The sequence below is a fragment of the Numenius arquata genome, chromosome 1 (assembly GCF_964106895.1).
Source record: "Numenius arquata chromosome 1, bNumArq3.hap1.1, whole genome shotgun sequence".
NCBI lineage: Eukaryota > Metazoa > Chordata > Aves > Charadriiformes > Scolopacidae > Numenius > Numenius arquata.
Window position 1 is genome coordinate 28,593,635 of NC_133576.1, and position 72,089 is coordinate 28,665,723.

Below are 72,089 nucleotides of genomic sequence, written 5' to 3' on the forward strand. Positions count from 1 at the left end.
ACAGCTACCTGAAAGGTGGTTGTAGAGAGGCGGGGGTCGGTCTCTTCTACCAAGTCACAGGTGATAGGACAAGAGGAAATGGCCTCAAGTTATGCCAGGGGAGGTTCAGATTGGATATTAGGAAAAATTTTTACACTGAAAGGGAGCATTGGAATGGGCTGCCCAGGGAAGTGGTTGAGGCACCATCCCTCGAAGTATTTAAAAGATGGGTAGACATAGCGCTTAGAGACATGGCTTGGTGATGGTTTTTTATCAGAGTTAGGTTGATGCTTGGGCTAGATGTTCTTAAAGGTCCCTTCCAACCTAGACAATTCTATGATACTATGAATTCTCTTAGGAGCATTTGTCCTGTGATCAAGTGGAATTTATCTTGCCAACTGCAGCTGGAAATAAGCAGCTGTATAAGTGACAGTGAGAAGTAGAACAGGATGTTTGTCATTGATTCTTACTGTGAGGGTGGAGCAGTAGATTTAGCCAGCCATCAATATCAGAATATCTCAGAGTTGTCAAGTAATTATGAAGGCCTTATGTCAACAAAAAAGTTATTTTATTAAAACACATCTATGGAACTGTGAATGGTGAAGTAAAAGATAGCTGGTTTGGGTTTTTTTTTTCTTTTGGTTTGTGCTTTTTTTCTTTAAGGAAAATTTTGACAAATAAGTAAAGTCCAGAATGGCCAAGAGTTTAGTGCTTATTTATGTCTTCCAAGAAGCGCCATTCCCATTAGATTTTGGTATTTCTTCAAAAGTATTTGTTTACTTGAAACTACTTTCACCCTCCTGAGACAACGTATAGACAGAGTAATTTTTAATAAGTTTCTATGAACTCAGTGTAACACTGAGAAACTTGTTGTGGCTCAGCTTCTCAGCAGGTCTGAAAAACATTTCTCTGGCTTCAAATAACATGATCCAGTATCATTCACATCAGTGAAAATACGCTGATTTATGTAATTCAAAAAACCTGTGATCCTGAAATAGAGACCAAATGATCAAATAGGAGTATGATATGTACCTGATAACTGGAGCTATGTAAAATTGTCAGTACAAGGATGTGACTGTGGTTTGTTTTAGCTTTCTTAGTCACAAAACTAATTTTTTTTTAAAGAGGCTTTTAACACTTATAAATGATTTCTGAAAAAATCAAATGATTCATGTAGTTAATGTCTGGTTTTTTGACCCACTGTGTCAGAGACTACCAAGAAAGGCTTATGTCTAGATTCACCCATGGTTAATGACTAAGAAAAATGATAAAGGAGATAGTAGGATCAGTTCCAACAAAGACTACAGTTAAGGTATTGTCTCAAATTCAAAGGTCTGATTACCTGAACAAGAATTTATAAATTCAGACAAAGTAGTCTATCAATTACTTTTTAATTTATTTTGACGTGCAACTTTGCATGTATTCTCAGTTTCCTAACATTATCTGGACATGTAGTAATTTTTTCAAACTCTGCTTAACAATGCACTTATGCTTTTTTATTAATCATTCCAGAAAACAAGAACCCAACCCCTAAGTGTAGGAAATAGCAGGGAATCAGAATTTCTTAAATTCTTTGCTCCTACCTTTGTGTTTTTCATTGCAAGATAGCTATTTGTATGGTATATAAAAAAAAATTGTAAAAGTTTAATTTGTAGATGCACATAAACGTCTGTTTGAACTCTGATGTATGGGTGTACACGTTGGCTTTGTTATAGTGATACAGAAACCTTAATTCACTCTTTTCTTCAGTCCTGATGGGTACTGACAAAACCTGACTAGTCAGGCTGAAAAACCAGCACTGCAGAACATACATATTTATGCATAAGAGTGTGTACTAGATAGTTTTGCTGCTGTAAGTGAGCTGAAAACAAATGATGATGGATAACATCCATAAGTTGGGCATAGTGGTGCACCTATCATAGGCTCTCCCCCTTTGTCCCATGGGATTCCACTAATACAGATGGGATATGGCTTCCTCCTTGAATGTGAAAACTGTAAAGCCTGTCGCCAGAACAGATTGATTATATGATTTCATAAAGAATTCATGACAGAATAGGTGGATAAATACATACATGTCCCAACCACAACTAAGGAACCTGTTCTTCAGTGAAATAAACCACAGGTTTTCTTATGATGTGGTGTCTGCATAGGATCCACATGTTTTAAGCTTGATAAAGCCTAATGAGTGAGAAAGTTAGGTTGCTTAGAAGTTAATGACTGTGCTGAATGCAAGTTTGTGGAAGTTCTCATTATTTTTCTTTCACACCTTTCTCACTGTTTCTTGCACCCCCTCAACGCCCTCAGCCCCCCCCCAAAAACCCCGAACACAAACAAAACCAAACAAAAATACCCAAACAAACAAAAAATCTTGAAGTGCTTACTGAGTTTAGAGAAATTTTGGTTCTGTCCAGTGTGCTTCCTTCTTCTCAATTTTCATCTGTTTTCTTCATGACCTCTAGCTTGTTTTAGCAGTGTAATCTGTTTAACTGACTATACTAATTTACAAAGTCATTGACTAACTTGAAGAGTTTTGATAAGAGAGTAAAAGTCTTCAGGATAATTCAATTTTCACACACTTTATAAAAAAATTAGATAGCAATTAGGGAAGAAAGTGAGCTTTAAATATTCACTTTTGACTCTGTAGGTTGATTATTTTTTTTTCAATCAAACATGGTGGTCTGCAAATTGCTGCTAAAATGCTGCATGGGAGGAGAGTATATGCAAGTAAAGGTCACAGAAAGCCTTAGCATAGTTCAGGTAAATAGTCAAACAGCTAGGAGACATAAGCCTGTAGGAATCAGGTAGCCTGAATTCAAGGGCTCAAAAAGCTGCTCATTACCCACTTCTCATTGTTTAAGCCCAAGAATGATCTTCTCAAGAAGACCCTGTGTTGTTTCAGGGTTTCACCAGGTCTATTACAATGTCAAGCACATTAGTATTCTGCTAGGTTAAATGCTATGCTCCTGCAGCCCTCCTGCTGAGCAGTCCCTGTTCAGATGTGCTTCTAAAATTATTGCGTGTTTTTAACTGTGAGGAAAACTCATAGGTCTCACGGGATCTCAGTGTGGATTTTGTAACACTATATCTTCTCACTTTATTGATGGTCTTCACTCAAGCATAATTCTAATTTTATTTTTAAAATAATTATTGAATGTCACTTTTTTTCCTTACTGCAGGTATCAGGGATTTGTATGTATATAAGTAGTTAGTTTTGTTTGACACTGGTTTCTAAAAATTAAGATTAACATGATTTTCACGTTTTTCATAGGGAAAGATATTTAAGCATAAATTTTGGGCAACTCCAGGGTAAAAACCAGTTAGTAGCTATCAATCTTTTCTCTTCTCACTCCTTTTGCAAAGGCATTCACAAGAATCTTACTGATAATCTCACTGATATCTATATCTAGTCTGTTCTTTCACGGGTGATAATTAAAGAAGTGATGGAAAAGAAATAGTAGAAACAGATGAACAGGCATCAACTTGGATGGCAATGCTGGCAAAGTAGCAAGGCAATTTGCAGTATATGAAGAGAGAAGTGCAGCTACTTAATGAGGGCCAGAATTATGCAAAGCCAGGTAAATGAAGATGAGCACAAAAGAAGAAGCTAATAATGAATTTACAGAGATTCACTCTATGTTTTGAGGCTTGCTCCTTACTTTTTCCGAAGTACATTCTCCATAGATCTTGGCAAGTCTAAGTGCAAACCTACCATATAATGAATGTCTGTTTATATAGTGCCCACAGTGTGCTGGGGGCTATGTAGTTAGCCCAGCAAATACGGTATCTGTTTGCAGGCATGTAAAGCAAAACACTAGCCATGTGAGACACTAACTTTTTTTTTTAATGTTCTTTAGGCAGCACACATTTTTGTATGCATTTTCTGCCAAATCACTTTAAGATTTCTGTTCCAGCAGTATGCATAACCAGGCACAGCCAACCATATAGACCTGTACAGAATAACTTGGAGATTTTTAGCTCCTGGTTTGTGACCTACTTATACTTAAAATGAGACTTAGAGATGAATGTGGTTTTTCCACATATACCTATGCTATGCAGAGCTACTCTTAAATTTAACTTTGCTAAATGTTATGCAAATTCAGAGCATTTCACTTTCACAGTCTGGAATAAAAGTGTTATGCTTTACTTTAAGTACACATTTTGCATAACAATATTAAGTCCCATATATTATCTTAAAATGCAAAATGTATAAATCTATGTGGCTGCAAGAGCATAAGCAGAACATATTACTCTGTTAAAAGGAAAGCGTAGTCCCAGCAACGTACAGCATCTGTATATTAATCAAGCCCACTGATAGTTTTGTTTCAAGAAAAAGAAGTTAACTTTAACTTTTTTGCTTTAATTTATGAAGTATGAGGAAATATTAAGCAATAATGCTCTCTAGAAGACAGCATTGAATACATGAAGATATTCACATTTTTATCGTACTAGGCTAAAAGGAAAGCCATAAAATTTTCAAATTTATAATCCTGCAGCAGAGATAAACTCCTAAAATAATAATTTAGCTGTTTCTCCATCGGTCAAAAATAGTAGTTACAGTTCACTAATCAGATCCTAGTCCTCAGTTTGTCTGTCTTAAAAAATGAAAACCTCAAAGTTTTCTTAATTAAGCAGCCAAATTTCCATTAGTGTAAAGAAAGCTTCAGAAGAAAGAGAGAGATGTTGACTATGCACCAACCCCTTCTCATGGCCCTATCCTGTGTGGAACTGGGCAGTGGCAGGGCCAGGGGAAGCTCCTAACCGGTGGTGAGGAAAGCAGCAAGGCAATTATTTAATTCAAGGAAGAAGAATCATTTTTTAGCACCCTCAAAGGCAATAGGATTTGCCAAAGAAGGTTGCAGCTACTGTTGTAGACGTGGGAGCAAAGAGGGAGGCAGCAGGCTGCCCTTTCTTTTTCTGGAAACCCGGAAGAGAAAAGAGAAAGCATGGAGCTGCTGCATAGAACACTGGGGATGGGCTTTGAGAAATATGCCATTTATTGAAATTTCAGTCTCTTTCCCAGTGGAATGATTATGATACAGAACAATCAATGCCCATCTCCCTTCTTTCAACTCCTCCACTCCACAGGAAAATCAAAACAGACTCCTGTGTTGAATGCTGGGGCTGCTGTGAAAAATGTGCGAAGAAAGGAAGAAAGGAGTGGCCTGAACAGTTTCCATTTGCTCAATTAGAGATCAAGGCTCAAACGAGGATTATTAACAGTGTGTGAATTTACTAAAATCAAACTAAAATTGTTTTTTCTTTTCACTTTTCTGAATTAATTCTTGGTTTCAGGAGAATGCAGACAAACTATCAGCTGTAGAAATAGTTGTTCCCACTATGTGTGGGCCCACAGGAGAGCTGACTCTTGTAACTTTATATAATTACAAAATAAAACAAGAGCTGGAAAGTATTATTTTACCATACCTGATTTTTTTTTCCTAGATTGGTTTTGGGTTACATTGTTACATTGTTTGTGCAATCTGGAGTCTTTTGTGAGCTTAATAATTCCTCAGTATTTTAAAAAATAATGCTCGATGAGAAAACAGGTTTTGGTTTTGTTTTGGTTTTTTTTTTTTTTTTTTAACTTAGGAGTAGGACTACTCAAAAATTTATCTCATTTACATTATGGGGCTCTGACACACTGATTGACCATGATGTCATGTGATTCTCTTGCAAAATCAGTAATGAATATTATTTCTACATGTTTGTAGCTCAAAAGGTGTATTTTCAAAGACATTTAAGCTTTTTTTGACAAAAAATTGTTGTCAATAGTATTTTCTGCATCATCTGTTGAAACCCATGGGACTTGCATTGGTACTGTTCCATTGAGTGTAGACAAATAACCTAAGTGCTTAGCTGCATCTTTGGGTGCCTAAACACTTTTGAGAATATAATCCTAAATTACATCTCTGCAGTAATACAAGAGTTTATGACAGACTGCCATCATTTACTGCACTCACAATCATAATCTGTTCCCTACCCATCAGAACATCCTTTAAAATCTACTGAATAAATCACCTATGCCTAAATAATTACATGTTCACGTTGTAAACCATTAAGGTCTATTGATTTATTACAAACCTTTAGAATATGAAGCTGCGGTTTTGTAAACATTCCCTGGCATATCAAGAAGCACTGCTTCTGGTAGAGAAACAAAGGAGAGAAATGGTATTTCCATGGTCTTATCTTATTCACCAGGTTCTGCAAAGTATATATCCATGTGAACAATGTTGTCTTATTCTTGACAAAATGAAAACTTTGTTTAGGCATGTTGTTTACCCTAACTGGAGGAAGCATAAAAAGTCAAAATTCCTCATACAGGCACTTTGACAACAGTAGTGGGAAAAGTGAAGTGGTTGTGTTCTGCTTTCTTATGTGGAGTCCCAGGGTGCCATAAATAGTTAAAAGTTTCTCAAGCCAAATGGTAAAAACTTGTGTTAAAAGCTCATGGATTTTCCAGTTCACTGTACAGATTCTTCTCACAGAAAAGCAATTTAGTCCATACTGGCTTTTTAAAGCTGTTATCAGTGCCATAAATGGTTTGACTATATTTAAAGTTAATGTATGTCTTTCATGTGTGAATATTATCTTTTAAGAAGAGGGAAAATGAAGAAATAAAAATATGAAGCTTTTTTTCTGAATGTCATATTAATTAACTTGAATTTTTAGACTCCATAACACATTGGTAATGTGATATAATTTAATGTATATTGTGTTTTGCCACTTATTTACCACTGATTTTGAACAAAACTTTTGGCCTGTATTTCTAGGAAAATAATTTTTTTACTTGTTTTTGGTTTGCAATATGTTCATATGCATAAAACCTGATTTTTTACATGGTTTCCTGATTATTCTATCTGTGATGAAGTAGTTGTTGCATGGCTGCACATCATAAAGAATAGACCCACTTAGTTACTGTTTTTACTTGATAATAAGCATGTCATAAGCCTAACAAAAGGGCGAGAATTTCTGTCTTCTCTGTGATCTCTCAGCAAAGTAATTTCTAGCAAGATTGGTTGAAAACCTTTTTTATGAGGGTCTTCCTCCCACATTGCATCTGTTTGGGGTATCAGAGCCTAGATCAGTACCCAGACAAATGCTTTGGATGGTCCTATTTTTATTTTCATGACTGATACTCCAAACTAGTCTGGACTGCCAATCTTAAACCTGGACTGGTAAATTCCAACCTAAATATCTGGTAAAGCAAATTTATATTCCCCTGCTTTCTGAGGATGACATAATAAGTTAGAAATGGAACTAAAGTTATTTTGACTTGTATTGTTTATGCTATTATCTAATCTAAATCTCCCCTCTTTCAGTTTAAAACCATTATGCTTCGTCCTATTGCTACACCCCCGATAAGGAGTCCCTCCCCATCTCACCTGTAGGCCCCCTTTAGGTACCAGAAGGCTGCTATAAGGTCTCCCCAGAGCCTTCTCTTCTCCAGGCTGAACAACCCCAACTCTCTCAGCCTGTCTTCATAGGAGAGGTGCTACAGTCCTCTGATCATCTTCATGGTCCTCCACTGGACTCGTTCCAACAGGTCCATGTCCTTCCTGTGCTGAGGACCCCAAAGCTGGACACAGTACTCTAGGTGGGGTCTCTTGAGAGCAGAGGGGCAGAATCACCTCCCTCAACCTGCTGGCCATACAACCCAGCATGCTGTTGCAACCCAGCATGCAGTTTCTGGACTGCAAGCTCACATTGCTGGCCCATGTTGAGCTTCTCATCAACAAGCACCCCAAGTCCTTCTCCTCAAGGCTGCTCTCAATCCATTCTTCGCCCAGCCTGTATTTGTGCCTGGGATTGCCCTGACCCAGGTGCAGAACCTTGCACTTGGTCTTGTTGAACCTCATGAGGTTTACACAGGCCCACCTCTCAAGCCTGTCCAGGTCCCTCTGGATGGCATCCCTTCCCTCCAATGTGTCAACCACTCCACACTGATTGGTGTTATTAGCAAACTTGCTGAGGGTGCACTCAATCCCACTGTTCATGTGGCTGGCAAAGATATTAAACTGCACCAGTCCCAATACCGACCCCTGAGGAATGCAACTCATCACAGGTTTCCACTTGGATATCGAGCCATTGACCACAACTCTTCGAACGTGGCCTTCCAGCCAGTTCTTTATCCACCAAATCCACTGTCTCTGTCATGCGAGACAGCTTCAAACACTTTGCACCAGTCCAGGTATATGATGTCAGTTGCTCTTCCCTTATCCACCAATGCTGTAACCCTGCCGTAGAAGGCCACCAAATTTGTCAGACTCAATTTGCCCTTGGTAAGGCCACATTGGCTGTCACCAGTCACCTCCTTATTTCTCCATGTGCCTCAGCATAGTTTCTAGGAGGATCTGTTCCATGATTTTCCTGAGCACAGAGGTGAGACTGAGTGGCCTGGAGTTTCCCGGGTCTTCCTTTTTTTCCTTTTTAAAAATGGAGGTTATGTTTCCCCTTTTCCAGTCAGTGGGAACTTCACCGGCCTTCCACAGCTTCTCAAATGTGATGCATAGTGGCTTGGCAGCTTCATCCACCAGCTCCCTCAGGACCCACAGATGCACCTCATCATCAGGTCCTATGGACTTGAGCACCTTCTGTTTGCTTAGATGGTCTTGAACCTGATCTTCTCCTACAGTGGGCAATTCTTCATTCTCCTAGTCCCTGTCTTCACCATTTGCAACTTGGGCAGTGTGTCTAGAGCACTTGCCAATGAAGACCAAGGCAAAAAAGTCATTGAGTATCTCAGCCTTCTCCATATCCCAGGTGACTGTGTCTCTCGTTTCCTGGCTGCTTGGCAACATCTCTGTATTCCTCCCAGGCTACCTGTCCTTGATTCCACCCTCTGTAGGCTTCCTTTTTGTGTTGAGATTGTCCAGAAGTCCCTTGTTCATCCATGCAGGCCTCCTGATGTTTTTGCCCAACTTCCTCTTTGTTGGCTTGCATTGCTCCTGAGCTTGGAAGAGGTTGTCCTTGAATATTAACCAGCTTTCTTGGGCCCCTCTTCCCTCCAGGGCTTTATCCCATAGTATTCTGCCAAACAGATCCCTGAAGAAGCCAAAGTCTGCTCTCCTGAAGTCCAGGGAAGTGAGCTTGCTGTGCACCCTCCTCAGAGTCCTCCAGATCTTGAATTCCACCATCTCATGGTCACTGCAGCCAAGGCTGCCCTTGAGCTTTACATTCCCCACCAGCCCCCTCCTTGTTTATCAGAACAGCCCACCATGGAATCTCTGTTCATTGGCTCCTCTATCACTTGGAGAAAGAAGTTATCATCAATGCATTCCAGGAACTTCCTAGATTGCTTATGCCCTGCTGTGTTGTCCCTCCAACAGATATCAGGGTGTTGAAGTCCCCCATGGGGATCCGGGCTTGTGAACATAAGGCTGCTCCTAACTGTCTATAGAGGGCCTTATCCACTTGGTCTTCCTGGTCAGGTGGCCTGTAACAGACCCCCACTATAATGTCTCCTGTTTCTACTGTCCCTTTAATCCTGACCCATAAGCTCTTGGTTGTCTCCTCATCCATTGCCAGGTGAAGCTCCATGTACTCCAGCTGGTCATTGACATAAAGGGCGACGCCCCCTCTTTGTCTCTCCTGCCTGTCCTTCCTGAAAAGCCTGTATCCTTCCAGTCCAACACTCCAGTCATAGGAACCATGTCATAATGTCTCCTTGATGCCAATAAGATCATAGCCCTGCAAGCATGTGCACGTCTTTAACTCCTCTTCTTTATTGTCCATGCTACGGGCATTTGCATAGAGTCATTTAAGTTGGGCCCCTGATGAAGCTGACTTACTGGCTGGAGTAGCTGGAATTTCTTTGTGAAGCACTGCAAGTATTCTTCTGTTGACCTGTGATCTTTCTCCAGGCTGTGTGCATCTATTGCTGGCACTGGCATCAAATTGATAGGAGTGGGATCAATTGAGGTTCTCCTCCCCTGGCGACTCTAGTTTAAAGCTCTCTTCATAAGCTTGGCAAGCCTCTGACCAAAGATGCCCTTCCCCTTCTCTGACAGATGAACCCTATCAGGCCCTAGTAGACCTGGTTTCTCAAAGCAAGTCCCATGGTCTAAGCAGCTGTCTCTAGCTACTTAGCATGGTCTAAACACCCCTGGCTGTGGCACCAGTGCTTTTGCCATTTTTTTGATTTGCCAGATTTCACTGGCCCTTTCCAATCCCTTCTTTTTGGCCAAGAGGATTGATAGAAAAACTACCTGCACTCCAGAGTCCCTGACTGCCCCTCCCAGGGCTCTGTAATCCTTTGTGATACTCCTCAGACTGCTCCTGACTGTGTCACTGGTGCTCACGTGAAACAACAGCAGTAGATAATAGTCAGAGTTTGAAATGGTTTTCTTAGAGTTTGAAAAGGTTTGTTCTTAGGTGTAATTTTCACATGTAGCATTTCCTTTTTAAGCCCCTGAGCCCCTGTACTTAGGGACGGTAAGTGTGGGTAAGCAATCTAAAAACCTGTATACAGTGGAGCATTAGAACTGAAACGTGCGGAATTTGTTTTTGTTTTGTTGCCACTGAATATGAAGAAAGAAGGGAGAATATAGGACAGGATATACAATAAATTTTTCCTACACTTCAGACAGAAATATGTGTTTAAGAGGTATAAGTTTGAGCATCACAATAAAGAACTAGAAATCTTCCCTTGGAGTATCTGGCAGAGGAATGTGTTTAACTATGTTGTCAAGGTAACACCAGCAACATTTGCAGGCCCCTTGAGTGTTTTATTTTCCATTCTTTAATATTTGCCTGGTTTGATAAGCAGAGTTGTACACCCATCAGAGCGTTCTCAAGGGCCAATGGATCACTGCTGAAATCTACCCATTAGATCCCTCCACTGCTTTGACGTGATCTTGTAGCTATTGGAGAAAACAGGTTGTTTGAATTTTTTTTTCCAAGTACGACAGGTTTGAAAAGCCTCGTGGAAAATAATTTTTACAAAGTTTTTTTGACACTTACAATACACTTTGAAGGAAAGGATGGGAGAGACAGAACTAAAGCCACAAAAACCAGCTTTTGTCTCTTGTTTTCTACCATGAGCAGAATGTCATGGTGCTGGATATGACACAGAACACAGAATTAGAGTAAGGTTTTAAAATACTCCTTTGTAATGCAAAGGGCTCTGCAAGCCTATTTTTTCCACTGAGGCTTTGCTGGTAGAGCTGTAAAAATAATTTCACAATTATTTTGTTTATTCACTATAGTGCACCAATTCCTCCTCTGAGTCTTTACTGCATGTTAAACAATATGTGTGGGTAAATTAGTTGCAAAAACACAACTGGCAAAGTAATTAGCTTTCTGGACCAGTCTCTTTGCATTTTTTATCAAAATGGTTGCAATCCTTACATTGGATTTCACAGTATGGTGACTGTAGCTGCAGGAATACTGTGGGGCTCTGTTTGTGAGAAGTCTTATGAATTGAATCCCATGGTTCTGTCCACAGGGGGTGACTAGCAATGAACCAGCCCCTGTATATTAAAATATACTGAAGTACATTTTCAAGGGCAACTGCCAAATGACTTTACCTTTTCACAATTAACACCTAACCTCTCCTGCTCCCCTCAAAGGCTCAAGCCTCTTATTTAACTCCATGACTGAAATTTGATTTCAACAGACTCAGTAGTATGAGTGTGTTCTCTTCTGGGACTAGCTGACTGTTTCCCTGAATCTTTTAGGAGTTTATTTGTCATTGATTTGGGCAAATATCTGTTGTCTATATTTGCTAACATATCCAGCCTGGAATGTAAGTTGTTACTTTTTATGAGTAGGATCAACAGCCATTATTAACATACTTTCTTTAATACCAACTGGAATACACAGAATGTGTCTTCACTGGCATTTTAGTTCAGATCAGAAATGTGCTTTAGCACTGAATCTCTCAAAGTCATTTCCCATGCTACGGTCATAGAGCAGATGGACTGTTGCATGAAAATAAACTGGAAGATGTACTCCAGAAACATTATAATCCTCTCTGACCTCTTACGGTCATTCAGTCAACAGGCCAAGAATAGAGCTAACCTGAGGTAAAAAAAATTAAACAGATATAATCTATATATCAAGTGACACAGAAAACTGTTTCACTCAATTGATCTGTGTTAAGATGGACTGAGCCAATACTAAGTCTCACTGAAATCAGTTTCCCAAATGCTGGGTGAAATGACTTCAGCATTTCATGAACTGGCCAAGAATTTTGATGTCTGAGAGGAAAATAATAATTTTAAACTTTAAATAGGTTTGCTTCCTGCTATAAAGTTCTAATGAATTCAGTGTAATTTTTGTCTGTATGAAAATCAGTCCAAAATCCTTGCAAAATTCAACTACTTCTGGCTTGACTAAACAAAAAGCAATAACAGCAACAAATTTTTTTACTATTTTGATAAATTTGCATGTAGTTTCATCGAGACAATAAAACTTGAAAAGGAGATAAATTTTCTACATTTTCATAAAAACTGATTTGGCTCAGCTGGAACTATAGGTGAGGGTTTTATGCATCTTCTCTTCTATTAATTCCTTTTTTTTGTGTGTTGTCATCTTCCAAAATAAAATTCTGATGAAAGGGATACCCTGAATAAAGGGTAGTGTGCTCCAAATTGCAGGGAAAGTACATTACTCAGCTGACAGCGGACCTGCCATTTATAGTTAATATCAAAACAGCAGTAAACCAAAATGACTACTTTTCCACCTGATATAACTTGTCTTCTGTCTTGTCCTCTTTAAACCTCTTTCAATGCACTGTATCTATTGGCATATCCTTCTAAAATCCCTTTCAGTGCTGTGTTTTGATCTCTTTAGCCAGTTGATCCCATTTTCTCACAGTGTAATTTTGTTTAATTGAACAATGTTCTCTTAATTAAGAAATAATTAAAGTGGAATTTCACTTAAAATATCTAGATCTTACCTTCTTTCCTGTTTTGCTGAGGAAGACAATCTGTTGGAACAGCTGTGTGAACAATAAAACACACCTCAAATTAAGAGGCTAATCTGTTTTAACCGTAATAAAAGTTATCTTAGTACTGCAGATACCCAGAAGGATCTTTTCACTCTCCTCCTTATCTCTTTTAAATCTCACAGAGAAATGAGAAATCTCTTCTTATATTCTCTTGGATCTAATTTACATACTCTCAGCACTCTTGACTGGTCTCAGAAATTGACACATGCAAGAGAATTAAAAGAGAAATAATAAGATGAACTATTAAATTAAGTGAGAAGGGAAAGAAATGGATATTTGTGAAGGACATGCACAAAGCATATAGTAAAATAATAAGTATGGCAGTTAAGGGTCGTGTATGCATTTCTTCCTTAATATAAGTACGTAATTATGATTACTATGTCTGAAATCCAATTAGATACTTGGGAAGAAAATTCTGTCAAAGACTTTCTATCCTATTATTTTTATTTAATATATAATATCAGTGGAGGCAAAATATTTCAGCACAGAACCTAAATGCCCTTGGCTATCTCGTAAATATATATATGAAATATATATATATACATATTATATATTATGTATATGTATAAAAGCCTTTGGTACACAAAGTCATATTATATTAGTAAAAACAGCAGGCTAGTGTTAATTTAAACTTTCATTAGGTTCCTGCTAGTATCTCTTCAACTTAGTCATTCCCTGACAACCACAAGGAGGAATGATGGGCCACTTTTCATTTTCCAAATATGCTACATTTAATAATAAAAGTAATGTTTTTAAACTTTATGTTTTGAATGGGAGCTTTTAAAATATAACGTTTTTAATAAGAGTGAGGTGCAAGGATCCACCATGTGGCAGGGCTGATCTCTCAGAAGAAGAGGAAAATTAAAGGCATGAGAATTAAGGATTGTTTTAGAGAAAAATAAGCTGATCATATGTGTGTGTGTGTATATATGTATATACATATACAAGTTCTTGTCATATTTCCATTGACTACTCTTGAAAAGCAGTAAATGTTCAGAAATCATTTACTTTTTTGAAAAAATCCCAAGTTTTGAATGATATATTTGGACCATCTCTAACAATTGCTAGTTCTGTTGGTAATTATTGAAGACTGAAAAACTCTCGTTATATGCATATGTGATAAACTCCCCAGAGACTGCATGGCAAATATTAAACCTGCTGTATATGCTTGTTCTGAACCATAAAAGCAAGTGTATAATCAAATAAAACAGGCCTATAAAGTGCACTCACACTTCAAAGCTTGTTATTAAAGTGTCTTTGTTGGATTCAATGTTTATTGGGCTTCAATGATTTCTAGAGCAAACGTGCTAATTTTACTAAAGGCTTGATCTGTCCCATTCTAGGAGCCAGGAGGACCTTTTTGTTGTATTTCACTGTGTGTGGGGCAGAGAGCAGTGGATCTCAGCTGCCATGGTTTTGACAGATTTGCTGTAGTGCGATGGACAGCAGGGTTGGCCCTATGAGGCAGCACAATATTTCTACTCCTGTGAAATGAGCAACTAACACTGGCTTCCAATCCAGCCCTGGTGCAGGTGGTGCCCACCTGGTGGATGCAATGGACAGAGAGATATTTTAAGGCTACTAACTATGCATATATGTTACCGCAATATAGGTCACTGTTTGAATTTACACAGCATTAGCTAGGTGGTTGTTTGAGTGACCTCTCTTTTTCATTTTCATAATCATAACTTTTGCTGTTTGTACTGCTTTTGACAAAGATAGAGTTAAATTTCTTCATAGTAGCTCATATGGCCCTATGTTTTGGGTTTTTGTTGAAAGCAGCGTTGATAACACAGGGATGTTTTAGCTATTGTTGAGCAGTACTTGCACAGCACAAACCCCTTTTCTGCTCCTCACCCTGCGTTGCCAGCGAGCGGGCTGGGGGTGGGCAAGAGGCTGGGAGGGGACACAGCTGGTACAGCTGACCCCAACTGACCACAGGGATATCCCAGGCCACATGGTCTCATGCTCAGCGATAAAACTGGGTGAGTTGGAGGTTGGCCAGGGCTGCAGTTGCTTGGGGACTGGCTGTGCATCAGTCACTATTGGTTAGTGACAAGCAATTTAATATTTTTTTAATAAATTCTTTTTCTTGGTTTTGGTCTTTTTATTCTCATTGTTGTTTTATTCTTTCTTTCTTTTTTTTTAATTACTACACTGTCTTTTTCTCAACCCACAGGTTTTTGGACTTTTACCCTGCCAATTCTCTCCCCCATCTCACTTAGTGGGGGAGTGAGCAAGCTGCTGTGTAGTGCTCAGCTGCCTACTGGGGTTAAACCATGATGCTGTTGTATGTATACAAGTGTGCATATGGATGATTCCTGTGAAGTAGCTAAGATGCTATAAATCCATACCTCTGCTTGCTTTGATGTGACTTGTGTTGCTGTCCTCTAGATACACGCATACCAATGCTGGAAAGCAAATTCCGTTGATAACATTCAAATATTGCACAAAGAAGAGATATTAATATATTCTTCACTTAGGCTACTAAATTTTCCTTTAGAGTTTACAGCAGTGAATCTACATGGGCTCCCTTTTGCTGTAAGTAGCATATCCCTGTATAGAAACCTAAACAATGAATCTACTGTTTGGAATTGCCTGGATTCCAAAAATGAGTCAATATTTAGTCCCATAATCCACAAAAACCAGCAGAAAAATACAGTTATGAAGAAAGGCTGATGAAGGATTCGATGCAATGCCAGATTTGTGAATGACATGGGAATATTTTACAGCGGTGGGATTCTTGAGTGCAGACAGCAAAAGGGATCTTTATATAGCATGTATCTTCTATATAATAGACTGTCAAAACTTTGACACGAAAAAAGTCAGATGAAAAACATAAACACAAGGATTTTAAAATAATCTTGAATATAGGTTATATTGTGCCATCAGTATCTTTCAGTAGTTTTGACAGTCTCCTCTTTGAAAACATCAGTGGAATAATATATCAATGTATTTGATATTGATAAGTGTACTGTATAAGCAAGAACAATGTTCACATTTTCAATGCACAAATACCATTTCAAATTGGCATATTTTTATTGCATTTTGACTGTTTTTGTGAACAGTTCCATGAAGCTCTTCCTTATATAACCAATACTAGGAGTATATTATTTCACTTCTTTTATCTGATGGTATAAACTTTGGAAATGTAAAACAGTATTTTTGATTCTGCAGTTCTTCCTTGTGCATAATCATTTCAAACCTCCAAAACCAGGTGTAACATATTACTGCCTGAATATCCTATTACAGGAAATTCTCCACCTGCTTTGCCCAGACCTAAATGATTACATAAATCTTTATCCAGAGAAAATCATTGCAGAAGGAAAATAGGTTAAAGAGAGAAGCGAAAAAAAAAAAAAAAAGTAGCACACTCTTGCAAAAGTGGGGTAAATGGTTGGTAAGTTCAGAATAAAATAGTGCTTTCACAGTCTCCTTTCCTCCACAGCTATTTATCCTCAAATACTCTTTCACTTTAATTCTTAATCCTTAAATGTTGGAAAAAAGATGACACTGATTTAATTGGAATGAGACTAGATCCTTTTTTGTGGTGTTTTGAGTTTGAGTAGTTCTGGGTCAGCATTAAGATTATTGGCTAGATCAGTATGTTTATTTCTTAAATCCGATGAGGTTTGCTTGTATTATGATTCTATGTGTTGCTTCATTTTTATCTTCAATACTTCCTTGAAGTGCTACTAGATTTAAATGAAAGAAAAAGGGTTTGAAGAATAGATGACAATGTTATCTGCATTAAAACAAACAAACTTGATGTGCAAAAAGCATAGTTATGGAAGTAATTATTTTTTCTTATCCAGTTTCACAAAAATCATTAAACTGTATTATACGTTCCACTTAATACTTTTGCTTAATGTTACAAAATGTATTTCATTTGGTACTGAAGAATAAATGGTCAATGACTCACATATTAATTCAGGAACATCTGCCTGCTTACAGATAAGAGTCAGGGGAGAAAGGCAACTATGTTGAAGCTCTTTCTTGAAAAACAATGTTTTCCTATCTTGAAAAAAATATAAATATGCAGAAGTAGTAGTTGATTAGTGGATTGACGTTATTTCTCAGATGTCATTATATGGAGAAAAGCTCAGGTACTTTAAATCCTTGCTGTGTCAGTCCCCAGTCTTGAAGCATTTTAGAATTGTTGATCTTTCAAACTGCTGATAATCTAAACTGAAGAAGTATATGAAGTTCTATTCATTTGTCTCGTGGTGAAATTAAAATGACCTCCATATTTGTGAGGCTTTGTGTTTTGTCTTTTTTTTGTTTGGCTTTTGTTTTGTCTTCTGGATTTTCATTATTATTATGACTGCACAAAATCAACTTATTTATACTGAGTTCTTGTAAGGTAAGGGGAGGAAAAAGAAAACAAACAAAGAAACAAAAATGTATGTAATCCCAGAAAGAAATGTTATATATTGTGAGCTTAAGAAAAACAGTTGTGATTGGTTGGCTCAGATTTTTTTTTGTTTAAACATAAACAACAACCCATTTTTGGCCTCCTTTATGGGATTGGTAAACACTGATGGGGTGGGGAGGGATGTAATTATTGCACACTGTGGCTAAGTCAGTTTCATACAAAGTTATTTAGTTAGCACAAGTGGTAATGTATAATGAATGTATGTTGATTGTATAGTGTTCTTCCTCGCAGTATTTGTTATCAGAAGTAGTCAATGCCAAAATTTTATTTTCACATATAATGTATTTTATTCTAATTACATCAAATTAATTTGACTGGAAAAAGAGAGATAAAAGTGTGGGGAGAATGTGAATGATAGTCTACAGACATACAGAAAGACAAAGTGGAATTAGTTTAGCATTTTTTTAATGATTGTCCTTTTTAATAGCTGGGTGGGGTGGTCACTGAGATTGTATTTTCAATTACTCTTCAGGTCATTAATGTTGATTACATTCTTCTTCTAACCATAAGTCTTTATTTAATGAAAATGTATGCCACCCACTAAGTAGACATGTAGTTAGGGAACAATACAGCAGGATTTGATTGCCCTATTAACAATAATCATCATGAGACTTTGGGAGTAATAATTTAATGACTTCTTGCATTCTTGTGCTACTTTTTGGTGGTGTTCATTTAGCATGTACTACAATGATATCTCTAATGAAATTAAAACTTGCCAGCAAGCATTATTAGCTAGAGATAGGCAGGTATTGAAATACTAGACCTAGCTGGGCTTGAGCAATTGCCATTAAAAATATCTGTGGACAAGGTAACTTAATTTGAAAATTATTTATTACCTTTCTGAGAGGCCAGCCTGCTTTATTCAATGACTGACGGGGTTTACGTGGAGGAGACTAGGGGGCGGAAGAGACAGGAAATGTTTTGTTTGTTTGTCTTCCCCATGATTCACAGTCATTGCCAGTCTTGTGGATGAAATGCAAGGCAGGTGGCACAGAGCTGGAGCTGACCCAATCAGAGAAAATGGGGAGAAAGCTAAAAGGGTCCTTTTTATGGGGCTCAGTCTTGCTTACAAGCAGGTCACTAAAACTCTCACCTGATGGGTACAAGTCTGGTGATGATCTGTTTCCTAAAGAATTCCCACTTCTGCATTCTGAATTGACTGGTGGAAACTGTTTCGCAGTGGCAAAAAATAAGCTAACACAGCAGACATTTTATTCAGTCTTATATGAAGAACTACAGTTAGGGAAGGTAACTGTTGTTTCCGTCTGTGTCTTCAACATTTCTTTGTGCCAGGATGGAGAACTCTGTGTTTAAATTATCTGGTTGTATATTTGCACACATTTTCTCCTTGCTCAGCTAATTCTCTGAACTTTGTGATACGTATTCAAGCTAAAGAGTACATTTAGCAAGGTTGTACTACAGAGAGACCTACTACTGAAAAAATGTCAGCTATAGGAACACAGTGTGCTCTGAGAGTCCGAAGGACCAGGCACACAAGAATGAGGAGTCCATACATATGTGTTGACCTCACATACCAGTACTGGTATGTGAGGTCAACTGCATGCATGCTCACAAAACCCAATGTAACCCTTTTCCAAAACCTTTCTTCCAGCATAAAGCACACGTCAGTCTGTGTATCTAAAAAAAAAAAAAAAAGAAAAAAAAAAAGTTTACTTTTTTTGAGATATTGCTTGAGATCGTAAGTCTTTGATTATATCAGTCCATCAATTGAGACAATGTCAGTGAGTGGGTGAGTGTTCCTGCTCCATTCCAGTGTGAAGTTAAACTTTACTGAGGTTTGCTGAAATTAATCTATATAACACCAGACTGAAACTCTCAAGTGACTTTCACAAGGCCAATAACCACATCCTGGCTTGGAGGCAGTAGCTAATAGATGAAAGGCTGCAAAGAGGAAACTCACTGGCATAACTGCTGATGAGTATACCTAGTACATCTCAGCATGAGAGCAAAGTCACTTTCAGGACTGGCCGAAGGTAAACATTCCCATTACATCTGAGAGATAGTTTAGCAAGCTGTTCTTTATTATATTCCACTGGTAACTAACTGCCTTGGAGCCTGAAGTTTGTACTTGATTTGTTATCAGTCCATCAACTGGTCATATTACAGAATGGAGAAAATTTAAGCTTTCCAGGAGTGCTGGACCCAAAGAAAACAATGGCGATTTAACTTTGTGATATTAAACAAATTAATTTTCAGCTCACATGTAATTATGGGCAAACCTAATAATGCATACATAATACAAAAAGGCCATGGAAGACTTTGTTGTCCAAAACAAGACACAAGGAATACCTGAATTCCCAGTAAAATGGGAATTTAGGCTACCGCATGAGGTCAAAATAAAATGTTTATGATTGTCTTTTATCTCATTTATGTTAAGCCGATTGGGTATTTATGCTTTTCACTGTACTGGTGACAAAACCTCACACTATGTATGCACTGCAGTAATCTCATAATTAGTACAGTGTAGCAGCTTCCTTTGGCCCTAGTTTCTAATATTGCTTTCATTCTTGTTACTGTTCTTCACACTGCCCGATGCAGTTGGTAAAAGTTCAGTTTCTTGACTTGCACCTGGTGATAAAGTTGTGGATTTTAAGATGACTCCATAATCATGTTTTCATTACACCTGAAATATACTTTTAACATATTTTTCTGGGTTTACGTATAAGAGAAATTGTGCTTTTCACTCACTTTTCACATCATCTCTTTAATCTGCCATGGTTAGGAATACTTCCAGAGTGCAAAGAGTGGGAAGACAGTAAGTAGTTAAAAAGTAGTCATTGTGTCCTAGAAGGTAACAAGAATGTATATATACTCTTGTTATAACTTTACAATATATGCCAACTGTCTAAGTAAAACTCCCTACAAATAGAGAGTATCAAATATAATTCTGTAATGTAATGTAAATATAGAATTCTGCATTATTTATAAATACAGAAGAAAATTGGATATCCATATGATTAAGGAGGTTATATCCAGCTCTACACTGAGGTTTACCCTAAAATTTATTCAGCAAGCAGAAGAGTACTGCTGGCCACAGCCCTTACCCCATGACCAGACCTCCCGTGCTGTGCAGCAGTTGTAGGCCAAATGCTTCCAGTAACCATCAGGCTAATTGAATATGTATTGTACCGTTGTCCCGGGAGCTATGGGAGTCAAGAGCCAGTGGGTGCTAGTAGAATAATTTCTGCTACCAGGGCACTCTTTCGAGTGGTTTGTTTTCCTGCATGTACCTGGATGGGCACCTGCCTGCTGATGGCAGAGAGCAACAGTCCCTGAGTGATAAAACAATTATCCCAGATAAAAAATTTGCCTAGACAGAAGGGAAAAAACCTACTAGCATTGTTCTGTGAACAGGTTCTTGGGAACTCTTCCAGCTTCAAGTGATTAGAAAGACAGGTTTGGTACCTGTTAAGTAACCTGCTTGTCACAAATGGCTCTTCTTAACAGAGGTGAAGGCACAAACCCACTGATTTTGACAGAAACTGGAATCTAGTCTTACGGCAATGCGGGCTGAAGTTTGAGCTGAGCTATCTTAAGTATCTTTTTAGGTCTAGGTTTCTGGGTTTGAATTGTTTAATTGTTGATGCTCTCCAGTAATGTCTATTTCGGTAACCAGCACCTCATCTCCTTATTCTCAAGATGAATTAACAGAGGAATAACACTGACCCATATGTTCATTAGTTAACTAATTGCTATCTGGGAAAGTAGTAGAAATAATTTCAATTGTTTGTTTATATTTTCTGTTGCATCACAGGAAATTTGAGGAGCAAACCTAGCACTAAGCAAAGTGGAGAGCAGAAGGAAGTATCAGACTGCACAGAGCTTTCTAACTACACACACAACAAAATTTCTGGCTAATTATCTCAAAAACTGTTACTTTTAAAATTAATAAGTGTGAGTGCCAACAACTAGGTGCTGTGCAAGCTTATAGCTTTAAAAGAAGGAAAATTCAACCTGTTTAGTCTTGTGACTGTGGGGCAAGTGTCAATACTCAAATTGTCAAATGTGAAATTAGATGAGACCCAAAAAGTGCAAAGAAAAAGAAAAAAACCCCACCATTCTAGATGCTATGTCTTGTAAGGCAGTACAAAGCATATCAGCATTGGAAGGCAGTATAACAGGAAATGTTATGAGTATCAATCACACAAAGTGTTTCTTTATATCCCATAAATTCACACAGTGCAGTCTGACTGGCATACAATGTCAAAGTTAAAGTCAATTTTAATGGATGTAGTATTTCACCCTTGATGCTCAAACGCTCGTGTTTTCTTCTGTTCGCAAAACGTCGTAATTTCAGGTCAAGCAGAAAGGGGTTTACTTTACGGTATTTATCATGTCCAGGAAACATGCTGATGAGTCATGTGGAGTGATTCTGATCACACAATAGGAGATATAGTGCTGTAGTGTTGTTTATTAAGATAACTTTTGATCATTTCAACAAAATTCTGTTTTATTGGCTATTGCAGGAGAGATCGTGTCCCTTACTATGAAAAACAAATGCAATAATTTATATATGAACTTTGTATCTTTTTACTTTCTATTTTTGTGTGTTTCTACAAGATATAGTCTCAAAATTAAGCTATTATTGCATGTTTTAGCTACCTATGTAAACATTCTTTGCTTGGACTCAGAATCAGATAAGATGTCTCATGTATTTGACGTATGTTTTATCTTTATTTGAATCCATTAAAGAGATGTCAAGAGGTATTTAATCCACTTAAGTGTGGTATCAGATGATTATTATACAAAGTGTATCCATTGTATTTAAAGACTCTTTGTCTTACTTGTTCTTGTAGTTGGTATTTATTTTCTCCCACTTCAAGGAGTTCTATGCATTGATCTAAACTTTTATAGGAAAAAATTGTGTCCAGGCATTTTTCACCTGCTGCCACACAGACCACACATGGTTTGAAAGTGTACCATTTCAATCAGGCCGGCTAATCTTTCCTAGCTCTTCACTTGAGTGGTTCTTCATCTTCCTTCTGTCATAGTAGGCAGAGACACCTTTGTCAAGCACCAGGAACTGACCTGGATGATTTCTGTTAGATTCGTCCCTTGATTACTCTGTCTATTGGCAATCTACATTGCTTGATTGAGAGTATTTTCTGAGTACCTAGGGAAGATACCAAATAGCTGAATCTAAATCGTTTCCTCAGAAAAACTCTGACATTAAGAAAACTAAAATCTATTTAAGTCATACAACATTAAAACTGTTGTTTGACATTTAAAGAATTGTTTGGTGCAGATCTACTAGATTTAGGTTGGGTTACTTTTTGAATACTATTTGAAAGGGAAATAAAATCCGCAAGAGAATTTTAGAAGTTTCTCTCAGAAAGTTAAAACCAATAAATTAATTTTGTCTAATATTTATTCACTATAAAGGCTTTGATTTTAACTCCTGATACTTCCCAGAACTTGTAAAGCACAAAAGCAGAATGAAAAGAGCTTGGTGATTTGAGGTTTTAGGGTTACAATAACAGTGATGGTAATATGATTAAAGGTAGTGGGAGGCTTTGTAGATTCAGTGATTCTATGTTACAATTGAAGAGACAAACTTGAGAAAGCATGATGATGTCTCTTGGACTTGAATTTTATGGAATGAACATGCTAATTCAAATCACTTACCCATTTAAAAACTCTCCAGACTGGGGTGGGAGGGAGGTGGGAAAGCACCACCACCAAAAAACCCACCAAAAAACAAACAAAAACTCAGAAAAGGCAATAGAGAGTTTTTATATGATTAAGAAGTAAAGAGAACATAGGTAATTTTAGGGTGTTTTCCTTTTACGTTTTGCACTGTTATAGCTCACATTATTTTCTCAATTATTTGGCACAAAGCAGTGATTACCTCTTATAGAAGTGTGTAAATACTGTGTATTATTTAGCTTTGCAGCTTCTCTAATTTATGTTCTATTTTCATTGGATTTCTAACATCTCCAGAGACTTAAACACTTTTCTTTCCTGTTTATGTATCACTTATTTGTCATATAAGCATGGGAATGCTTTTCTGCTGAAGTTTTTTTCCTTTGAATTTCTTCCATTCATACTGCTGTTTAAATAAGGGGTTTGGAGATTAATTTGTATTGGTCCATCTCTTCTGAAAAAAATTATGATTCAAAAAGATACTGAGTTTTGTGAAGCTCTACTAACTAAGAATTGGACGTCTGTCTAGAAAAAGAACAGCAGAGCTGCAGGAAACCCTTTTGGGCTTGCAAGGGGAAATTACTTAGCCATGAGAAATGTGCTCCAGTTTGCGATACTCACCACTTGCAACCACTTGAGGGAAGGACAATATAAGTAGTAGTGGCACATAACCTTACAAAAACAGCAAACAGATTGGGAAATAGTTGTTGGTTGGTTTTTTTTTTTTTTTTTTTTTTTTTTAAATCTGAGGTGGCTTATCTGATGGAATAAGCAAGTACTGTGTGAACTTCCTAGTAGCATCCATTGCCAAAAGTTTTTTGCACCCCATGTATATCAATGTAGTACCATCTATATTAATATCATACCATTGGTGGTAGAGAGTAAATCCTTCATAATATATGTACAGCTAATTGTTCTCCCAGAATAAGACCAGTTTCCTACAACTACCCACACAGATGTGTGACAGTAACAACCAGGAAAAATATCAAATTAGAACTTTCTTTAGAAGATGAAGGTTTTGGAAAATTGTTTCAATGAATGTCAGTTATTAGAAAAGCAGTGGGACTGAAAACCGGCTATTTTCAATGAATTTGTGTTTCAATACTGTATCAATAAAAACCTTGAATTTTCATGCCAGTGTGTTTTTTTCTGTGTAAAAACCAAACTTTGTTCTCATTACGAACATTTTAAGGACTCATAGTGGAAAAAAAAAAAAATCAGAAGGCTATCAACAAAATATTGCTTAGACTCCAACTTTAAAAATTTGCAATGTTGAGATACTTGAGAATTTCACAATACGACAAAACTTTCATAAAGCAGAAAAGATTTTTTTTTTTAACAAAATCTCCATATGAGTACTCTATTGATGGGGAAAAAAGTGAAGTAATTTATAATGCAAGTCCAGCTAGTCTACCAGAGAACCAAGTACTACTGAATCAAGCTCATAAGCAGTTTCTCACACCCTTGTTCCTCCCGGGCCCAATCTCTATGTTATTCATTAAGGATACTGTGTTTCCTAAACCATATCCAACCGGCTCTTTCCAGCAGCAATTTTTTATGTACAACTGATTATATTTTCATATGTCTGTATTTACACATGAAAAATATAGATGTGGAAAGCATTTGGCATTCTAAGCACTAGGCTGGTATTTTTCTGTTGAATTCATGCTTATGTAGTCTATTGGATATAGATTATCCAATTGAGATACACAGTAATGGATGCTGATAAATTCCTGAGGAACCAAAGAGCGCTGGCTTTGTTTTCTTAAATAAAATACAAGTCTTTACTAAGATGGTATGAAATTTTTACATTCTTACAGATCTAGAAATATTTTGGATGTTTGGATAAGAGCACTAGGACAAAATTTTGTACACACTGCCTCTCCACAGACATGATAATCTTTGCTCTCTGATATGATCGCTGTTGCCTTTAACACTACTAACTTTAGACAGAGTAAAACTGAGACTTGCAGGATTGTGAGTGAACCTGGATCTACTGCCTATCTTAGTCACGTCCTGGCATACCTCCAGGTCTCATTCCAACATATCCTGATCCTCCCCCAAGCCCAAATTTCCAGTGGAAGAGTAGGTAGAATTTGTCATGTGTTTCAGCACGTTGCTTAGTCTGAATGAAGTGGGAGACCAGGATTGTGACTTGTATCTGTTCTAAGTTTGGATACGCCCAGTGACATTTTGCAATAGTTCACCATTGAGGTCATTCTGAAGCGCACTGTTGCACTTACTAGAAATCTTTCTCTCTTCTCTTGAGTGTAGGCCTTGTTCTGTATTACATACCTTTACAAGAAATCCATCCAAAGGCAGATGATGTGTGAGACAGTGAGAATATTGTGTTCAAGTGTTTAAAAAAAAAAACAAGGCTTTTGAATTTTAAACAAGTTTTGATTTGACCACAAATTATCTATACATAAATAGAAATGCAGACATTAAAAAAAAAAAAAAAAATCTATAAAGGCTGAATTTTCCAAAGAGAAAACCTGAAGTGAGATGGAACAGGAATAAATAGGTTTAGAAATACATTTTCTCCCTACCCACTGTGTTCTGGCAGCTGATATTCTTCTTATGGTTTCTTCTCAGTTTGGGAACAACATAATTATGAGAATGGCAGCAAAGTCTATGCGGTGCTCTCCCGGTCCTTAGGAAACACTTCCTTTCTGTTTTCCAAACTGAGGTCTATCTGGGTGTTTCTTCCCAGCAGGCTGTGGGATTTACACTTCCCAGTGTGTTTATTCACACAAGATTCAGGGAAGTGTGTGCATTCACATAAGGCTGCTATCTCTCAACTCTGTATTGAAGCAGCTTTTCCCAGCTGAGGATATACTTCTTTTTTATGGAAGGTTCATCCTGCTATTTCTGCTAGAGATTACACCTGGCCCATGGGGCAAAAGTTAAAACAAGGTAAATAGCCCTTCCAAATACCTCTAGAGGAATATAGCACAGTAAGGTATAAACAAATGAACACAATGGATTCAAAGATGTAATACACTTTCTGTTTCTGCATGTGAATTTAGCTAGCCCATTCCCACCTGTAAAAGGAAATAAAATGTGAGAAGAATCCCTTGACCAGAAATGTCCAAGTAGGTCATTGCAATGCTTTTGTTTATGTTAGGTAGTGAGAACGGTCTTTGCATTCAATCTAAAGGTTCATCCTTTCCTGATTACTGCTAGATTTGATGATGTATATTGTGTAATCTAAGGCTGGCTGGAATTTCAGATCATAAAAAGCAGGATTTTGCTGGAGCAACAATAGAATATGGCCTAAAAATTTTTCTTATTTTTCTTGGATTTAATAACAGTTTTGTCCCAAGCCAAGATTTTCAGAATAAGTAAGTTGTCGCTTCTGTTTTTTCTTTTCTTTACAGAGCTTACACCGGACTTTTTGTTATTTCTTCTAAAGTCCCTAAGCTATTTAGCATTGCGCTATCCTATGGCTCAGAGGTGATAGTGATACTGTGCTGCTGTCAAAATAATGGTGACATTGCAGAGATGAGAAAATACGTGGTAGATGTTACATATACTTTCTCTCCTAGGCAAAGAATTGGAGCTAGAAGAAGCAAAAAAAAATGTGTGTATAACCCTTAGGGAATCGCTGTGGTCACTTCTCTCCTCATTTTATTTTTTCATTATCATTGACATTTCTGAAAATGGAGTTTTGTTAAAGACTTCTGGCTTTTATCAGAAGGCTAGCAAAATAAGGTTTCCCTGAGGGATAACGCATATGAAAAAAAGGAATTATGTGAAACAGTGTAATAATAATGGTGTAAGGGTATCTTGCAAGATGAGACAGACTGTGGAGTAATGTACTACAGAGACTATTTAAGAGCCAGAGTCTAATGTCTTTACTCACTTTGACTTCAGAGCAATTTCTCCATAAAGTAAAGTGCGTGTTACTCTGTGAGTAATTCAATTGCCACTTAAGGATGGCTCTGAAGCTAGGATAGTCAAGGAACTTTGACTCTGTTCTTAATTTAGCCACTTTCTTCCAGTGAAACCTTGGGAAAATGGTTTGACCAATCCCACAGATGGATTACTCACAATATTATGGTGTCTCAAACTTTTTAGCATGTTTATTTTTGAACAGATGAATGCCTGTTAAATATTATCTATGCTTATGTTTTCTCACTACACTGTTCTTCAATCAAATGCCAAAGTTTTTCTCATGCTCTAGTACTTGGACCGCCCTCTTCTGGTGTCCCAGTTGGAACCAATCTTAAGGTGACCTATGTGTTGCAACGTGTCGAGTTACCAACAAACACCAGTCTGGTTGTTTCACACTCTAGACTGTAAAAAGTCGCCAGTTTGTATGCAAAAGGTGTCTTCAGCTCCCTAGCTTCAGTTTCTCCATGGGCAAGATACAGAGTCCGCTGACTTATGAACATTGGCAGTGGCAGCTAGGTGGCAGGTTCTCAGCAACCCACAACTGGTTGGAAAAAATTTGTTAGTAACTCAAAGGTGCTGTGATACTTCTCTGTAGAAGTATAAATGGTTCAAAATAGTACATCCTTAAATTAATTTCTTTGTTGGAAATCAGTGCAACAGTCACCAGCTGCAGGAGTAGATTTTTAGGAAATATCTATAACGAATCTAATCTAACATATGTTGGAAAAGGTGACCTATACATAAGTCTTTAATTCTCATTCTTTTTTTCAGTTTGTGGTAATGTATTTATTTATTGCCAGAGATGTTACTGGTACAGTGAAACAAAATGAAATCTACTTCTAATATATCTTCAGAGTCCCAATAGGGGAGGTTTTGAATCACAAAATAAAAAAAAAGAAAAAATATATCTAATGGTGTATTTTGCTTTTCCCCCCTGTGGGTGAGATTTATAGTAGGAAAGCAAACAAACAGCATGCTAGAAAAAGTGACCAGTCATCCACTGGATATCACCTTTTCAACTGAAGGGGAAATAGCTTTTCTTTTAACTAAAACTACTTCTTTTATTTGTGTTAAACATATGCATTAACTCAGTAGTTTCTCTGCAGCAGGTCATAAATTATATATGAAATAAAATGAAAAAAAACCCCATGCACAATGCACACAGAGAATATAAAAAACTTTGTGCAATTACTACTGAGCTCTTGTATTCGCTGTAATATCAGCACAGATGAAACCAAAAGTCCTCACTATACTTTTTCTTCAGAAGTAAATAGGGTGTGGTTTTGGTGGTTGTTGGGTGTTTTCTCTCACTTTTCCTGTCCTCAGTCCAGGATGTTGCTTTTTTTTTTTTTTTTTTTTAAACACCATTTATCATTGCACCTTACTAATAAGCCAATTAAAAGCTAAAGACGGGAAGCTTTGTCCAGTTCTTTGGACATAGCACCAGAGGTTCAGGTGATCTGAATTATGTTTCTAATTTGACCAGTCATATGCCACTATCCTTGGGCCACATAACTTTTTGTCTGATTTATCTTATAGAACTTCCCAGGCTCTCACTGTCTCACTGCTCTTTGGTGGATGTCACCCATCACAGTGGATGTGGAAGTCTTCTGGAGATCTCATTCACCATATTGTAATAAAAATGGTAACTTCAAGTCCTCAAATGTCACATTTCCAAAGAAAGGTGCTGATTGTAAATGAGTCCGCAAAACTTGCTGCTTATTTTGTCTTAGGAAATGTCAAAGATTCTCTATGATCCAAGATCAGGTTGTTTTCTTCCACAATGTTACAGCTGCTTTAATGCAGTTATTGGCAACACAGGGCATTAAGTGTGGCGTAGATTTGTCTTCTTCCTTGTTCTATAGCTGCAGACCCCTGGCTTCATAGAAATCTTCCCCAAGCTTGAGAGCAGAACTCACCGTGCTGATAGTCTGTCTTCTGTACAGTCTTGGTGACTATTAGACTGCCTGTGGCTTTGGCTGTTGAACTGTGCTTTTTCTGAAGCTTTGCTATCAAAAGGAATGCAAGAATAGTAAAGGTTGTGTGGCAAAGCTACGAGGACAGACACATATCTCCCAGACAAAGAAGCTCCATGAATACATTCATTAACAGCTAGTCATATGCTATGAGTAAAGTGACAGCATTTTAGAAAAAGAACAGTAAGATATTTCTCTTAAAACTCAGATATTCCACTTCAGCTTCCCACTCCAAAACTGTCTTCTATTAATAGAATTGTTTTCACATTTACAGCCTCATTGGTGTATACCATTCTGTGAAAAACAGCTGAACTTGATGAATTACTCCTTATTGTGTGCCTATGGCTGCAGAAACTGGCGTGTCCCAACTTTTGTTTCATGAGCATCTAAGATGAAGATCCTTGATGAAAAAAGATACCATGAACAAAGATGATGTTAGCAAAAAATTAGCCTATTAGCCAGTCTCAACCATTGCAAATGCTGAATATTAATATAACTGGATTACACATGAATCTTACAAAACTTGCAACTGTATCAAATTTCATAATAAATACTTGGGAAGGAGTGATACAGTTAGCTCAGTATTTTAGTGGTAGGCATTAAAGTCTGTCTCTCCTCTTTTCTGGGGAGAAAACTGTTTCATTCAACAGCTCATTGTGTAGTAACTAATGAAGTAGAAATGGTAACTGTTGAGAAATATTTTCTTAAAGTAATCCTTTCCTTCCTTGAGCCATGACAAGTTATCTTCAGTATCAGTTAAAGTATCTAGAGTAATTTTATAGACTTAGGGCCTGATGATATCAATGAAAAACCTGCTACTGTCTTTTAAATCTGTCTTTTTGTTGATTTACGTTTGTCATGAACTATTTAAAATAGAAGCTTTTAATGATGATAGGATTGGGGGGAGGGTAAAAATGTTTCAAAACATTTTTTGTTTGAGAATATTTGTCTTGGTGTAAGTAGCTGTTGGAAGATATCTAACTTTATATGGTAAAATAGCTTTATACTTAATATTATGTGATGAATGTGACCTTATTAACTTCCATTCTCCATCCCAGTTTCAAAATGCAGCAATTGCAAAAAGGGAATCTAACCATAATCTCAGAGATCCAATAGAAATTATTTATTTATAAGGCCAGATACCCTGCCTCACCATCTTGTATTTAACTGAATACACTAGATGTAGTCAAGTCTGAACTGTGTTCAAAGGAATTTTATATAGTGAGATGACTAAACGACGGGGAAAATCTGCAGTACAGCGGTTGAACACAGAACCAGAGGAAACTTTCCTTGTTGAGAGGCTTGCTGAATGGAAGGCAAAGTAGGTAGAAAACTGCTTATGGTTACGGCCACAAAGGGTTTTGTTTGTTATTTCTACCACTTTTCTCCTCAGAGTTCACCCAAGAAAGTTGAGCAAGAAATGTCACATCTAAAAGTCCACAGGAAGTTTGGTTGCAGACCCCAAAACTTGCAAGTGAGGGAACTCTTTGTTTATTAGCATTTCTGCTTGACCTGTCTCAGAAAGCATGGCTGTGAGAAGAGCTGTGGTGCAATTCTCCAAATTCCCTTCATAGTGATTCAGTATCAGTTCCTTTTCCATGGCGCCAATGTTCTTTAAAGCAACATATACGCTCCTCGGATTCCCTTAAAAATTAACAGGTCTGATCATTCCCTTCTCAGCCTTAACTTATGAGACTTGTTCTGCCACCTGCAGTAAAAGAATTTTTTCCTTCCCTTTCTTTATGGATAGACCATACTGTGGTACCCAGGGGTGTCTCTCCGTTTAGATCCCAGAGAAATAAACTGGACCAGACTGAGTATAAACAAAAGATAAAGTAAAAGAAATAAATAACATCTGAAATGTGTGTGTGCTACCATAGGATACACAGAGATAAGGTTTGAGGGGAAAAAAAAGTTTAATTTCATCGGAATGCAAAAGGATATCAGAGAAATTCATTCAAGTACCAAGTAGAAGAATAAATATTTTCAAACACTAGAAGTCTGACTATACCAAAGCTAGAGTTATATTAGGTTATTTATCCTTTATTGTTTCTTTCTTCTCCAGATCAGGGTTGTTTTGTGATGGTATAGCCATTGGACTGTGATTCACATTGAATGAAAACAACGTCTTGTTGCAGGAAAAAAGTAACCATACAATGAATTGAAAATCAATGTTATATTCATTTTAGCCATACATTGATCAGTCATTGATTGCGACAGTTTATAGTCATCATATGATTTGGCCTTAGGAGTTTTTGGCAGAAGATGACATGCTGAGGACTCTTAGTTGAATATTAGGTATTGTAATTGCTAAATAACACTAAGAGATTTGTTGCTAGAGGAGGCCTATTTAAAATTAGAACATTATTCGCATAGATTTTTAGTTGTGTTTCTCACTCCTCTACTGCAGTGCTTTGATTGTGACTGTCATCATGTGTTAGTGAACTCTTGTCAGTACAAAAATAAGGAAAAAGAGGAACAGACCAGTCACATTATCATGTCATATCTATGAGATTCAGCAAGAATATAGCATGGATCATATACATAAACAGTGCAGACTTCATTATTTACAAAGCTATTCCAGCTCCAAATAACCATTGGTAGCTACAAGCTAGAGATAAACTAGAGATCAACTGTCTGCCTTAAATTTTTCATATTACAACTTCTGTTGCTCACTCAAAGTTTTTGGGGTTGGAGTAAGTATTTTAGAACTTGGGAAGCAGAAACACGTATATAAAACCTAAGATATACCTGTATCTCAGCAAAGTTCAAAGGCTCCAGCAATAGGGTAAATGGCTGTCATCTGAAAAGGGTGATGGGAATTACTGTGTTCTTTTTTGTAGGCTGCCACTAGAGATGGGTGAGCAGATGAAAAAAAAAACAGTAACAATGGCAGATTTCATAGGAACTGATGGTACTGAGCAACTGTAGAAATCGGAACTAGAGTCTAGACCTGAAAAACATAATATCTGCATGTGGCAAATCATTACTTTGTAAAAACATTTTTCTGGCAGTGCTGTTGAAGAGATTTCTGCCCCTGAAGTAAAAATAATATAAATCTTTAAGTTGGATCCACCTTTTTAACAGCACATCAAGCTCAGGAGTAAAGCTACATGCTCCATCTATTGGCATTTTATCTATTAGATAACTCTATCTGCATAGAACTGGAGCACTTCTGTAACAACTGCTATCGGAACTAATTTGGGAATGTCAGTGAACATGTCTGCAATTTGAATTGGTTTGCGTGTGCACAGATACAAACTATGGGAAATACTGTCTGGGTAGTGAGCTGGGGTATCCATGTGTTAGCAATGAGGGCTGGCTGCCACCACTCACTATGCAAGGGACACCTTCCCTCAAGGAAGCAGCCAGTCAAGAAAGTCTCTGAACCCTGGTCTTGGTAACAAGAGTTCAGGTTGAGTAACCTCACTCAATGGTTCCTGAACCCTGGTCTTGGTAACGAGTTCAGGTTGAGTAACCTCACTCAGTGGTTCCAGCGGCAGATATATCTTCCTTCTTTGTAGGTTGGCTTATTCTTAGGCAGTTTTTTCCAGATAATAGCCCTGCAAAGTTGGTAGATGACTGGCCTGGAGCTGATTTCCAGTGTGTAGTTCTTTGCTTCAGGCACTAGCCACCCACCACTTTGGCTACTATGTTTCCTGTGTCCTTTTCTGAGCAGCTTCTAGAGCAGTTGTGACAGAATTTCCTCCCGTCTCCTTCCCAAGTGATGTGTCCTCACCTCCATCCACAGTGCCACTGGGTGCCGAGCTGCCAAGGAAGTACCACCTGATCTGGTACCATCACGGAGTGGAGCACTGAAATACCTGCTTGTGCCTCAAAAACAGTGCAGACAGATTAGGAACTCACTGGCATGGTCTTTCCTAGCAAGTGAAATGGGCCAGAAACTATTCTCCAACCCTCAGGCTGAGTAGCACAACAGCTGCTCTGTCAAAGAAGTTAGATTCTCTGTTCTTCAAAACAGAGGAGACACTTCTGAGTTGCTGAGAGAGAAGTCACTGCTCCACGCTAGCACCTGTCCAGGAGAGTGCTTGCTGGCCTGGGCCAAAAAGTACCAATAACTTAACGGTATGGGCAGTTGCTTGCTTGAGTTGAGGTCCCTGCCCTGGCTACTTTCAGCTTCCTGTCATAGATGCCGCCTCCCTGCCCAGAGGTGCTCATGGGGTAGGCCTGGCTTTCAAAACTATTTGTGTGAATTAAGGTTCCTTGGTGTCTACTGTAGGACATCATGCCTCTGTAAGAACCACAGTGTAGAAATTTAGTTCATTGCTGATACTAGAACAGAAGAATCATCTGCCCAAACCTGCTCTAAAAGCTGCTGGAGCTATGCCTGAGCTCTCTACTGCTTATGGCCTCTTACCTTCCTACCTTGTATTAGTGAAGGATGAGCACAATATAGTGGAGTTGTGCCATACCCCCCACTACACCCCTCCCTCCTCTGCAAGTTCTCTATACTAGCCTGGCAGATGAGGCAGGCTCTAGCTCTTCTGGCTTTATGCTAACAGGCACCATTGTTTCCCCTGCCGAGTAATCAAATAGTGCCTAGAGCTGGAGAATAACACACTGTCTGGCTTTTTTCTTACCCCCAATTCTTCACAGTAAGTGTCTGTGAAATAATGGAAAGTATTATGGAGCAATTTGATTTTATGATTTGTTCATACTGATGGCAAAGCATTCCCTAATTATATAATAAACATCTGCTCTGCTTGATTAAGTACTCTCAGAACAGAACCATTTCAGAGAGTCTTCTTTCACTTGTTTAACCAATACAAACATCTTAATTTTATTTTTTTTAGAGGTCCCTGCAATGTGTACTGACCTTCATTTGACCAAACTAAAATGACAGCAAGGAAAATAAATTACTGAAATGAAAAGGTGGTTTGTAAATCCTTTAAACTGTCCACTAAGCTGAAGCACAATAGCTCAATAAGAAGATTTAGAGGCTACCATGTAGTCCTATGGAAAATTCTTATGCTCTTGAAAAAACTTAGGTTTGATTTGTATACTTCCCTGAGATCAGTAAACATAGCTAAAATGTTAGCAAGTTTCTAGCTTTAAATGCCCCAAAAGGAGAAGGGGTCAATTCTTTGAGTTTTGAGCTTTCCTCTTTCAAAGACTGGAGCCATGAGAGGAAGGGGGGAAAAAAAAAAAAAAAAACCCAAACAAAACACAGGAGCTGTTTACAACATTGAAATACATCACATACTGTTAGATCAATGGACTGCAATGGTAGGAAACTCTTATATGGGAACCTGCAACAACCCTGCTCAGACAAGTTTCTGATGCAGCAGAGTTGGAGTATTTATTCTTTTATGTGCTTCACTAGAAAAGTCCTAAGTGTCCTAAAAGCAAAGGGCAATCAATAACTCATCAGACATAATGAAAATGGAACTAATGTTCAATCAATTAGGTACCATAACCGTTCCATGAAAGTACCAATGAGAAATAAAAATAGTTTAAGTAATTAAGCAACCTTTTAAAAGCACTTGAGGATGGGAACTATTCTGTTTTCACAAGTGGCATTTTATAACAAGAAAATCTTGTCAATAGCTGCCAGAGAAGAAGGGCTTCAGATGTTAAACTGGGTTATTTCCACAAATAGTACCTCAGTATAAAAACTCTAGCATATTGAGTTCATTTAGATACCACAGTGAAAAATTTGTCATCTTCATTTAAATACATTTATCAGGTTCCTGAAACTGTTTTTCACATGCCTACATGTATGAGAAACACAATGAAGACAGAAGATATAATAAGATCTATTTCATAAAAACAAAAATTCCTCTTTTATATTTCAGGTTCAATTTGCTATCTGCTTACACCTGTGCAATACCTATGAGAATCAATTAAAGTTTTTTGGGTACAGCTGAGGGAAGTATTGTTCATTTTTATTATTTTTTTTTTTTTTTTTTTACATCACAGCTGAGGGATTTTAAGTTTAGAAGTTCAACTCATTTTTGTTGTTTTCCTTTCCCCTTTTTCTTTTAGGGAGCAATCTCCCAGAATCTCTAGGGAACAGAAGACAGAATTTAACCTCTTTTTTTACTTTGTCTCTTGGATAATTTGTAGCCGGGTAAATGTTGGTTTTACTTATCATGACCTAAGTGAGACGAAGGTTAACACGAAGATTTTTATTGCTTCTGTTGTAATAAGAAAAAAAATATTACGTTTATCAAAAGAGTAGGATCTGCGGATGAAATGCATAATTTACTGAAAGGCTATTACAGCTGGTTGAAGATATTCTGTCCAAATGTGTAGCAGAAAAACAAGTATTTTCAAAGTCTATGAGCTTTTGATTTTTGTTTTGTTTTTCTAATATTAACTCTCTGTGGATAGTTTATTTATTTATTTATTTGTTTTTTTAAATCAAAAAAGCACAAATATAAACCTGAATATTTTGCAGTTACATCAAAATACTTTCTTTGGTTGAGCTGACATAAAGACCCAGGACAGCTGTGACATGGTTGCCTTGTTTCCGTCATTTCTTATGACACAAATTACTTACTGAGCTTCAAATATTAGGAAAAAATATCCTCGCTACCTCAGAAATATCAGTTACTGTCCTCTGGTGAGAGTTAGGATACTGATCTAGCTGGGCTAGTGTACTGAGCAGATCCTGTGAATTCCAGATCCTGTGATTTGAGAAATTGAGGCTTTGGTAGTGTTGCAAACAGCAAGGACTAGACTGCATCTACTTAGGCCAACCAAGTCCACCAGGAATGGAAGTTTTCCAGTCATTAAAAATAGAAAATGCAAGATAATATTTACGTTCACAATTTACTACAGCTACAGTAACATTACTTATGTTTCTGTGTACAAGAATTACAGTAAATAGCCTATTTACCAAATAGAGCTCTTTAAACATGGAGGACTTCTTTAAGCATGGAGGAGCTTCTTAAGCTTCTTTAAGACTGAGAGGACACATCTCATTCCTGTTAGAGAGCACTATTTGAATTCTACAATGCTGTTAAAATATTGCAGGCAGCATCTCTCTCACAGAAATGAAGAATGAAAATTAAACTCCAGTTTAGCAATTCAGGAACACCACAAAGAGTTGTGTTGGAAAGGGGGAGAACTGGGTACCAGTCTGTAGTTATCAGAGAGGAAATGGAAGGGCAGTAATAATCACTGCTGGATTTTTCTCTTTCTGACTGAACACTTACCTTGTCCATGTGGAAGCAAGCCCAGAGCAGACTGGGAGTGTCTGGTGTCTTGGAATAGCCAGCTGCTTAGAGGCCATTGCTGGGATGTGAATGACAGGGGTCAGTACCCCTATAGCAATCAGGGCATCATGCTATGACCTTCAACTTGTTCCATGAACGCTTTACTAGATAAGATGTCAAGACAAACTTTGTTCCCTGTCGACATATGTGTAGGTGCTTCATATCTCCCTTTCTGAGGTGTCTGTTTTTCCTGACGGATTGCATAAGAAGCCTATATCGTATAATATTACAATGCTTTGATAGCTTTCTAAAAGGTCTGCTGTTTCTCAGCCAGAAAATACATTTTTGTGTGTTATGCAGTAAGGAAGATTGAATAACTGCAATGATCTTAAAACGTACTTAAAATCATGTATTGAAGAGAGTGGAGGGTTTTTCAGAAGAGACTATCAAAATAGAAGCCTCCTTAGATATATTTATTACTGCAGAGAAAAGGAGATGTCAAATAGCTGGGGACTTCTGATAGCTGTGTTTTATTTTTGGACAACATCAGAACTATTATTTCTACCTTTTTTTTTCCCCTAGACTTAAAGAAAATTTGTTACCTACTGAACCTTCCTTTCCCAACCTATCTTTTCTGAAACACTGCGTATCCCAGAATGAAGATTTGGATTATATTTATGTAAAAGGGGCAAGGTGTGATGTGTGGGCATATGGCTACTGTTCCATATACAGATAATTACCCTCAGTAGTGTTAACATTCCAGCTGTAGAGATCACTCATGCATATGCATAGTCCTCCAGGAACAGAAAAGGTAGGATTATTGTGTGTGTCTGAAAGTCTTAATTAACAGATTTCAGCAGGGTGAATAGTAAGTAAAACTTATTACAAGCATCACTTTAGTAGTATATCTGTGAAAAGGCAGGTTACGCAGGAGATGGACTGTATAATTACAATGGTCTAAAAACTTATAAAAAACGTTATCTAGTATTTATAGGGTAGAGATATATGACAAGTATTATTTTTTAAGCAAGATGAATACAGAGCTGTACTGGACTTCAACTTGCCTGGAGGCAGAATTTGGACTTCCTTTTCTTCTGATGCACTTGAATTAATGAAGTCAACAGCAGAAAATACCAGCTTTTTTAATATGGTAAGTGCAGGAAGGCATTTAATTAAATTCAAGCTCAAAAAGTGTTAAACCTATGAAAGGAAATACTTTTTCTGGGCTCCATGTTATTTGTTTTCTTTGCTTGTTGAATGCATTTTACATATCAGTATATGACGAAGCTACCGTACCAAACTAACCAACAGACATATTTGTCATCTGTTTTGTGGTAACTGCTTACTGCATTAACTGCTCAAGTGCTTGCAAACTTCTCACTGGAAGACTACCTTGCCAAATTTGCCAAATTTCTACAGATCTGTGTCACAGAAATCGGGCATTGGCAACTCCATTCCAGCCATTATTGTGGACGTCTACTCTGCTCCATTCCTTTTGATTGCAAGTCACAATGGGTATCCTACCTTCCAACCAGAAGAGCAGGATTAGCAGAGTCCCTATTGCTAGTTGTGATTTATTGCCAGGCAGAGTAAACCTGGCTGCCAGATGGGCTATTGGAAGGACAAATAGACTTCACCTCTCAGTTACCAAAAATTTGTCAGCCAAAAAGGGCCAGTTGTTGTGTCCTGAAGGTCATTACCTCACTGCTGACAAGACTAGTGATGTAGTCTTGTCTATTTGACACCCTTTTGTGCAGATGATGTGCTTGTGGAGATAGGAAACCTCCAGCTGTGTGGACATGGTAGACGTTTCATTGCATTTTTCTCCTTATGGAACTCTTGAGTTGAGAGTCCAAATTCTCCTCTTGTACTTTTTGGTAGCTACTGATTTTTCTTTCTCTTACTTCTCTGCTTTACCTGATGATCAAAAGTGTGATTTTGTAAGGAAGGTCCTGCCAAGAACTTTTCCAAATGTCCAATTCCAGAGGCAAGAGCACTTCCCCAGTATATTTCTTAGTTATTGGTCACATTTATCATTTGACTCCTACTTCAGTGCTATGTGCAGATAATCAAGGGCACAGGAATTTGACACGAGGGTAAGATACTGTATGTGGGACGGACCTTGCCCACAGATGGGAGATATATATATATACATATATGTGGTCCAAGGTGCACATGAGTGTGTTCTGTTACATGCTGGAAGGTTTTCTTACCACTTCAAGGTTTCCCACTTTAAGGTTGCATTTAAAGTTTTTCCAGCTATAACTCCCTTTGGACAGTGCAGACTCCCATGAAAGTGTCCTGAAGTGCACTGGCAGGGACACTGCAATAACATACACTTCTGAATACACAGTTTAGGTGTCTTTCACCAGGTATTTTTGCACCTGACCATGTAATGGAATTCAGCTTTTTAGTGGAGGGGTCTGAAATGTTTCTCACCTTTTAAACATTTTTCCCGTTCTTTCTCTGGTACGTTATTAGAAATCTCTACTTAGTAATGTGCTGTTTGTTGTTTTGTATTATTTCAATGAAATGATATTCCACATATGGTACTATGCAGTTGATTGCTACATTTATCTAGGCTTCAGTTTTGGAGTGGCCTGTAGATGCACCCAGGAGTTCCAAGTATCATGTATTTATGAAAGCATTACGTCAAGACAAATTGTTTTGAAATGCTGTACAAATAATGATCCTGAAAACTATATTTCACTGGGTTTATCTGTGCATGTGACAACTGTGCTAAAATAATCTGAGAGTGCTCCTCCGAGTGAAGTTACTGCTCTCAACACTCCTGACAAACAAAACAATTTCTTTCTTTAGGAGCACATACTCCTGTTTTATTGTGTCTCATTCTTGGCAGCAGGAATGGGTTTTGAGGGCATGACACCTCAATGAGATCCTGTAGCACATATGACATTGTGACAAATGGCTACATTGCAGCATAGAATATGACAGAGACTGTGGCACTGTTCCATGGTCAACACTGCTTTAAAAAAAAAAAAAACAACAAACAAATGCAAAAACCTTTCACTGGAAGAAAACAGTAGCACAGTCTTGAGAGAGAGACCTAGAAATCTTCCAGGGGGCTCTCAATTCTTGAAAGTCATGAGACCCTTTTCATACCACCCTACTTCTTCCCACCCCAAGAAGAAATCTCATTCTCTGCATAAAACATACTTCTTTATGTTGGTACAGTTGGTTTTAGGTTGCACATTATAAATGTAATGAAGAGGAGCATTACTGATGAAGTTGGAAAACAAGAGTCTATGCTGACATTTGTGGAACATCATTGGCAATAGGCACATGTAAAGATTTACTGTTTATAGCAGTGGTAAGCTATGATGCTGTGCCTCCGACTCATGGGAGCTATATATTTTGTTCTTTAACACTCATTAGTGTTGTAGGAGGCTCAGATTTTAAAAGGGTTTGCCTAGGTAGGTTGTCAGTTGATGATGAGCATAATTGGCGCAGTGAATCTTTCTGACAGCTCACAATCATAATTATTTTCAGAATATCAACAGAAGAGCTGTAATGCATGGTTTATAGCATTTAGCTGGTGTTTTGTGCAATGGTGGGCTTTGTTTTGCAGCTATATCTACCACACCAAAGCAGTTTTCTATTCTCTCACCTTCTGTGGCATTCTCCATCTAAAATCTGTTCATATTACATACTGCCAAAGCTAAGGGGTTCACTAAGATTGCATGGATGTAGCTAAAATCTACAATTTGGTGACAATATTTTTAATTATGATTTTTATAGCTGTAGTGTCTCTCTATAGAAACCCAAAGTTTAATTACACAAAAGCAATGCGAATTAGGGAGGGAAATACTAGGGCATTAAATTAAATAAATCTAACAGGGAAAAGTTACTCAGTGTGCTGGCTACTACCAAGTGCTCATGAAAATTTCCATTTTCCCTTGATAATCTCTGATGGGATGCACCTCCTGCTCTTGGAGCCACTGCTCTGCACTGGTTCATGCCCGAGCAGCCATAGCCCCATTCCACACTTGTTGCCCTTGTCCCTTTTGCTTTTTCCCTGGGGTGTGAGGTTACCATATGCTGTCAGCTGTGGGTCCCACAAAACCAGCTCTGTGTGACGACCTCTTTCAATATCTGGAGATCAGCAGTCTTATGGGCCAATCTCACAGTTCCTTGAACTCATGCTGCACTTAAGCATAGGCAGCCAGCTCCTGCATCAGGTGCTGGGAGAGGCTGAGTATGTTGTCTGCTTGCAGCCCCTGGGGAAAACCAGATATCCACGCTGCAGTCTGTGGAAAGCCCCATGCTGGAGCGGGCCTTGTGCTGGCATAGAGACCTCTCTATTTCATAGAATCATAGAATGGTTCATGTTGGAAGGGACCTTAAAGATCATCTAGTTCTAACATCACTGCCATGGCCAAGAACACTTTCAACTCAAAGCCCCTTGAGTGTCCAGCCTGGCCTTGAACACTTCCAGGGATGGGGAATCCACAACTTCTCTGGCAATCTGTTTCAGTGCCTCACCACCCTCACAATGAAAAATTTCTTCCTGATACCTAATCTAAACCTGTCCTCTTCCAGTCTGAAGCCATTACCCCTCATCCTATCACTACATGCCCTTGTAAAAAGTCCCTCTCCAGCTTTCTTGTAGGGTCCCTTCAGATACTGGAAAGCTGCTATAAAGTATCCCTTGAGACTTCTCCAGGCTGAACAACCCCAACTCTCTCAGCCTGTCTCCATAGCAGAGGTGCTCCAGCCCTCTCATCATCTTCATGGTCCTCCTCTGGACCCACTCCAACAGGTCCATGTCCTTCCTGTGCTGGAGGCCCCAGAGCTGGATCCTTCTATAAGTTCACAGGTAACAAAAGGAACACTAGGAAGAATGTGGTCCCACTGGTGAATGAAGCACTGGACCTGGTGACACAGGACCTGGAAAAGGCTGGGGTACTGAAAGCATTCCTTGCCTTAGTCTTTACTAGCAACACTGGCCTTCAGCAATCCCAAGCCTCAGAGAGCAACCGGTAAAATCTAGAGCAAGGAAGTCATACCTTTGGTGGGAGAAGTTCAGGTCCAGGAATATATAAGCATACTGTACATATCAAAAACTGTGGGCCTTGATGGGATGTCTTCAGAAGTGTTGAGCAAGCTGGCTGAGTCATTGGAAGGCCATTGTCAATCATCTTCAATTGATCATGGCTATTGGGAGAAGTGGAGGAATAAAAATGCCACTTCTTTCTTCAAGAAGGGCAAGAAGGAGGATCCAGGGAACTACAGGCCAGTCCGCCTCGCCTCAATTCCTGGGAAGGTGATGGAGCAACTAATCTTGAAAACAATTTTCAGGCACATGATCAACAACAAAATCATCAGGTGTAATCAGCATAGATTCACCAAGGGGAAGTCATGCTTGGCAAACAAACTTTTATGATGAAATGACTGCCTCGGTAAACAAGAGGAGAGCATTGGATATTGTCTACTTAGACCTCAGTAAGACTTTCAACACTGTCTCCCATAGGATTCTCATGAAGAAACTGATGAAGTGTGGGCTGGATGAGCAGACTGTGAGGTGGACTGAAAACTGTCTGAACAGTTTTCAAGATGGTGGTGATCAGTGGCCCGAAGTCCAGTTGGAGGCCAGTAACTAGCGTTTACCCCAGGAGTCAGTATTGGGTCCAATCCTATTTCACATTGTCATTAATGATCTGGATGATAGGACAGTGTACCCTCAGAAAGTTTGCTGATGACATAGATCTAGGAGGAGTGGCTGATATGCCAGAGGGGTATGCTGCCATCCAGAGGGACCTCCACAGGGTGAAGAACTGGGATGATGGGAACCTCATGAATTTCAACAAGAGGAAACGAAAAGTCCTGCAACTGGAGAGGAAGAACCCCAGGCATCATTATATGCTGTGTGCTGACAAGCAAGAAAAGGACCTGAATGGACATTCTAAAGAAGATGGAGTCAAGCTCTTTCGGTGCTGCTACGTGACAGAACAGGAGTCAAGGGACAACAACTGAAACAGTGTTCAGTTTGAACACTAGGAAACACCTTTTTTGTGAGGGTGACTGAGCACTGGCACAGGTTGCCCAGAGAGGTTGTAGACTCTCCATCCTTGGAGGTATTCAAAAGCCATCTGGATATGGTCCTCAGCAATCAGCTCTAGGCAGCCCTGTGTGAGCAGGGGGGTTGGATGAGTTGACCTCCAGAGGTCTCTTTCAATCTCAATCAGTCTGTGATTCTGTGAAGTTGCCTGTTGGAGCCTCTACAGGGAAGCTGATGAGGGAAGCAAGGTGAGAGACTCATGCTTTTGATTTCCTGTTTGTGGCTTATATGCACAACGATATCTTTCTTGAAGTAGTTCTATGTGATTTATTTTTTCCTTTTTGTATCTCACTGAATTAACGTTTAGGCTCACAGGTACCTGGGCTATATACACAGACACAGATGGCTCATGAAGCATAAAAAGGCAACTATAAAGAAGAAACTTTGTCTCTCTGTCTTCAGAAGTGATTTTTTTCCTGCAATTTGTTTGCTGAAGCATCTAAATATCTCTAGGTTGTGTCTGCTGTCCCCAGTATATACTAGAGAATGGCGTTTTTTCTTTGGAACTTGATACAATTTCTGGAATACTAAAAAATCTGTTCATTCATTACCCCCACTAGCCTTTACAGATATAGAAGAGACATCCACAGTAATAGAAATTCTTAATGCCTTGAGAGTACTTTGTACACCTAGTCTTGAAGTTCCATACCAGAGGAATGCATTTTTTTGCCTTTTGCTCTATTTTATATCTTAATTACATATTACTGTACATTATATATTGAACATGCAGCCTTCACTTGATAGAATACAGAAGATCTTTAACAAATGCTATGAAGATGAAATCTTTCCACTGTATTTGAGTACAGGAATGTCTTAACAGTTCTCAAGTAATTTCTTCATAGGTTGCTTTCTCAAGTTTTCTGTGAGGAAATATCAAAACACTTAGAAAGTGGCTGCTTCACATTCAGAATAAACAGGTCATTTCTGGCTTTCTGTAAAATATAGTATAGAGTGCACATTATTGCTCTCTGTCAAGTTTTCCCCTCCATCTTCAAACCATGACATCCATCTGTCTTTTGCTTTTAATTTCTCAATATTTTCTACTATTTTAAAAAAAATAACACGTGACATGTTGCTCTTACTGGACTGATGTTATTTCCCATCTGGAAATAACATGTAAAATTATATGAACTAGAAAAGAAACCCAGTAATTATTTCCTTTCATTCCACAATGGTATTGCTGAATACAAAATAATTTGGACACAAAATATTATAGGCAGTTTGTGGACCCATCACAATAATTTCATCAATTCTATTCTGCTGGGTTTTGCATTGATTCACAGGCTTGGCATATGACTTTTAGGACTCAATACAGCATGATATTAAAGCGATAACAGTGCACACTGCTGACTTGAAAGGTATTTCAGTAGGGGTAGCAGATACCTGAGAGCAGATTTTTAGGTGGTATAATTTCTTGCGGTTGTAATGCATTTTAGCTCTGCTGATTTACATCTGCTAAGAATCTAGTCTATGGGAATTCCTTGATGCTCAGTGCTACCATTCTGACACCTGCCAAAATGTCAATGGGAGAATGAACCATAAAAATATCACTCCTTCATAGAAATTAATGTAACTTTAAGATCAGTCACTTGTGTTAGCCAGATTCTGTTCTCATCTTAATAGAACTTTTAAATATCTGTTTCACTAACAGGATAAATGGCTGAGCATTAACTACTGCAAATGAATGCAGAACTGTAAAACTTCAGTATAGTCATATAATTTATTTCTCAATTTACCATTAGTATAAAATCAATCTTCTATTGAAGAAGAACGTGTTGGCAATTGGGTGCTATATATTTGACATGTAGAACTAAAAATCTGTATTCCTGAGACTGCAGTCTTAGGATGATTTTTATCATAATTTTAAAAATACCTCACAAAGGGAAGTAATTCATTATTATCCTTATTTTATAGTTCAAGAATAGGATGTTTAGGAATGTGAAATTACTTTCTCAATACATTCAGCATTGGGAAATAAAATACTGTTAAAATGACAATGATATTTTATTATAAATGTCATTTTATAAAACAACAAAATTCCATTAGCTTCAGGGGGGGCAAAATTTCCTTCGGAGTCTTAGATATAACCCACATGTGTAGCTCAGCACCTTATTGAAAAGGAAAGATATTCTCAATCTTTTGCCTAGCTTGGAGCACACCTTTTAATAATAATCTCATAACTTCCCTGGGACTGCAACCAATTATTTCATTAAAAAACAGGGTTAGAATTTGAGTTCATCTTGTTAGCTGTAAGCATAGAAGACTTATAGACCACATAACCTCAGGGCTCCATAATAAATGACTGGTTCATGGACAGCTGTTTGAGAGAGATCATGCTGAAATTTACTACTTTGCAGTAGCTTAATAACCTGTGTTTTAGGTATCCTTAAGGATTCCTAAGCAGTTGTTGACCTTTGTTCATGAATCTTTTATTTTTTCCTGGTAAAGTGCTTGTTGACTGTGCCACATGGATCATTTCTGTGTACGCTTATCCTGTAAGCATCCATGGTCACATAAGGATGTACAAGTATGGAGCTGTAGACAGTCCTAGACTCCAGAAACTATATAAGATGAGATCTGGAAATGGTGAAACAGTATAGTCAGCACAACTGACAATGAATGCAACGTACTAGAGCCAACCCCTGCAAAATCTTCACAGAACGAGGAAAGATTTAACAGAAAATAATGGGGAAACTTTGGAGCCATATATTTGAAGGACTTCCCCAAGCATTGCAGACAGCACAAGAGGGAATGCAAATGTAACTGGTAAAAGATCACAGATTATTTGCTTGGAAATTATTAATATTAGCTGCTTGTTGTGGCAGTGGTTCTGAATAGTTCTTCAATCTGGTATTTGTAAACCAGCGTTAGCTTACTTACTGCATATTGATTAACCCTCACAACATGCTTCCATTTAACTGAGTAGTGTCTCTCTCTCAGAACAGCTCCAATGGCTTCCATAATAGTGTCTGTTCCAGAGGGTTTTATTCTGAGTATCTGAGTCTGGGGTTTCCCAGTTTTAGGCTTTTTTTCCTCAATAAAATTGTCATTGAAAAGTCCTCAATTAAAAACAAAATAATAAAAAAAAAGGTTCACTTCTGAAACTGACTTTCTGACAAAAAGTAATGTTGAAACGGATGTAATAAACTTGTGCCATAGCCAGCCACTTTGTTAACAAACAGAATGGTATTACTTCTGCAGCCGAACGACATGAGTAGTGAGAAAAGTCACACATCCAGCCATAACCAGTTGATGTGTATTGGTTTCACGGTGATACCCAATGATGTTCTGCAACTGCTTCTCTTAAAAGATGGAAGATTTGGCCACTGAAGGGAAATCTTCTAGTTCCAGGCCAGTTAATCCATGGCATGATAAAATTTAATATTTTGTAGGGGGGGGTGCAAGTGATGTGGTCTTTTTGAGGCAGGTCAGAATGTTCACTTTGGGCCCTCTTTGGACGTATCTTCTCACCCTCCTCTTTTCCTGCTACTTCCTTTTTCCTTTTCATTGAGACTTCTCCTGCTTCCCTTTCATTTTTCCATTGTGGATTTGTCTGCCAGGTAAAACCAAATAAACCCAGCAGGAACTAGCTGAGTGAACCTGGAGTAACTCTGACATTTCTGTTTCATCTTCCCTTGTCTTCTGCATTTCAGGAGTGCTGAACCATTAGTCAGGTTTGCAAACCTGAACATGAGCTTGTTCAGGGTCTCCATGTCATGCTTTGTCCATTGTATCCCGAACTGTGTATTATATTCCTTGGGGGGAGGAGGAAGGAAGAGGGGTGAAAGAAAAAGAAAAACAAGACAAGAATTGGCGTAAATATTTCTGCAAGTTACAGATGAAAGTTTATATGAAGTATGAGGATCACATGAGGATCACACTGATGTATAAACCCATAAAGCTCTTTTGCTGATCCATACAGAATTTTACTCAGTATTGGTTACAAACTCATTTATTGTCTCTGCCTCCTGGATTCTTTTTAGAGCTACAGATAACATGAAAGTTTTTAAAGCTCTTCTTTCCCTGCACAGCTTCAACCATTATAAGTAAGGTGTTTCTCAGCAGGAATAAGGGAGGCACACATGGAGAATTTCCTTATAAGTAAATTTTATGTGTATGTTTATACTCAAGTCCTTTAGAAAGTTATAATTATCTTTTTTTTTGTTGTTGCTGTTATTTTAGGAAAACTGATACCAGATCAGTTAGATATGCTTCTTAAATGAGTTGCTTTTTATAGTACTATAGTTTACATACTATTTGCACTCTGCATAGCTTTTTTTTTTTCCTTTAAAAAATGCATCGTTAAGTTGCAGATTTAGTTATCAGAATGGCAATAAAAAATATCTCTTCCTAGTGGCAGTGGATTTTGGTATACTCCAGACATCTTACTGATTCTGTTACTCTATTAAATGTATTTTCTACTAAGTTATTTCTTTATACAATGCATCACATAAAGTATATGGGGTGTTTTCACTAGAGACGAAATCAATTTTCAGCTTTTAGTGACCTGACAGTATGTTTATTATATTCTAATAATAAGGCATTTTGTATTTAATATGCTTGTGATCAAGTTTGATTTGTCTGAATTAATCTTTTCAGTGCCTTTTTATTACTAATGGTTGGAAATTTTCTTATTAATAAACTGTTTTTCGGCATTTTTGGGTTGTTTTGGGGCAGGGTTGTTTTTCTTCATTTTCTATAGATAGATGGATAAATTCTCTCAATGGCTACAATGTAAATTAAAAGTAATTACACTGAGGTCAGTGGGTTATTACATGGAGGGTAGATTTTCCCATGCCATGCCACAGTTAATAAAGCAATATTCTTTTGTTACAAGAAGATATGTTCCAACATCTTTTACAAGAGGGAGGCTGTTCAGATTGATTTTAATTTGATGACTATTTCCTTTGGACTTTTTTGACAGATATATATTGATTTGCTTTCTTTTTTTTTAGTTTCTTCTCTTTTAAATATATAAGCAATATCATGTGATGCCCATTTTTCAATGATTTAGAATAGTGCAATATCTACATCAGAATTAAAAACCAAAATCACAAATATTGGAAAAAAACTTCACAAACAATCTGATTACAGCATAGTTCCAGACTTTTCCCATAGGTCTCCTCATCAGCAATATTCATGGAATATGTAAACACTTCACCTTAAGCAGGGAGGAAGGAATAATCCCTGGTCAATTGGTCCACAATCATCATTGCACTATAAACAGCTGGTGGTGAATAACTATCATCCTTACTGAGAATTGTAGCATGCACAGAACACAATGCTTGCCAACTGTTGTGTGTAACCCTTTGTTAAAATATGGAATAAACATTTTCAGTTATAGTGATGCATCTGTGTGCTTATAAACAGTTTCTTAAATTAAAAAGGAAAGAAAAATGTAAAAATGAAATGGATTAAAGGTCAGTCTGACAACCCAATTTTAAAGGGAGACGTGAAATAATTATTTTAGACATGGGAGGGACTAGCAAATGAGAAATAAGGCAATTATATCTGTGGAACTAACAGAAAAGAACATGACTTTATTTCACTGGAACAGTGGAAGACATTTAAGCAGAAGCAAAATGTAGCTAAGGACAAAATTTGCTCCTGATATCAATTATTTACTTGCATCACTTTTTTTTTTTTGGTACTTTTTTTTTTTTTGGTACTTTTTTTTTTTTTTTTTTTTTTTAATTTTTAGTGGTCAAGCTTTTAGTTTTGGGGTTGTTTTGGTGTTTTTGTTTCATTGTTTGTTTTTTTTTTATTCAGGAGACTACATCTTCAAAAGTAAAATGTTAGGGCATTGTTATAAGTCTATTTGATTTTTTGACTGATTCAGAAAAGGTGTCATAGAGGTGTATTTGTGCTTCACTTCTAGTTTCTATGCTTCATGGACAACGAACATGGTAGGCAAGTCTTGGAATCTTGAGAGCTACCTTTATTTCATTTGCTGAAACAGTTTCTGTAAAGTGACTAATTCAAGATGGGAAGTAGTTAAGATAATAACCTTTCCCCCCATTGTTTCAGTTCTTAGCTGCCTTGATTCACTTTACCTTTTTTTAGCTAGGGTACTTATATCCTTCTTGTAGTGACAAATAGGAATTTCTCAAGCAAGTATGTGTGCAATTATATGTACATTTTTATGCCTTTCCATGAAGTGATAAAACATCTTGGGAAGAAAACAATGTTTCCCTCTTTCTATAATTACATCACATTTAATAGGTTGCTTTTCTTAGCTGTATGCAGTCCTGATGAGACTCAAGTGAAAATGTTTCTGTTTATTTCTTTCCAGCAGTAAAATCATCCTCAAATATGCTGTTCCACTTCAATTTCATTTTCATAAGAGGGAGCGGGGGGGGGGAAGCATTGGTTCTTATTACTAATGTCACTTATTTGGTGTTTATCTCTCCTGGATTTTGTCACAGCCTCAAATGTAAGTCCAACTACTTCAAAGAGTTGTTTATTGGCAGGGATTCCTTGACAATTCTAGTTAACTAGTTATTATCCTCATATGTGTGAAAGACTGTTTTTACAGCAATCTATATTGTCTTGGAGGCAAAGCTCATTACTCCTTGACCAAATCTCTATGAAACTGGAGGAAAACCTATTCACACTATCTATAAAAACATTTTAGTCACTAGAACAGTGCTATCATTAATCACCTCTTCCCTCCCCTGCCTGTCCCCACAGTCCTCAAGAACAGTACTAGTACGGTATTCAAGAATAAAAGCATATATTTTTGAACTTTCTAGTGTATGCACTTTTAAATGTCTTGTTTCTTTTGCCTTTCTCTATGCCCCCTCCCAGTTGTCTACATTTTTGAAGTATGATGCCCAAAAGATAGGCAAGCTGAAGTGTCATGGGGAATAAGGAGAGTAGAATAGAAAGTTTGTGCATCTTATATAAGATGAACACTTAATAGGCTACAAAATGAGATTTACTCACTTGTTTTCAAAATCTCATGCCACACAGATGGTATAAACTGAGCATTTCTTCTCTACTTGGATCTAAGTCTTATTATACACTATTGACAAGGACCAAACCCAGAGTAGATCTCTGCAGAACCATGTTTGATGTCAAACTGGGAAGGCTGTTTGACATTTTAATTAGCTTTTTGGGCCTTTATTATTTTTTTTTTTTCAGCTGTGCACACAGCATAAAATTTCATCTTCATCTTGTTTTCCTAATTTCTTTGAGAATGTCATGTGGAACAGTTTAAGACTTCTTCCCCCTTATCCATTTAGCCTGTCAAAGAGGGAAATCCAATTGGCTTAATGCTGTTTGTTTCTTGTCACTTTGTTATTCTTTCAAGGCTTCGTAAATGGATTGTTTAATTTGTTCCAGTATCTTTCTGGATACTGAAATGAGGCTGACAGGTCTATAATTTTCTCACGCTCTTTTTTCTCCTTTAAAAGTCAAAGACTAAGTTTTGTCTTCTACTGGCTTGTAATACATCATCTACACTCAAAGTCATGGGAAACAATCACTAATGAGTTGGAGATTGTTTTAACTACTACTTCAAATTCTTGAGGAAGCCCTGGTTCCTTAGATACTTCCATCTTATTCAAATATTGCTTAATCTCTTCATAAATAGGTGAATGCTGGCTATAAATAACCATTTAAATTCTATTTTCAGTACTATGAATGTCAGGGATATAATATAGAGGAAGCAGAGACTGAGTATTAAAAAGGTGTAAGGAGGAAATAATTTAGAATTTAAGGGGTTAGTAGATAAATTAAACTTAAATTATAAAAGAGTTATACGCTAAAGTGCAATAAGTTGTCTTTACTTAAAAAAAATAAATAAAATAATTAGGACAATCAAGCTGAGCCTTCTTTAAAAATTGTACATTGGTCCTTCAGTTCTTTTATAGTTATTTTAAGTCCAGTGATAGATTTAGTTTTTCCTGCTTAGCTTGCCTCTGTCTGTATAGAATCAAGAGCTGGACTATTACTCAAGTACGCAGGCTGTGGATTTTTAGAATTACTTTTCCAAAATTCAGTCTAGGAAAACATTTAGAGAATAATTTACCTAATTAACTGAGAATTAAATAACATCTTGCAATTTTGATATAATTTCTTTACTGAATTAATTCCTGTAGGCTTTTTCCTACATTCATAAAGATTTTAAATCTAAAAGGATAAGACACTTAGTTTGAAATTCCAACTAATTAAAGGAATTCTGTATTTTATTGATTTCTTGCCAGAAGAGAACAATTTAAAAGCAAGCAAGATTACACTAGGGGAAGCAATAGCCATATTTGGTATTAGCATATTTGGTAGTGTATCTCAGCATTTGAGTTTAAGAGAGTTTTACATGATTTTACCTGATGCATTATATTCTTGTGGTTTTATCTAAAGTCCAACTACTACCTAAATTTTAAAGTAAAAGGAAGGAAACATAGGTTGCAAACACAAAAGAAAATCTTGTACAAAGTTAAAAACCAGAATAAATAAATTAGAGATCCTACTCAATCTGATATATATTTTAAACACATACTCATTATGATATTCTTAAAGGTCACAGATTGTCTCAAACTGCAAGTTACCTTTTAGATACAATCTCTTTCATTATAATAAATGTTTTTATATGTGGATTACATTGTTCTTTTCTTTGAAAAGTGTCTTTGTCTCTCCTCTTTGTTGTTACTGTGTGCCAGAAGAAGAGAAGCCTCCACTACAGCTGTGTAATAGGGGACATATAGTAATACACTGTATAGACAATAGTGATGAAATCACCTTTATTGTGTATTTACATATGCTTTGAAAATATGTTTCACGTGGCCAAATGCAGGCTTGACTTCCTACACTTAAAACTGAACTGTTACAGGCCAGACACAGGTCATCTGTAAGCTGAACCTTTCAAGGCTATTTCTGAGAGGCTGCTAATTTAGGCTTCTGAAAAAAAGATTAATGCAAAAGGCATTCATACTTTTTGCATTTGCCCTAATTGCAGCTAGAAAGTCTATGTCCTACATCAAAGCTTTGGGGAAGTAAACCAGGTTTAGAACATGGAACTCGCAGATTATGTAACATAGACCTATTCTTAAGTGATTTTAACACTTCTGTTCGTTTCATATCAGTTATTAATCATAAGCCCCACTTTCCAACCTAACAGGAAAGTTATTAATTATCACAAATGAGGCTTCCTAAAGTTACTTAAGGGCTGAGACTAAAATGAAAGATTTATAATTTAACACAGACTAGTTTTCATTTTTCCAACACAAAAAGACTGACAAACATTCAGATCTGGAGACTGGTTTATTTATTTTTTTAAAGCTATTTTTTTAAAGAAAAAAAATAAAAGCACATTCCAGTCTGAGATAAATTTGCAACTCTACACCTGCAATTTAATGTCCTAATTTGAAGCCTAGGTGTTTTGGACCATATGCTTAGTCTAATGTTGGACTATTTCCTATTTTGAGGTAGGTGTTTTGTGGAATATTTAAAATTGTTCTGATGACATAACTTTTTGAAACAAAAAAGGCCTTTTTGTTCCCAGATAAATGAAATGCTCCAGAAAATTATCAGTATCATTAAAGTTATCTTCCACTAAAATGAAATATGAATGAAAATAGGCATTTTGTGCAAACCAACCATATTTACATGTTTTTTCATCTGGAATGTTGTATGTAGCTTCCAAGCCTTTCATCTCTCTGTGCTAAGGAGTGGGAATTTCAATGCATTTGTGTGGGCACACTTACTTTATAACTCAAAATGCTTCAGGTGTACTAACTTTCATTTTTTGCATAATCATTTAGAAGAAATACAGGGAAGAATAGATACTTTCCTTTCAAAGAAAGAAAACAACAACAACAACAACAAACAAAAACAAAAACCAAAAAAACCCAAACCAAAACAAAGAACCCCCAAAACCAAACAAAATCAAAAAGAGCTTCAGGTAACTTGTGGTAGTAATGTTTGAAACTTAACAGTTGAATTCCACACAATGCCAGGGCTTTCTTGCTGTGCCTGGCAATCTTGGTTTCATTCTATACACAGTTACATCCCAGTTCCAGAAAAGGGATGCAGTACAGTGCATCTCACAGTCCTGATGTATCAGGCATCACCATTTGGGAAATGAACGAAAGAAATAGTAGATGCTGCTTGCTCTACCTTAACATATGGATGACTCTTGGAAGGAAAATCTGAAGTATGGAGCCAGGTGTTCAACCTCATTGTATTAGAAGCCTTGCAGAACACATTACATTTGAAGAGTTAGTGATCTTGAACTGACCCTGTCTGCTCTTTTGGGCCTTGTACTCAGGGCTTGAGAAGCCATTATATTACCATGACTAACCATTGTAAGTGAATCTTTTGGAGTGTCCCATGCTACCTGTGCTGCACACTGATGGATGTTATGACAGAGATGACATTCCAGTTTGCCAGCAGAAGATCTATGGTTTTGCTTATTACACAAAATAAAAGGCACCATGACATGGGAGGAGGAAGGAAACTCTTCACAGACAGAATCTGTTCAGCATGCCATGGGAAAACTCACTCAGGTCTGCCCAATACTGCAAAAAAGTGGAGTTCCAAGAATCTAAAGAGACATAATATGTACCCAATCTATATTCCTCTTTTGATTCTTATTAAAACAGGTATTTTATTATGCGATTTGTCAGGTTTTTCCTTTTGAGATCCAGAAAGAACTCCATCTCTCTTTCTTCTCTTTCTCCCCCATCCCTGGTGCGAAACAGCTTTCAGTCCCTGACTGAAATGGTGTCAAGTTGCAATAAGGCTATAGTTGGATATTACATCTGTTAGACATGCCATGGAGCACTTCTGGGTGATAGAGCAGACTCTGCTTACTTGTTGATGTCAGCCAGCAATGTTATGTATGAATTAGTCCAGGCTGACCCTGGGGAGAAGCGACCTACTGGCTTCTTTGGGTTGGATAATGTCATTGACTTCTTTCTAGCTTCAGCCCTGTCCAGTCTTTTGATGAAACTGTAGGACACCTAGTGAGCCACAGTCTGCCCCTGCCTGCAAGCTATTACTAAATCTCTCTCTGCATAAATTCTTTGAGCCATAATGTATTTATTATGGGGTCTTAACATTGTATATTCATAGCAAAAAATATCATTAAGAGCTGATGGTCTAGGTAAAGCAAATGTTTGCAAATAACTGAGGAGGGTCTTAGGAACACTTTGAACTTTTATTTTTACATAAATACTAGCACACATTTGAAAGACTGAGGCTATAATGATACTTACCAACTTTTTCTTAGCCCCTGGTACTCAAATAGGTATGCACACCTGCCAGTGACAAATGAATGAATCACAGTATTTTGTGGTCATACAATGCAGTTTTGAAAGAAGGATTTAGATACTCTAACTTGGACAGAATGTTGGAGAACAGAATTCAGTTCAATGCGCGAAACTATGGTGTATATATATAGCTTCCATACTACTTTAAACTAACAGTGTTATCTCATCTCACCTAAAAAGCCAGATCTTGTTTCTACTAAAATTAATAGCAAAGCGGTTGTAAATACATTTAGATTTTTTTTTGGTTGAATTCCTTAGAAGAAATGAACAGGAAAAAGTGACAACTAAAACTAATTTAAGATGCCAAGTTTTTTGTTTCTCTTTTACATTATTTTACATTGTATTTTTTAAATTAAGCAATCAATGAAAGATACAGCCAATATGGTGTTTCTGTAAAAACAAAAAGTCTCATCTGTACAATAATTAGAATATAGATAGATGTTCCAGATGGTACACATGCAAAAAGAAGGTTAGCTGTATACCAGATGGTATTATGACCGTACATAAAGCAACTGGATAATCATTGTAACATTGTGACATGTCATATTATATAAATAAATACTATGTTTTCCTGAGAAAAAGGTAAAATCATCAGTAAATTAAACCACACAAGGCAGATGTGGCACTTATCCAGGAATTACAGTCCTTGAAGAACAGCAATATTGGAGACGGAATTTGGAGTCTTTATTTCTTTAATTCCTTCCCCTTATGAAAAAGAGATAATTATAATTTGTTGAAAAGTATCCTTTATATAATTAATCTTAGCATAAGCAACTTTAAACAATTTAGAATACTCTATATTGCTAAAATGGAATAAATTTTCTTGCTCCCCCCAGGAATACTCAACTTCTGTAAATGTTTCTATTCCCAAGATATTTTTTTAAATGCAACAGGCATTTAGAAAAAAACTTTGCAGTGAAACATTACAATTTCTGGTAAAGCATGACAATTCCTATAGTGAGATACAAGATAAAAATGACAGGAATTTTCTGGATGTTGTTTATATTAATAACATATTCAACAGCCTAGATATATTGCTAACTGTGAAAGTGACCTACACCATAACTAGAAAAAATATTCCCATACTGGCACTGTAAAAAAATTCCTAGAGCTAATGGAAATGTTTCTTTGATTTTTTTTTTATTTTTATTTTTTTCAACAACACACAAATTCTTTCACAAGCAGCCAGTGCAGAAATCTGTATATATAACATTCAAGCTTTGTGATCTACCACAGATATTTTATCTATGGTTTCTCTATACAGATATTTAAGTTTTTCAAGATAGAAAATAAGAAAAGTTCATGAAGGAGCATCTCTATAAATGTATAGAAGGAGAGTTTTCTTCCAGGCTGTCCCCTGTTTACTTTAGAAAGACATTGTGCTCTCATACAGGAAATGCTTGTCCAAGAAAAGGCTTTGTTCTCTTGTCCTGTTTCTCTGAAAGACAACTCCTGTGGGTGTTTCCAAAGTCTTCCTGAAGGCCATCTTCTGCCTAAGAAACCTTGCATCTCCTAGGAAATCTCTAAAGCCATGTTGCCCGCTGATAATGCATTACCCTAAAAGATTAGTTAGATACTTATCCTCCTTGTGTTTGAACTGAGCTGCTTCTGTGCTCTATTACAGCCAAAGATCTACAACCAATCTTTTGTGTATGATTTTGGTGGTGTACCACAGTCTGGTTAAGTCTGACGTACTTGATTTTGATTGAGCAAATTACTTGACACCTTTTTAGATGAAATGATGAGCCTTGACTTCTGTAATATGAAAGAGTTTCAGATCAGTCAGATGATGCCATCTTCTCTCAGAGGATGTAAAGAAACAGTTGTTGACAAGATAACAGTGCATGTCCCCCCACTTTTGCTATGAGAAAAAATATGTTAGTATTTGTATAACTTTCTGTGCAAGAGAGAGGATGATTTTACTTACAGAATTGCAGTGATGCCAGTACATGATACATATACTAGGAACATGTTGCTGGTGTAGTATGAAGACATCACTTGAACTGTAAAATGTTTCCAATATAAACATAGATTCAGTCATAGATGAACAGTTTCTCCTGGGTGAAAAGACAAAACACTTGTTTCTTACTTGAATTAGGTCATTCTGTTAATCAGGGATTTTGAGTCAGAAACGGACCTCCCTAGTATTAGTTCATAAGAATGAAGTTGTAAAAGTAAAAAATTAATCTAACATGTTTGTTTTTGAAGGTTCTGACAGCTACTGTAAGAAAACATTTCCATGTTTATAAGACATATCACAGTATGTAATTTGTTAATAACCTTGCAAGGAAGTAGACTATATTTGTTGCAGGGGAGCCCTGGGATGAAGGCTACTTTGGTCATTGAACCCTAGATGTATGTGCAAAAATGTTTTTAAAAGCAAATAAATAAATTAAAAAACTCCCACACCAACCAACTCCTGCCCTCTCTCCAAACTCTAGGAATAGATAGTGACAGACCTTCAGGCTAGAAGAAGCAGCTACATCATCTAGTATGATCTCCATATATCACTTATAACAATGAAGAGAACATCTCCATTGTTAAAAGCAACTTGTGTAGATAAAGCTTATGCTCCAATATAATTTGCAGTGGTGAACTGAAGACCTCTGGAATTATGAGAATCCTTTGTTTTCTTGAGCAGCTTATTCTGATAACATATTTATTACAGACCTAGTTTGTTGTTTGTTTGTTTGTTTTTTAAAAAAAAGAGTCCAATATTTCAATTTCTAAGTTGAATTGTTCGTTTTCAAGTACTTATTCTTGCTATAACTCTCCTCACTGCATTTGCTTTCTGTACTGTCTTCTAAGTATAATTGCATGCAGTGCATTAGTCACCTATGTTTGTTTTAAAGGTGAAAAGCAGCTCAGTTTCTAATATTACTCATTGTTAGGAACTGTCTCCTCATCTCAAAACCTTATTTTGAGACTCCTGATCTTTTTTTTTTGGCATGGTCTAGTTCACAAATTGATCCATCTCACTTTGCATGACTCTTTCTATCCCCAGCATCTACTGATGTTTTCAGCAATGATTCTTTATCCTGACTTGATGAATAATGTGGATCTAACATTGATCTATGTGTAACACTCTTAAACTGCGTATATCCCTAGCATCAGGGAAAGGTTTTGGTTTTTTTTTATAGTGCTTTTCTCTAGTGTCTAGATCCATTGCTTTTATGGTTACATCTGCTATGTTTTTTAGCAGTTAAAACAGTTGTGCAGATAGCATAACTTCCAGTAATAGTTACCGTGTTTTTGTGCTGTCAGAGCATGATGTTAAAAGATGTGTCCCACATAAAAAGTGGAAATAGTTCAGCCCCAGTTTTAGGCTCAGTTATTTCATGCTGCTTTTACATTCAGATACGTTATGTCCAGGGCACCTGGCATGTTCAGAGGCAGTTTAAATCTAAATTCGCCAAAAGAAGCACAATCAAAATGTATAAACAGCTCTATTTGTTAAGAATAATGATTCATTTGCACAGAGAGATAATAACTTTTGTAATTTTCAGTACAACTACTTCTTACTAGTAACTTTCAAATGTTTACAAGTAAGAATGATGCATTCATTAAGAAATCAAAATGAAACATATCTGCTTATTATAATTTTTGGGGAACCTGGGCCAGTAACTTGCCTGCAGAAATGCTTGTGATTTACCTGCTGATTCATTATCTGGTAGTTCAGAATTGATGCAGAGTTAACTTACACAGGCATGTAAAATTCTATTGAACACTGCTGATGTTATGAATGTTTATAATCTGGAAACTTGGATCTAAAGGAGAAAATATATGATTTGTCAAATACCAGAATGGAGTTAAAATATAATGGGAGCCTTTTAGTATATGATAGAGACAATACTCATCAATATACTGAGGGAGGGCCATAAGCATGATAGCAACAGCCAGGGAATAACAATGTTTCTTTTCCTACTGTATTCATACCAGTCTCTAGCACAGAGATTGTTTACTTTGGACACAAGATAAAATCCTGGATATCTACAGAAGGAAAAAGTTATATCTATATGAGTTATACCTCAAGGAAATATACCTCAGCTTTGCTGATTTCCATGATGTAAGCACCCATATGCTGTAGCCCAACACACATAAGATTCAAGAAACATTCATTTGATGTAAACACATTAAGTTAGAAAAAGAATAAACAAAAACATACTGATGGAGAATAGATCATGAATTTGAAAGAGCAGCAGTGAAAAATGGGAAAAGTTGACCAAATGCTTCTCTATTAATATTAGATAATTAGATGTACTTGAGCATCACCTATGTACGATAGCATCTTAGTGCTTTGTGTACTCGGAGAAAATGCCATGTTCCTGTATACTGGTACTTGCTCTTTCTGTACTTTTGCTGATATCCACCAGAAAAAAACAAACAGTAACTTTGTTTTGCATAGTTCCACAGGCAAAAAAAAAATCCTGGCCTTCAAAACTCTAGTCTCACCTTGTCCAGATTTTCTGTTTCCTTGCTTCTGCCCACTTCCCTTTGATTACAAGCACTGGCAATAAGCTACATTTTTATCTCTACTCCCTTTACTTATAGGGCACAGTAAACTCTCATGAGCAAAAGGTCAGGACAAAAAGGAAAGAATAATTTTTTTTGGTTTAGTCTGAGTTGTTGCAACAGAGGTTGCTCAATGTATTTGTTACTGTATTTAATGCTGTTGTATGTGAATGCTTTATTCTTTTTGGACTGAAATAAAAATGGAAATTTGATTAAGTATGTCTTCTAACTAAATGGCTTATGTGGGTACAACTTAACTCAATGCTAATATTTCACTAAATTTTCTGGATGGAGCTGTGGCTGAACAGGATTATAAATTGTATGGATTTATAAATAGGATTATAAACAGTATAGAGAAAAGATACAATTTGTCAGAAAAGGATGTGAATTAAAGATTTAATTTAAAATGCAGATAGTTAGCAAGAGGCTTCCAAAACCAGTAGAAAAATGATCTACAGAAAGAGATGTTTAAAGATTATTTAGAAATATATTGAATATTGAATTACCATCTAGAAATGACTGAAGACCATAGAAGACCAGCTGAAGTCTAGCATTGCTGTTAAGTGAAAAAAATCCAATCTGAATATTACCCAGAGCAAGTTTGGAGCCATAAGTTGGTTGTTATTCTTTATCACAGAGAAAAATGTACTGGAAATTTAGCAGAGGATATTCAAGCCATGTGTGTTACACAGCACAGTTTGTTTTGTTGCCTTTTTTTTTTCTTCCAAAGATAGTACGAAAAATATCCATTTCATGTTTCTGTTGTCCTTGTGATCTCTCCAACAATGCCACACTGGATGATTTATCCCACTTTAAATGAAGATATAGTGCATCAGAGATAATAACCAGGAGACGCTTTTACACCATAAAGCAATTAGCACTACCCCCCTTCCCTGCCTTCCTTGATGAACACTGTTTTTCCCTTATGAGACCAGAGCAGTAGTTAGCTGTGCCTAGACTAGCACAGCTGGGTTTTGCAGGCCCTGGAGGGAAAGGAGCTGATTTCCAAACTGAGCAGCTGCACATCATTCTTAAGAATAATTTAGCAGTTTTCTCCTCATTTAAACTGAGCAGGCTCCAGAGTTTACTGAGACACTCAGACTGAGGACAGATGTAATTTCTATGTGTATGAACACATATCAGACAATTTAGGACTCCCTTGGTTCATAACTGAAAGTGAATCGCCAGTGTCAGTTTAAGAACAGTGAGTGCGATGTACTGTTAGCATGAGATAATCAGTCAGCCACTTACTGTAATAAGTGAAGTGTGGTCTCAATGAGTGGTATGATGGGAACTGCATTATAGTGCTCTATTGTAAAGAGGACAATGGAATATGAGCCAATGGAAATTGTTTTTAACTATTTCTGTGGAAGTTTAACTTCAACATTTTTGCTTCAGTCAAATATTAGTAAATATTTGTAAAGCAAAACATTTCAGTTCTTCCTAAATAAATCACTTGAAATAATTAGAGCAGATATATTTCATTTAATCTATGGAGTAGTTAAAGTCTTACACAAAGAAAAAAAAAATACTTACATAGAATCAGCTTGGCATTTACAAAACCTTGTAAATCATTATGAATTGTGAGACTTGTCAGGGTGACTTTTTTTTACTTAACAGTTTCTTTCAATAAACTGGTGTTTTCTTATCAAATCAAAACATTTTATTCCTTGTCAAGATCATGTGACTCTCAAATCAAGGTCCATGAACTATACTAGTTTTCTCAGATGCAAACTGATGACATAGGCATTTAGGAAAAATCCCATTTCTAGGATCTTCTACGGACTCCACCACTGTTGTACCAGGCTTGGCTACAGTGAAACATAAGTAGTGTCCTTTTGGCCAAAGCCTAAAGTTACTTGTCCTGCTTTTGTCACTGACTGATGTCTGATGGAGACAAGTGGAATGCATATTAGCACATTTTATCAAGTAAGATTTATAGGTATATTGTACTTGTCTTGTGGACCTCCTAATCTATGGTAAGCTATTTGAAAAGACAGAATTTTTTGTAGTTATTAAAAATTATATGGTATTAAAAATAAAGCAAAATTAATGCAATATTTACCAAACCTCATTAGCTAAATAAGATCATAGAATGATATGGGGTTGGAAGGGACCTCTGGAGATCATCTAGTCCAACCCGCCTGCCACAGCAGGTCCACCTGGAGCAGGTTGCACAGGAACTTGTCCAGGCAGGTTTTGAATGTCTCCAGAGAAAGAGACTCTACTACCTCTCTGGGCAGCCTGTTCCAGTGCTCTGCTGCCCTCAAAGTAAAGTTCCTCATCATGTTTAAATGGAACTTTCTATGTTCAAGTTTGTGCCCATTACCTCCTGTCCTGTCACTGGGCAACACTGAAAAAAGACTGGTCCCATCCTCCTGACACCCACCCTTTAAGTATTTATAAGCACTGATAAGATCCTCCCCTTCCCCTTCCCCAGACTAAAAAGACCCAAGTCACTCAGCCTTTTCTCATAAAAGAGATGTTCTAGTCCCTTAATCGTGTTTGTGGCCCTTCACTGTACCCTTCCAGCAGTTTTGATTTTTATTATTTTCTTTATTTTTATTTTTCCTCTTTGAGAAACCATTGTACTAGAGAGTCAAAGTTGAAAGTGGAAATAAATAGAATAGAAAAAAGACATAGGTCTTGACTATATAAGTACTTTAGGAGAATCGTAATGCCTTAAGCAAATATCTTGGGGTCCTCATGGTCCACCACAGTACAGCAGTTCCTGGGTAGCCATAGGAATGAATGTATGTACAGTATATTATTGAAACAAATATATCTGTTGTTGAAGATATCTTCAGTTGTAAGCCTTAGCATACTCTGTAAAGCTATGTGGCTCAGAGGTCTTTCCATACAGAACAGTACTACGGTGAGAACATCTTGTAAGATTTGGTAATCCTTCAACCTGTGTGCCTGCTAGAATTGAGGGCAAGCTCCCTCTTCTTTCCTTTTGAAGTATGTTCAGTTTTTTCTTTGTGAAGGAACAGAGGAAACCTGTCACATTTTTACAAGGTTTTTCTCTATGTAAGTGATATTGGTGACTTCTGTGAGTTATTGTTTTGACATGAGTAGCTTAAACTCAGCAAGAACTGTGTCCAGATTGGGGGTGATGGGTAGGGGAAGGAACATAATTACTTTTAAGATGTAGGTTAATTATTACAAATTTCTTACTAACTGCTATAGTCATAGTTATAAACACTTGTATCTATCCTCACAAAATACTATTTTACCATCTTTGCTCAAGAATGGATACCTTCCAAGAGCAATGGTGGTAGACAACGAACACTTGGTAATTTTAAGCATACGATATGTGTGCTCATGTACAAACATACATACCTGAGCATGTAATTTTGAATGTGCATTTGCCAGTTGTTGCTCTACAAAACAAAATCCTATGGATATTATCTAAAAGGCCTGGTAAAGAGTATTTTGCAGGTTCTCTAAAAAAACACTACTTGCTCTTTCTCTGCAGCTTTAGTTCAGTGAGAGTTCAGTTGAAAGCTTCTGGAGACGTTCTTAGATGGGTGAATCATAAGGATTCAATCTTTTTAAAGCCTCTGGAAGAACTGCGAAGAAATACTGAAAGAGCAACACCCTACAAAAAGTCCATATATGTGTAACAGAAACGTTGTAGTGTTATACATCACTCATATGAGCTTTATTGAGCCAGTGGTTTTTCCTTTTTCTAACTTTCTACAAGAAGACAGGGAAAAAAAAGTGACCCTTTGTTTGTGGAGGATGAGAGGCGAGGAAAGAAACCTGGTGGGTTGGGGGTTTTTGTGTTGTGGTTTTTTAATTACATGTAAATATTTCCCTGAATATTTGAAAAATCTCATAATTATTGACTGGGTTTTTTTCTGTATCCCAAACATTTTGGGTTACAATCTCTTTTGAGCTGTCCTTATTTTATGTGAAGGGAGATAAAAAGGAACTTGAAAAACACTGATATAAAGAAGAAACAATATTTTTTTTCCTTTTCGAATATATATAAAAAAGTTATGTTTTCAGCGAACATTTCCCCCTTTTTTGACCATGTAATATGGGGCAGCTGAAAGATTATTTTGTCTATTGGATGTCTTTTAACACATAGCTCACCCAGGAAAAACTCATTAAATTCCACCTCACTGCTATTTTGTATTGCAAGAAACTAGTATTTGTTTAAAAAAAGTTTGGGTGACCTAACTGTATTCCAAAACCCAAATATAATGAACTGATTTCACTGAAAATTTGTTCTGAGGACATAGAATCCTTTAACAACTGCAGTCTCGGGAGTAGCAGAAGAGTCACCAACTTCTTTGCCTGATACTTTTGACACAGAAAAATATATTAAGGGTTTTAGAGGGCAACTAAAAGGAATTCTGTAGAACGATTTTCTTTTTTGACAAGAATCCAGCTAGTCAGAGCAGGAAAGGAGACTTTGTTTAACTAGAATGGGTCTCCAAGGCAGATGAGTATAGCTAGCAATTCTGTTTCCTGCCATGCTCAGTGCCCTTTAGGCTAACAAACTAAAGGATTTTTGGACACTGAAGTGGTAGGTAAGTTATCAGAAAAGGTGGAGGAAGTAAATTTGCCCATTTTACGCTGAATGAAAAATTGCTTTACAATAAGAATGTTATGACTGTTTTTTTCAACTGTGTTGCATTATGGTTAATTTAATACTGTCATATACAGTGGCAGGGCTGGAATGGAAGTGATTCATTCCAGTTAGAGCTAACTGTTGCAAACTGCTCCTTTCCAGCTCCATCTTTTCTGCTGGGAGCTGCACTACCACTGCTAGCTGTGAGGGAAACCCTTCCTCCCACTGCTGACAAAAAGTTCCCATTTCCATGGAGAAGAGGAGCAATACCTCTTGTACTAACCCTATGGCTGCCTCAAGTCAATTATTTTATTATTCTTTTAGCAGCTCACCCCTGCATAATAGTAACTAGGTTTTATGATGAAATATGTATAAAGTCTGAAAAACAGACTGCTATGTGCTCCCACATTTTCTTCTTCCTTGTTTTGATGGCCGTCTCAGTATTAAAAATCTGTTTTTATTTACACTGATATGAATTCAGAGTGACTTTTCTGAGGTGCATCAGGTATATACTGCTGAAACCCATGGCATGATTTATCTGAAAGGTTGAAATAACAACAGAAAGCTGTATATATTTGGTTAGTTGGACTATTGCATGCCTTGTTATTAGCTGACTCTTTCTCTTCTTTGGAGTGCATGTAGTACATAATGAGGTGCAGAGGGAAGGCATGGCAACTATTCTCAAGGGATTTATGTAAATAAGAAGTATTGGCACTTTTCTCAGCAATATTAAGTTTCTGAACAAAATGTTAAATAAAAAAAAAGTCAAGGAAATGGTGCATAAAATGCGCATGAATCAGGTCCTAACTCTGTAATCTAACTCTTGGGGAACAATTAAGGCATTACAAAGTCTCAAGGCATTTATCTGTCATTTTTACTGGGACAAGGGGAATTAAAAAAAAAAAAAAACACTAATGGAAATCTTAATTATACATACCTAATTATGAAAATTTCACAGAAGTACAGAAAGGAAAGCTTCCTAATGCCAATAATGCTGCTTATAAAATACCATAAACAAGGCTGAGAGTTTGTGAGGATGCTTGATGGAATCCTTCTCTAATCTACAGCAAAAAGAAAGAAAATAGTAAGAAAAATTAATAAAAAAAAAACCAAAACGCAATTCTGCAAGCAGAATTTTAGTAAGAGGTAAATGTTTTTACCTATAATGGAATCAAACACAATATGTTTTTCTTTAATTGTAGACATTTATGTGTGTTTGTATATGAAGTATTCATATTTGCAAGGAACAAAGAAGTAGCAAATTACAATATTTTCATACTACCTAGTGTATGCTCCTGCCTCAGCTGTAATCATAATCTTAAGAATTCAGAAGGATTTTTGTTTTAATCTGTCTGTATAATCCAAAAGGTCTTGGGGTTGAAACTGTGGGATCCTGAGCAGTAATACACATCTCAGAGTCTAGGAATACTGAAAAAGAGGGATGGTACTGAGAATACTGACTAGTGGATATAAAATGAATTAAGCTATGAGGGACTAAGCGAGGAGAGCATGGTGGGGGGTAATTTAAAAAAAAAATAAATGTTTTAAGGTGAAGAAGTGCCTTGCCTCCGTGATCCTAGACCCATCAAGGGTGATATCGAAGGGGATGCCCATGGAGGAGCTGTACTGAGGACCAGTGAGGGTGTTGGGTTACAGGTGCAGGAGGGCAGGTGGTGAACAATGGACTGTCTTACTGGCTGTCTGGGACAGAAGCAGTCTTTGAATGCTATTTGGGGGAAGACACATGTCTAGCTTTTGGCTTATTTGGGTTTTTTTGGGAAGCTAGGTTTACACAAGAGACTGTTGATCTCACCCATGTTAAGGTTACAAAGTGTGGTTTTGAACAGCAAACAGCTGAGAATAGGGTGAAATCCTGGTCTTGGTATAATGTTTCCATTTTTAGTATAATAAAAGCTCGCTAAATATATATATATTAAAATGGCATGTGCCTTGGCAGTCCTTTCTTCATGCAGATAATACGGCTTCGCTGTAGGCCTCATTCCTTGCTTCATGAACAACAAGAAATCCTGGCAGGAATTAATGTGCAGAGGACATGCATTTTATCTCTGTGAAATCTGGCTCTTGCTGGTTTCAGTGATGTGACTATGGAAGAAACATCACCAGGACTAAGCCTCTGTTTGTTCCACTCAATTATCAGTACTTAAATGGGGCATTTATCCCCTCCCTAATCAAAGGAGAGCTGTGCCCTCCACAAGTCCCGCTTAGGTACTGGGGTGTCTCCGCTGGCTGTGCGCAGAGCTTAAAACAACATAACTCTTGCCGGCTGCATAGATTCAGGTTGGTCGTCTTATGAGCAAGCTAACTCCAATGGATTTGTGGACATGTAAGTCAGGAAAGAGTGACAATGCTTCCCCCCAACTATGTTTGTTTGGGGCTGGGCACGCTTGCTGCGCTGGTGGAGCCAGCAGCCCCGGGGCCATGCTGGGGACGTGTCGCCGGTGGCCAGCGGGCAGCTGGGAGCAGCGGGGAGGGAGCAGTCTGGGGTGAGAAAGCCAAGAGGAGCCCCTGGCGCAGCAGGGTTGCAGGGGTGGAAGCAGCTGCCGGGTGAGGCCCCGCCATGGGCAGTCCCTCGTGGCTGCCTCTTCCTCAGGGAGGCTGAGGGGAGTGGAGGCAGACAGGAAGGGTAAATGTGACAAGGGAGAAAAGGGGTGCTACTGGGAAAGGACCTTTTCATTTCAAAACAGTGTTTTGCTTTTTTTGTTGTTTTGTTTTTGTTTTTGTTTTTTTTTTTCCCTTTAACAATTTTGATTGTATCTTTGTTGAGGTTTTTCTGTACTGGGCCCCTCAGGCTACAAGGCTGCTGAGGCGTGGGTTGGAAGATCAGTAAGCCCTGGTTCCGTAGGCACGGCCCAGGAATGGGCTGGGATGTTGGGGTTACTGAGCAGAGGCCAGCAGGGAAAGAGGTCTGACCCCAAGAAAGTCACACTTGTTTAAGGAGTTTGTGGTTTTGTATACAAAATCACTGATTAGTTTGGCCATCTTGAATATTTTTTTTTGCCTGGTCTGTCAGGATGCTGAGTAAGGTTTCTTTAGCTCACACATTGAATTTGGAGGAAGATTCAGCAGCTTGTATTTTTTTTTTTTTTTCTTTTTAAGGGGTGGGGAGGGTTGGCAGTGCAATGATTTACTACTCCTTTAGGCATGCAAACTGTAGGACCATATGTTTCTGAGCATCTTAATGTTAATTCACTGTGTCACCTAACCTCCATCATTCCTATTGCGAAAAGCTATCAAGCCCTTACCTGGCAGAATTTAAATGTGAAACACGTAAAAGACATTTCAGAAAACACATAAAATACTTCTCTAGATGAACTTTAAGTCTACTAAGATCTATTTAATAGCATATGTAACCAAGAATAAAAGACCTTCTGATAAAGAAATGGTTTAAGAAACAAAATAAATACTTTTCTTAAAAGAATTGGATAAACAGTTATCCTTACTGAGGTGGTCTGTGGTATGAAACCTTTATCACATCAAACAATAATGAAGGGTGACATTTAAATCCTCAGCCATTCTAAATAGTGACTGAAAATGAAGCATTACTGATGTCTTTGACAAGGAAAATATATGAGGTAAAAAGATGTAGTACAGAGATAAGCTATTTATTTGTACTGACCTCAGTCGATCTTGTCTTTATTTTTTAAATATTTTACCAGTCAACATGCTACAGAATATGCTATTCATTAGTTCTGTCAGAAGCAGCAGCTTGGGTAAATAGATGGGAAGGATTAGCAGAACTCTATGAAAGATAGAAATGGTGATAATGCTGCAGAAAAATGATATAACAGTATCTAAAAATTACCTTTTGCCAGTGTGCCAAATATATAACAGACTCCAGTGGTTATAACAAGTATGCTATGAAGTAAAAAAAAAAAAAAAAAAAAAAAAAAAAAGCAGGGTTGCAGAGCCTTTTTAACATGTTTCATACTTGAAATAGGAAGATGTTTGGGATTTGGTTTTGTTTTTTTTTTCTAAGGTGATATATATATACGTGGTGACATATACAAGATCAAATTAATATTTTTTTTTACTTTTTTTTTAAAGAAGATGCTTGTAGAAAAATGTGCTGATGGAAAGGTGTTAGATGAAAAGGGTCTTGTGTCAGGTTGATATTGCTGACCATAAAATAGCTACATTTGATTCATCTTCACAAGAAATACTTAAGGATTTAAAGTTATTTATGCACCTAGCACAGAAGAATGCTTGTGCCAGTGTTTGTGCTTATTTAAGGATACAGAGACAATGCAAATAAGTATCACAGTGGTGACAGAATCCCTTTTTTTTTTTTATTAAATTAACAAAATAAGATTTATTTTACCCAAAAGACTGTAAAGTCTTTTTAGAAATATTCATTCATCGAACAACAAATATCTCTGGACAAATCCTAGTTATTTTATTCACAGAAACATGATCTTAGTACTTGATCTGTTTCTTAATTAAACAACACATTGAAGTATGTGTTTAAGTGATCACTATTTATTAGCATAACTAAGCTATTTTTATATTGTTATGAAAGCTAACACATGTTTAGGAGCTCTGAGAGACAGGAATGTTGTTGATGGCTGAGCACCCCAGTGAAATACTTCAAGCAGTACCTTATTCTAGATGCTGTCAGGGAAACAGAAGTTGTCTATGAAGCTCGTAACACAATAGAGATACAAAAAAGTCAAAACTGTGCTACGTTCAGCAACAGCAAAAAAAAACAGAGTCCTGTATTATTTGCTGTAAACTCCAAAAAAGCCTCTGATGCAGAAAGTCTGTGGCTATGCACCCTTTGCTGAGGAACACAGAAGAAAAGCTGGTTGCCTCCTTACTAGGGGCTCCCTCACCGCTGCAGTGATTCCAAAGTGAAATCCAGCTCATGTCTTTTTCCTTCACTGCCTCCTGTTTAAGTAAATGTATAGGAACCTGATCTTCAATATTTGATAGGGCACTTCCTCAGATTAGGTAAGTGTCTTTTTGGTCATATGCATATCAGGACCTGGAAAGATATTAACTTAAATTACCTTTTTTTACCATGCTGGAGTATAAAATTTCCATAGTCATTCAAATAGGAAACATGTAGCCTAACCAGTTGTGTTCAATATTAGATGTCACGCTAACAAGCATGACTTTTTAAAATTCCTGTGGTTCAACAGAGATGTGAATTTGATGGTCTCAATCTAGTTCTTATTTGGGTATGGACTAGTCTCTGCTAGAACTCATTCTTGCCTAATAGAACCCTAACAGTGGACAAAGTCTGTAAGTTGGAAACAATGTGATATGTTAAAAATCTGAGTGAAAAAGTTTATATAGAACTCTAGTTTGCTTTTAAAGAACATCTCCTTCATAAGCAGTTGCAATGTATCACATTTTTCAAAAAAGAAGAAAATTCTTTTTCTTATTTCTTTCCTATTTTTCAACTTTCTTTGTTATGATTACAGCTATCTCACTGTTCTATAACATTGTCTGTTCTACTTGACTGGTTCTTTTGTTGTGCTTGTATTAATGGTGCATTTATTTTTACTTTTTTTGGCTTTTTAATCTTGAAAGAAAATGCTATTGTCCTGCCCTCAATCAGCTGATCAGTACTCCTACACTCAAAGCGACTATATAGGTCCTTTTTCCCTGCAAGATTTAGTATTAATGTCAAAAGTAGTTGTAGGTGGAAAGGATGTTTCTTTCAGTTCTTTTTTTTTTAAAAAAAAACATGCATTATAAGCTGGGGAAAAAAAAAAAAAAAAAGACCTGGAAGGCAGCTCTTACAAGACATCCTTTATACGGCAATACTTCTGACCCACCCTTTAGTCTCTTTTCAATCTATGTGTATGAAATTCTCCCTTTTGTTTTGTTTAAACCAAATCATATTTGCATTCAACAATGCCATATGAAAAGGGAATCAGAAATTTCAGACCATTTTTAACTGGATACCAGAGGGAGGAGTATATATAAAGACTGCAATGTTTTGGAACATTTCATGAAACAACACTCAGAAGTTTAACTCAGTTCTGTGCTCCTTAGTAAAAAAATATACCTTATGTGTTCATGTGTGTCACTGCAAACTATGTAAAAAAAAAAAAAAAAAAAAAAAAAATTCACTGCTACTAGATTTGTAGCTGAATGAAGAATTATGTTTTACAAATATTTTGCACCTTATTATGCAGAGACATAAATTAATATTTAAATGCAAGGATATGGAAAATTAAACGCAACAGGTATAATTTTTTCTGATCTAATTCTTGCTACATGCCTCTAGGGTTAATCAAGAATTTTTGTAAGGGGCAATTCTGTAAGATTAAGTCACCAGAATGATCTTGTAAGTGGATATCTGTCGAGCACATCAAAAGCTTTCTTTTTCTTTTTTTTTCTGAATGTTTTTGAAGCAGTGTCATTTCTATGCTCTAGTTACAGAATTGTTTTCTAGTGACTGGGGCAGTTACTCTATTTTTTTTTTCTCTGTATCTTTAGTAGTTATTGTGACTTTTGAACTCTAACCTCTGTCAACCTCAAATCAGGAAGTCCTTACTGTATTGAAGTCACACCAGTGACAGTCCTCTGGAAAGATTCTGTGACTTGAGAATTTTGCCTATTTTAAGAGTATTCCTTGTAACACAGGAGTAAAAACCTAGCTAGTGTCAACACAAAATACAGTGAGTACGAGCAGTACATTTTATTTATTCACACTGAAGAAGATATCAGAATTAGTAAGTGGGATACAGCCTTCAGTGGTATGTGGGGAAAATTATTGGGATTTTTGTCTGTTTGCTTTTATTTTTGCATACTTATGTATGTATATATACACCCCTGCATTTTGAATATATATCTGAGTACTTATGCTTCAATTAATAAAATAGGGCTAGGGAACTGAAAAGGACATGAAAAACCACCTGACCTTTCAAAAAAAAAAAAAAAATCCCCAAAAGGTAGAGAAAGAGATATTTACTTAAAACAGAAAAAAGACCAGCAGTTAGATCTATGTAGCACATGTGCATACCCACATGCTATGGGAATGTAAATGCAAGACTGTGTTTTATGTCCAGGGTACCTTTCTTGTTTTCCATCCCTGACCCAAGTTGCATATTATATTCTCTTAATTTAGTAAATTGTGACTGAATGACTTTCCTCTGACCCAGTTTCCCATCTGTAAAATGGAAAGGGTACTAAGTTATTGTTGAAGCAATTGAAAAATTACTTATAAAAAGAAAGAAATAAGAACTAGATAATAGTACAGTCTATAATGTATTAATTGTTGTACCTTGCTGTTTTTTAGTATAGTATCTTATCAAGTACTCAAGAATTTTGAATTTTGTCACATGTATGAGAAAAGGAAAAAATGTTATTCTGAGCTTGCAGAAAACACCTGGATCATTTTAGAACAAACACTTAATTTTCTCTAAGCTTCATATTTTAGTATTCACTTATAATTAACATTGGACATTCAACATTAATTATGTTAATGTCGAATTATTATGGATTATAATGTTGAATAATTATGTGAATGTTAATTAATTAACATTCAGCATCTTTGAATGCATTGGTGTGTTCCTGTGTACTGTAGTGAAATCATAACCTAAAAAAATATAATATTCTCCTGGCTTTGGATGATCCGTAACAGCTGCCAGCTGATTTAAGGGTGAGAGAGACTACATATAGTGGTTTGTAAAAGTTTCTATTAGTTGGATACTTTCTCTCCTAAACTTTGTTTGCCTTCATTTTCTGATTCTTGGCTTGTAGAGACTCATTTTTACAACCTGAAATAAATAGAAGCTTTGTAATTGACTTCAGATTTGACCCAGCTAAGTGTTTGGGTTTTGTTGACTGGCTGCCAGGCTTTCCACCCTGTGGCTCTCTCACTCCCCCTCCTCAACAGGACAGGGAATTAAAATACGATGGGCAGGCTCATGGGTTGAGGTGAAGACAGTTTAATAAAAAAAGCAAAGGCCGCATATGGAAGCAAAGTGAAATGGGAGATTTGTTCTCTACTTCTCATCAACAGACAATGTCCAGCCACTGGGAAGCAAGGCCTCAGTACATGCAGTGGTTGCTTTGGAAGACAAATGCTTTAATAATTGAAGTCTTCCCCCGCTCCTGCCTTTCCTCCAGCTTTTATTACTGAGCATGGTGTTGTATGGTAGGGAATATCCCTGTGGTCAGTCAAAGTCAGCTGTCCCGGCTGTGTACCCTCGCAACCTCTTGCCTGCCCTCAGCCTACTGGCCTTTGTGGAGGCTGAAGGGAAATGGTGGGTTGGAGGGGGGTTGGAGAGAAAGCCCTGATGCTGTGTGATCACTACTCAGCAATAGCAAAAACACTGGTATATTATCATCATCCTAGCCAGAAATGCAAAGCATGGCACTATATGGGCTGCTGTGAGGAAAGTTAACTCCATCGCAGTCAGACGCAGTATAGCCATCATACAAAACAGCTCTAATTTCTTTGCCAAGTACAGCAATGTAATAAAGATGTTTTATTATTTTCATTTACTGTTAGTGTCTTTAAAAGGCCATTAAAAATAACAGTCCAAATGTTTCTGTGGTTTGTGTGATCTTTATGTGTCAGTATTAACATGAGTCATGCTTCACAGTCATGATAGGGTTACTGGCATTTTAATCTAAACCAAAAAGTATGGCTTGTTTGAACTATTCTGTTTTCTCCACCAGTAGCATCTCAATCCTGTGAAGTATTATGAATGTTTATATATGAAAACTTCCCCAAAGCAGAACTCCAGCCTTTATCAAGCACTATATTTTGTTACAAAATTGGTTTTCCTCTGAACTCTAGAAAAATATGTCCAAATTACTACACTGTGTAACTGCATTCTTGGTAATTACATATCACATTGATGTTGGTGAGTCAAATATCAAACCATTTCCTGAAGATATTCATTTGGACCACATGTATCTGATGCCAGATAGACAATTTCACTATTTAATAATGTCTGTGGTTTTACTTCTTAGTTGAAATTGAAGAAAATAATATATTGTTTTCATGGGATGTCAGCTGTGTTTTGGTATGTAGTTGCATCCTCTCCTGGAGAGGAAGGGTGGTGAATACCTCCTTTAAAGCTTCTGTTACGACCAGGCTAAGTTAAGTGATGCCGTTGCCTGGTTTAGCAGCTGTCCAGCTTGTCACCATTCATTTTTTTCCTTGCATAGCTTACTAGCACTTTCTGTATCTGTAGCCCAAAACCTACAGTACTAATATGGATGGTACAGCCTTGATACTAACTCAGACTCTGGACTTTATCATGTGAGGCTTTGTGTGGACTTGTCTTGATCTACCTAAAACTCTCATTATTTTTGTGTAGATGGTAGTAATAAGTGAGGGTTTTTTCTGCATAAAACAAAAATTTATGATCTTCACATAATGAAGTAATACAGAGGAGTACAGGCATGGTATGATAACAGAAGCTTGAAAGTGAGGACCTAGTGTAGTGCAGAGGAACGTGTGCATGACATGATAAGAGAAGTGGCACGTGGTGACATCTGAGACCCCAAGACTATAAACAATTCACCAGTGGTCATTTACTGATAATTAAAGAAAAGCAGGCATGGGAACTGAACAATA